Genomic DNA, 58,490 nt, shown 5'->3' with positions numbered 1-58,490 from the left:
CGAAATTACAACCCCCCCCCCCCCACGCCGGCGACTATATCTACCGGATTTCTTTATTTTATTTTTATATTTTTGTGATTAAGAAAATGAGATGACATTTTAGGCAAAGATTATGACTCTTATTTGTTTTTACAACTATTCTCAATTCATATAATCTCATCTCATTTAATTATTATAATTTTTTTAATCGGGCTGTCCAACCTCAAAAAATAGCCCTATAATGACAGCTTGCCACATAAGTTGTTCAATCTACATCTTCTGCATTTGCCAACAGCTGATCAAAAAATCACAAGTTCTCCAATCTTTCTCCCGTGCCGGACGAACTCACAAAAATGAGTCATAATACTAAAGGGGAAAATCTTTCCATTTTCAACGGCGGTAACATCTTCAATAAATTTATCCGTATTTGCAGAATCGAAGGAATGCTACTTTTAACTCGTCTTCCTGTGAGTTTCTCTCCTCCTCTATCGGCTTATTTACCTGTCTTTATGTATCCAAACTTAAAATATTCCAAAATCTGTTTTTGTTGTCAATTTTTATGTCTCTATTGTAATAATTCATCAGTCCCAAGTTTCAATTTATGGCTGCGTTGGAGTTAATTAAAGTTTTTTCATCGAGTCACTGGAGTTTCTATGAGATATATATCTTTTTCCTAAAGGCCCTTTTTAATCAGGCTTTTGTTGGCAGCTGATTCTATTCTGTGTCTGGTTCTCTTTTTCATTTTTATGATTCCTTTGGTTTCGGCTAAGGGGAAGGGGAAAGAAGGATTTTATTTAAGGAATAAATCTTCACAATCTCTTAGCACTTCACATTATTTTTAATTTTTAATTTTTTAATTTTTTATCAAATATTTATTATATGAATAATAAATAAAATATTTGAAATAATTTTAAAAAAATAAACTCAAAAAAAAAATTAAAAAAAATTTTAAAAATTTTAAAAAATATAGAGTGTGAAATGTGGTGGAGGTTGTGTAGCAAAACTCTTATTTCAGATGAGTTTTAATCAGGTGTGGTCTTCTGTATTGTTTATTTAGACATATTTCATACATGTCTTAATATACGTGGGGGCTATTATTTAGACAATTTCGGATGGACTGTTCCGAAGAGGCTTTGATAAAATAAATAATTTAATTTTTTCAAGTTTTAAAATAAAAAATATATTCTAATAATATTTTATTCAATTTTTAACTATAATTTTAACTTATCTCATCTAAAACAAATGAGACTTAAAAATAAAGAACATTCAAACACTTTCTACCATACAAAGAGAAATTGACATAAAACTGCACTGTCTTATATATTGTATAACGTAGACAACTTTAACATTTTGATGAGCTGAAAACATGTTGTGTCTACCTGTCTTCCAAATTAATAAAGTGAGTGAATTAAAAAACTGTTAAAAAAATCTCAATTTGTCTGCATTTGCCGCATTACTGAATCCCCCATTCACTTCCCTATGTTAAGGGAAAATCATTTAAAATCACTCTCTAACAAATTCCATTGCACATTTTTCCTATACTTGGATATTGCTAAGGTGGTTCACACATTTAGGTTACTTTTGAATGTTGAGTTAATTTCAGATAATTTGTAAATAATAGTGAAAAGAATAGTAAATAATAATTAATCTGGACTACCACTTACCAAAGATAACACTTCAGCAATCTAGCACATCCAATGAATTTTATATTGTAAAGATTTAAAACAGTAGAAAGGGAGAGAAAATGAAAGAGTAAAGAGATCATTAAACAAATAGAGAAATCATAAAGAAAATATAATTAAATGATATACATCAATAATAGATAATATATTATGAAGTACATTTTAGTATTGAAGAAAATAAATAAATTCTCCAAACTCGAGAATTTGGAAAATTTGTTTGAAAATATTTGAGAATTTGTTTGAGATAAATATTTGAAAAATGAAAGAGAAAATTTTGAACAAAAATATTTTTTAAACTAAGTGTTGTATTAAAGTTTGTATAAAAGTAGATAGATAAAGTTGTTTAAATGTATTTTAAAAAAAGACTCTTTAAATATATTTTTTAAAAACTCTTTAAATATATTTTTTTAAGATTAATTTTATTTTAGAATTTGTAAAAGTTGTATTGATATTTTAGTTTGAGTAATAATTACATGAAAAGTTGAAAATTATATATACAATACTGCTATATACCACCGGCTATAACCTCACCGCGGCCTCGTTAATATTAAAAAAAAAAACAAAAGGAACCCAGAAACATTACGCTGGAGGGAGGGAGAAATTGACATTTCGAAAAAACCGAGCCCCAAACCAGAGCATCTTCTCTTGCGGTCTTCGATCTATTGTGCATCTTCTCTTGCGGCTTTTGATCCATTGTGCATCTTCTCTTGCGGTCTTCGATCCATTGTGCATTTTCTCATCTGGATTTTAAGTGTAGTCTTTCATCTGCATTTATGGGTAAGAGAACAGCTTGTTGTTGGCTTTTTGGGTTTTTCTTTCATCGAAAATTTAGCTGGGTTGTTGCACTTTTCTTTTTTGTTTGTATGTGAAAAATGGCTTTGTTTATTAGCTTTAAACAGAGACCATTGACAAGGAAATTTGATATCTTTGCTTGGAGTGTGTTTTTTAAACTTGATTTTAGTTGTAAACATTTCATGTCCGTCGATGGATGAAAAATAAAGAGAAAAAAAAAGTGGATCCCATCTGTTTGTTCATTTGATACTATAAATTTGGTATCCAAGCACTTTGTTTGGGTGGTGTTTTTTAAGCTTGATTTTAGTTTATATCTTTGCTTGATTTTAGTCTATTCTATTCTCTTCTGGATTTTAATACAGGTGGAAACAACTTGCATTTACACCAGGAAAAATTGCTACTGTTGGTTTCATTATATCTGAATTTTGTTGACATTATAGTGTGAAAGGTTCAACCATGACAATTTTTCGACTATCTTGAATATCCACCACCAATCTTCTTTCTTGTTATTTGGTTGGTGCTTCATGCCGTTTGATAAATGAGAAATGTTTTAATAAAAAAAGATAACTTATTACCAAGAGTTAGAGAGATAAAATGAGATAAAATAAATGTGATTTGGCAATGTGAATAGCGCATCTAAGTTCCACTTGATGGAACTATGGAATTCTTTGATTAATATGAAATATTTCTTTCTATTTAGCAATTTCTTTCTAAAAATTTCAATGAAGTCTCCAAATAATTAAGAAAAATGTAGCAATTAGATCCAGTCCATCCAATTGAATTGGAAAGCAATATTGGCTGGCAGGTGTTATCCAAATGGCGTGAATGAGTTTTTGTAATATTGTTTGTTGTTTTTTATTAAATCATCAAAAAGAATGTCTCTCTTCCTCTGCCTTCTTCCCCATTGCATCCATCCCTCACCCCAATCCACCCCTCCATGGCCTCCCATTGCTACCCCTGCCTCTACCTCCACCTTAATCTTGGTACTCCTTTTTATTCTCAACAATAAAACAGACCCTAAAAATCGAAAATGAAATCAATACAATCTTAGAATAGCAGTGCTAATGCTTTAAACACCATAGTGTCTCCTCAATTACCATAGCTTCCTCATTCTAGGTCAATATCAAGATCACACTGCAAACTAGGGAGGCTTTACATTTAACTGGTAGGAACTAGAGAAGACATTAGTTGTTAGTTAATAGAGATGGTTAACCTTTTATTGAGTTTCAGTTTCTTGAATGTGCCTGTCTTTTAATAAAATTGAGTTTTTACCCTCCTCTTTTACTTATAAAAAAAATTGAGGTATGTTGATGCTATGTTCAGATATGATTCTGGTGTTCTCTGCCTATCTTTTGATTAATGGATTTTTCTTATGTTTGTGTGTCCACGTTTGTATACGTGGGGAAATTGATGAGATTGATTTTTGGTTATTCTCTAAGTGAACTTTACAATTGCTTGGATCTTGTTTGATTCTCATTGAACTTATAAGAACTTCAAAAAAAACCCTTAGGTGTTGGCTCGAGTGGTAAGAATCTTGGTCTTAGTGGTATGCTCCTTCTAGGTTTATGGTTTTTGGGTACAAACGATTTCTAGGGATAATTGAACTAAGATAATTCTCTTGAATTACTCGATGTGCACTTGCGGGAAACTCTTTATCGAGAGTCTATGCTTTTGCATTTAATTGCTTGAATGGCATTTTAATTGCTTTTGCATTATAGTTTTTTTTTTTTTTCCAGCTATAAAACCCCACATGCTGAATGTCAATTGTACTAATTTTCAGAATGGGAAATGGGAAAGAACAGCTAACTACGCAGACATTATCTAACTCAAATTTCTCATCTAAGGTATGTATGTTATATGATTTAACATATCAATAGCATTGGTATTGTTGAGTCGATATTTATTTCCTAAATATATTCAATAATTTTTTTTTAATAACATGTTAGGCCATACCATCAACTAGTTCAAACATCCAAAATTACATGCCTGGTTACTTTGGACCAGTGCCTATGTGGTCACCGACTTTTCTACCATATCTGGTTGGCAACCAATATCCAATCAACATACAGGTGGTGATAACTGATCAGGATTTATTCTTAAATCAGTTGGCTTCTTTGTAGGAGTTTTAATTGCAGACTTTTTATGTTTATTGCAGAATGCTAGCTACCCATTTCAACATATCATGGAATCTCCGACTCCTATTAGCAATACAAGCTCTGCCACAACCAGAATAGTTGGTTCAAAGGATTATAGACCTGATGGTGGGGAAACTGAAGTGCCATATGGATCTCCTAGAGTTGAAGAATGTACTGAGGATAGACCAAATCCTACGGAATCTGATTATGGCAGTGCCGAGAAATCTCATAATGTCCAAGTGGATGATGATGATACAATTGAGGAGCCAAAGTCAGAAATGAAATTTAATTCCCTGGAAGATTTATTAAGTTATTATAAAGAATATGGTAAAAAATGCGGGTTTGGGGTGATGACAAAATGGACTGAGAGGGGAGAAGATGAGTTTGTTAGATATGTCACCCTTGCTTGTGCCCGCGGTGGGAAGGCCCGGAATAGGACGTTGAATGTTGCCAACCCACGTCCGATAGGGAAAACGGAATGTAAGGCAAAACTTAATGCCATAAGGTAAGATGGAGTGCTTCGGTTGACGACAGTACATAATATTCATAACCACGGCCTCAGTTCAAAACAATCTCGCTTCTTCCGATGTAATAGAGAAGTTAGTGATGCCGTAAAAAGGGTCCTAAATACAAATGATTTGGCTGGCATCTGAACGAATAAGAGTTACAGATCTTTTGTTGTTGGCGCGGGAGAATTCGAGAACTTGCCATTTTTGGAAAATTATTGTAGTAATTATATTGACAAGACAAAACATCTACAACTTGGCACAGGTGGTACTGGAGCGCTTCGAGAGTACTTTTTACGAATGCAGTACAAAAATCTTGAGTTCTTTTATATGATGGATATAGATGATGACAAGAGGTTAAAGAACGTCTTCTGGGCAAACCCCCGTAGTAGAGCAGCGTACCAATATTTCGATGATGTGGTCACATTCGACACTACATACCTAACGAATCAATATGGGATGCCCTTTGCACCATTTGTTGGTGTAAACGACCATGGGCAATCAATTCTATTGGGAGCAGGCTTGATTTCTAGTGAGAATACCGATACCTTTGTGAGGTTATTCGAGACATGGTTGCAATGCATGAATGGTATCGCGCCAAAGTCTATTATCACTGATCAGGATAAAGCGATGAAAAATGCAATCGCAATTGTTTTCCCAAAAACTCGGCATAAATTTTGTCTTTGGCATATACTAAAGAAAGTCCCTGAGAAGCTTGGCTCATATAGTTCTTACAAAACGGGGATGAAAAATGCATTAATGAAATGTGTATATGACACCCAACTTGTTGATGAGTTTGAGAAATTGGGATCAGTTGATTAACACTTACAACTTGCATGAGAATGCATGGTTGCAAAGCCTATGTGTTGAGCGTGAACATTGGGTACCGGCATTTTTGAATGAGTGTTTTTGGGCTAGAATGAGTACAACACAGCGAAGCGAGAGCATGAATGCATTTTTTTATGGGCATGTTCATTCTAGGACAAACTTGAAGGAGTTTGTAGATCAGTTTGATAACGTGTTGAAAAAAAAGATTGAGAATGAAAATCTCGCGGACTTCCAGTCATTTAATGTCACAATCCCCTGCATATCTAGATCTCCAATTGAAAAGAGGTTCAAAAAGTTGTACACGAATGCTAAATTTAAGAAAGTTCAGCAGCAAGTCAATGACATCATTGATTTGAATCCAAACTTACATAAAAGTGATGGTGAAGTAAAAACATATATAGTAGAGGATGAAATTTGTTTGGAAGAGTTCACTAAATTGATTACACATTTTATGGACTTTAGTGAGGAAAATGCAGTTGCAAAGTGCTCATGTGGATTATTTGAGATGAGGGGGATATTGTGTCGGCACATTTTGGTCGTATTCAAGTGTAATGATATTAAATTTTTGCTAGAAATGTACATTTTAGATTGATGGAGGACGGATATTAAAAGTCGATACAAATTAATCCACAATAGTTATGATGCAGGGGAACAACGGACATATTCTAATAGATATTCAAGTCTTTTAAATATATGTTATTAGATGATTACTCATGCAACGGGTTCGAGAGATCATACTTAGGATGCAAGAACTAAGTTATATGCAACGATTGATTTGTATCGGGTCAATCAAGAACCCCCATCGATGACGTAAATTGGTTCCAATGTTAATAGTACGACAAAGGACACTACGGTCGGTGGTTCTGGGGAAGTATGCAGTCCACGTGTTGTGCGAGGCAAAGGCAGACCTTCATCTCTGAGGAGAGCATCTAGAATGAAGATAGACATGCGGAAAGTTAAAGCAAAGACGAAGAAACCACTATCAAATGGAAAGCGTAAAGAGGTGCAGAAATTTTAATATCTGCTTTTTATTTATATTTTATTGACGAAGCAATGATTTAATGTATTTTTATTTGTTAAATAATTATTAGCGGGATGGAGGAGATACCCAAGTTCTGGATAGAGGAGATACACCTGTCGTGGAAGTATGCAGGAATTTATTTGGTCCTTCTGAGATGGTATATTAATAAGTTTATATTTATTATTAATTTCCATTATTTGGCTATATATTTACATTTGATTTGCAGCAGGCTGTTCCAGAAAGAGAAAGCGTGGCTATAGACGTTACTGGAATCCAACCCGAGAAATACTGATGCAAAGTCAAGAAAGCGTAAGTGGTTCATAAATTTTTTTCGAGTTTAATACTAATACCTATTACCTGAATAATATATTTGTTGTTTACTATTTACAAATACAATTTGGGTTAGATGGATCACAACCGTTGCAATGATGGGTTTCCAGTTAAATTTTTTTGTGTGTTGAATGTATTGCGTAGGTTTTTTTATTTATTGAATGGATTGGATAAATTTGTTGTGGATAAGACATATTTGTGACATGAATGGATATATTATGTGGATTTGAAGGACTGAATGGTTGTGAATTTGATTGGATAAATATTTGTGACAGGATTGGATTGGAAAAATTTGTTGTGGATTGAATACATTTATGTGTATTTAAGGGACTTTGTTAATAGGCTGGGTGACAACTGTGCAACTATTGTCAACAATCTTGGAAGATGAAATTAAGACGTGATTTAATTACTCATTGGATAATAGTTACTACCACTAGTACTATTTTCTTGTTTGTGCTCACATTAATGCAAACTGTATGCACCGTCATCTCAACGATAAAATAGAGCATCTGAAGCTGCGTGCCTTCTTGCAATAGATATTATATATAAAAGTGATCTATATCCCACAACCACGTACCTCCAAGGAGACCAACTTAACTAATTACATCCAGACCAATTCTTTTAATGATCAATTTTCATTCATCTTCTTACATGTTTAATGCTCCTGCAAAGTATGGATTATGAGCATTTGGGTTTTTTTATTCTACACTGATAGTGATGGAAGTGTTGGGTGGCTTCTTGTAAGCGAGCTGGTAATAGGTTGTCAACTCTAAACAACTTCGCCCAAATATTACATAGTTGCTGAGACAATTGTTATTGAGACAATTGGTTCATACAAGTTGTGGTGTACAATTATAAAACAAATGTACAAGTCCAATATTTAAATATAGAACTACTAACAACAATCCCAAATTACTTATATAACACTAGGTAAAATACATGTACAAATGCAAAACAACAATAAATCCGAAATAGCATGCCTAAACGCCTTATTTTAGCTTTTTATGCATTAAGACTCATTTTGCATAATCTCGTCATTTCTTTTGGATAGTACCATCTGCACCCTCTCGAGACGATCCACTATCTTACGCAACTCAATCTCCCTCTTTTTGAGAAGCTCGAGTATCTTCTCGACCTCTTTCTCTTTCTTTAACAGTTCATTCTTTCTTGAACTTGTAGCTCAGTCACTTCATTACTATCCAGCCACTTGAAAAACTTACAGTATGATAAGCCCTGCTCATTTCATGCATATATTAGAAATGTATGAACTGTACAGTCTATACAACTTAACTTAAATGATTATATATAAAAAAAAAATTAGGCAACAAATAATATACTTACTTGGGTATTGTACTTTGAACACCCTAAGAAGGGTTGTCTAGGATTTTTTGCAGTGGTTGACCATTTTCAATGTGGCTTCAAGCTCGCAGAAGCACAATGATTTTCCCAAAGTACATTTGGGAAAAGATGATAAAGATATTGATGATGATGATGATGACATTCTAAGATGAACCCCCTTAAAACAATTGAATAACAGTTGAATACTGATGGAATAAAATTGAATACAATGCAACTTTTAATTAAGTACTTTAACTGCCCTTGTATTAACAGGAAAATATCATGCAACATGCAAGGTATCTACTGAAAATATCAACAATCCAACCAAAATCTCCAAAACAAGTAATCAACACTTAAAATCACAAGCACAAATTTGATGAGAGCAAAACTAAAAGGAACAATCCATACAAAACCTGATAAATAGACCGAATCAAATCAAACCAAAATCTCCAAATCAAGTAATCAACACTTAAAATCACAAGTACAAATTTGATGAGAGAAAACTAAAAGCAACAATCCAAACAAAACCTGATAAATAAACCAAATCAAATCCAACCAAAATCTCCAAATCAAGTAATCAACACTTAAAATCACAAGCCCAAATTTGATGAGAGAAAACTAAAGGCTACAATCCAAACAAAACCTAGGGGGTTTCGAGCAGAGATAAGTGACCACTGAGTTCGTGGGTTCATGTTCTGCCACGGCCTCAGGGGTGAAGACAACGGGGATGGAGGTTCGGGGGAGAGGGAGGATGACAGGGATGGAGCTTTGCGGGGTCGTGGAGAAGAGAAAAGGGTATCGCGGGTTTGTCGATCCAAAGAACAAGGTTCGTGTGGGTTCGCAGCCTCAAGGGTGAAGACGACTGGTAGATTAGGGTTAGAGTTAGGGATGAGAGAAGACAGACGGGTGGATTAGAGTTAGGGCTAGGGATCGTGTGTGGGATGAGATAAAATAGAGATGAGTGAGAGAAAATAAGAGCTAATGCAGGAGAATTTGGACAAATTAAACGAAATTACTAAATGTGGATATGCGGGCGGCGTCGTTTACTAAATGAAATTACTAATCGTGTGTGGGATGAGTGGTAGGATCCCATGTTTTGTGGCTCATGGCCAAGCCACTAGCCATATCAGCCACATGCCTGACAGTTGTGCCAACTATGCACATAGCTCATGCCATGGGCTAGCCTAGGCCACCAAGGGCCAAAACATGTCACAGGCCACATTGGTCATGCAAGGCCTTATCATTTTATTATTTTTATTTATTTAATATTTATTTTATTTAATAATATTCCAAGGGACCTATTGGGAGTTTCCATTTTGTAATCTCTATAAATAGAACTCTTAGGCATTGAGTTGAGAACTTTTGATTATTTGACATTTTTCCCATTGTGGACGGTTTAGGCTTGTTCTTGTGAACACTTCGGTGCTTTTGCACTTGGACTACTTGAGTGACATTCGTGAACCCCAAGGAGAGGATCATCACCTTGTAATTCTTTGAATATGTGTTGTTCCATCTATCTATCTTTTGATTATTGTTTCATCATCAACTTGAAATCCATGGATATGTGTGATTCTATTTTTATTCAATATATGAGCTTTATTCAACTCTTGTGAAATCTGTGGATCAATTGTTGAATTATTATCATTTAGTTCATTCAAGTTCTTAAATATTATTACTTTTATTTTTGGGTGTTCTTCATTGAGTTCTTGGTGTTCTTTTCATTGTTGCTCTTCCAATCCATCCAAACCTAATTTTCGACCAACCCAAGTGTTTGTCCATTTTCCATAAATCATTTGTTCCATACACTTTGCCCTAGCTGTAACCCACTTTCCTTATTGGTCACATTCAAATTCGGAAATCACTTGCCTTATTAGAATTGCCCTAGCTGCCCACTTCACTTCCCATATTAGTGTTCCTATAATTTAGGAACCCTAATTGCCCTCATCTTGCCATTCCCTTACTTACCATATTCAGCCATCATAAGTCTTCCCTCCATCAAACCCTAGCTGCCCACCTCAAGGCCTATAAGAAAACTCATTCCTTTTAGGAGTCCTGACTTCCTCACATTCAAATTCAAATTCCAGTTCAAATCCCTAAACTCAAGGAACCACTCTTGCCAAATTCAAATTCATAAACTTAATGAACAACCCTAGACTTATTCAAACTCCATCTCATCTCCATAATCCAATCCCTTAAATCTCTCAACTTCTTCCAATCCATCTAGTCAACCAAGATCATATTCTAAAACTGAACCACCTTTACAATAAGGGTGAACCAAACCCAAAGTTGGCCAACCCTAGCCACCAAACCCTAATCTCATTCATCCACATCATCCTCAAATCCTAGCAACTCATCCTAGACTCCAACCCTAGTCCATCTCTTCCAATCTCGAAATCCTTCTTAGCCACCACACAAAACTTTAGCTACACTACTCTATTCAAACCCTAATCATCATCCAAGAGGCCCCAACATCAAGGGCAACCCTCAAGCCGTCCACATTGCATCAAATACTCATAATCATCATTTAGAACACCCATTCCATCATCATCATCATCATCATCATCATTTCATCACTCAAACACTAAATTTTCATCAACCTAAGAACCTTTCATTACCATTATTGTTCAAAGACCAAGCAAGAGGGTAATGTCATTCGGTCATCATCCTCACCAAGACGAGCTTGTGGACTTAATGTTTAGGGACAAGACCGGAATCCCTAACAATGAGATAGATGGCGTCGTTTAGTACTTATGCCACGTAGGCACCGAGGCCGCAACGGGGATACGCGGGCGGTTGCGTTTAGAATTTTCCTTATATATATAATTTTTTTTTTTTTTTTTTTTGTGTTTTGAGTAAAATGTTTGGAAACAAAGTTATAAGAAATGTTGAAAAATTTTAAAAACAGCTTGGTTGCTAAACATGCCCGAAATGCTAGTTTGGATTCAAAGAGATAGTTTTCGACGAAAGTTAAAAAAAAAAATTGTTAGAATATTATTTTTTAATATTATTATTGTTTTAAGATCTGAAAAAGTTGAATTATTTATTCTATTTTATGTAAAAATTTAAAAAATTAGTAATGATAAGATAAGATGAGAATAAACAAAATACTTTCTGAATCCAAACCGAGAGAATCTGCAAAGAGTGATCTCAGGGAAAGAGAATAGTGTTTTCCCACTCCACTACAAAGAACATGGCAATATGTCTCGAGAATCCCTATCACGTATTAATACCAGCAGCATGAAACCTACAAAGGGCCGCAGAAAAGGGTGGAAAACCATACGACTCAATAACGAAAACAAGAATTCATTGAAGTCAACCCAAAATAACCAGATAGAAAGAAGGGCAAGAGCAAAATGATGCCCACATGGGAAAAACAAAGAATAAACATATCATAGCTCTAATTGCTCAACAGGGTCCCCATAATTAATAATTAAAATTCATCGTTAAATTCTCCACTAACATCTCAGTTGATTTTATTAAACACCACTTCACTACTAGCAGTACCTAAACATTACAACACAGTAAATTTTCAAGATATAAAGGGGAGATGAAAGCCTTTCAAATAATAAGGTAATTCGGTTTCATCTTCATCCTGGAAGCTTTGCATCTCCTACTCTTTACAAAAGATTGGACCACCAAGTATCCAAACATCTTACTTCTTGCCCCTCTTAGAGCCACTCCTGGATTTTTCTTTCCTACGTCTTCCAGTGGAGCTCTTTTCAGAATTGACTGGGCCATTGTGGGCAGAGTGAATAGGCAAGTGATGCCCAGGAACCAAAGCAGGGAACCCAACAGCAGGGATTCTGCAAAGTAGCCATGATCAACGTTATCCATGTAAAAGAGAGAACACGAGAGGAATGAGAGAGACTCGAATATAATAATGGTTTAACAAAAATTAAAAAAAATTATGAACCACTGTCATAATTACCAGCCTACATAAAGATTATTCAACCAAGCTTAGCAAACATAGGCACAGCAGCATTTCTTACAAGGAAAGGTCACAATAAATTAAGTCGGAATTCTTAAAAGTATACATTGAACCTAATTAATTAAAATCAAATATACATACACAAATTGCATGATCAAGTAGGACACGCCCATGTGATGTCAATTCCTACTACATAGATAATCCACGAGAAAAGTACATAACTGACCAGAAAACCTGATTCTAATGACTGTAAAACAGACTATCTAATTAGAGATGGGATAAAGAGTAGTGACGCTATAGTTTTCTTTCTTAGAGAAAAAAGGCTATAATTTTCTAAGGAAAAGTGTGAGAGAATAATTTGGTCAAGATGAAGTGTTGTGAGTTCAGAACAACCAGCCTTGACTGGTTCAAATACTTGGTTCGCCTTACATCTGGCTGATTGCAAATGCACGATGAAGTGGGTACTAAAATATGCTTTCTACACATTACAAATTCAATGCAAAAAAAGCTAAGAAATGTCTATGCATCAAGTTATCATATGCCAACTCTTACTAAAAAAATATTAAGAAATGCTAGGTCTATAAAGAGATCATGCCAGGTTTAAACGCGATATGCCATATCTACTTTGCAACAAAAAGTGTTTTACAGTCTAACTTACCATTACCACATCAAGTCACGCTAGTTTGTAAGCTTTTTTCTGGAGAGATCTTTTCGTAGACCAAGTATTTCTCAAAAATATTTGGGATCACAATATATCACATTATTATCATTGGCAAATTCCTATTGATAGTAATTTGTTCGTTTTCTTTTATCCTCATCTTTAATTCACTACAAGACTTGTTTTCCACAATTGGGAAAATTTCACGACTCAAAATCGAGTAAGGCAGTTGTGATGCATACCCAGAAAGAGCAAAAATAACACATTCAAAGCTCCCAAAAAGACTAGTACAGATAACCAGATAGTCACATGGACTCACGCCCCTCAAACATGCCTCGGTACTTAGGACAATACTAAGGTGACTACCAAATGTGCACCCCAAATATGCACACCAGTGCACTTGTAATTTTTTTTCCTTTTTCTTTTAAACATTTTTTAAACATCCTTAACTATTAAGAGAAAAAACACAAATTCGCTAATAGTCAATTCCTTAGCCATTAAGAAAAAATAAATAAATAATAAATTAAAATATAAGAGGGGTCATATTTGGGGTGTGTGCACCCAAGCATTTTCCAGGTACTTAACTTGTTCAACTTCGTTCACAAACCTAACCATCATAAATTTAAACCGGGATTCTCCCCAACAAGCTGAGGGTGTGGAGTACCCGCTCAATTCAACGAGTTCTGTGAGCTAGCCCAATAAATTTAGCCTACGCTGAGTTTTTCCCAGGAGAAAATTACAAACTAGACTGAAGTTAAAAGACCGTTCTCAGCCACATATAAGAATTAAAATTCTCTCAAGAGATGCACAAAATTGTTTTTTCAAAAAGATAATTTTTTTAAATATCAATCGAAGCTTATCTAAGATTAATTGGACCGAAATTAAAGATTGGGGGGAAAAAACACAGCTAGATGGTATATGATTCATACCCAACAAGAGCACAGCAGACTCCTGCTTGGTTACGGAAGCACCAAATGCGCTGCCCGAGTGCAAACTAAGGCGCAAAGCTTGATTCTCAGCATAACAGCACTGAAGCAAACGCCCCAGTCTCAAGCATTCACCTTCAAGATACCTACTCTTCATCTCAAGATCCCTCACGTACATCTTTTTCCTCTCCCTTGATTTCACCGCCGCATCCCTATTCCTCAACTGCCTGGGGAAAAATTCAGATGCACCCATTAATTACATAAAGCCTTAACCCCAACCCTAGCCCTAACACATACATGTATGACTAATCAATTAATGTGCAATAAAATTACTACTGGTACCTTTTCCGCTTCTTAGAGAGGGGATCATCAGCATCATTTTGATCGTCTCCGTGGTTATCGTTGCTGAACTTCCCCTTGTCGCAATTACCATTCCCGCCATCGGAACAATCCGACGAATCCTTGTCGGCCCCACTGGATCCCTCCCCAGGCGAATTGTCCACAATTATATCTGCCAAAAAGCTATCGCAGAACTCCTTAGTCGGCTCCACCGCGACAATTCTACCGTCATCTTCTTTCATCAACAAGGTCTCGATTTCGTCAATCCACGAAGAACCCGAATCCGGGGATGGTTTCAAAAAGGCCTCAGCCGATGAAGAGTCGGTGAAAACCGGGAGTTCGACCGAGAAAAGATTCGTCCCATCCGGAAACTCATCGAAGAGACCATCAAAATTGATTCTTCCGATTATGTCGTCTTCCACAAGAAATTCCGGATCTTCCATGACCGACCGATAAGATCAAGATAGAAAGGGATGGAAAACCAAAACAGGAAAAAGGAAATAATTTACAGCAATAATAACCTTAAAAAGAAAAAGGAGAGGAATTCATGGAAGGAGAAGGCTGCTTCGTTTGTTAACTTGTCAAAAAAAAAAAAAAAAACGAAGAAGAAAGGGCTGCTTCGTATGTTCGATGAAACTCTGGTCGAGTATTTATGGTTTGCAAATAGGAAAGCGCGTCGAAGAGACTGGAGGCTTGTTTATTCCAGGGAAGGAGCCATTCCGTCACTCGACCAATAGAATCCATCCATTTGTTTCTGGCCAATAGCATCCATCCTTTGCTGAAAGCCTGAAACATCCATTTGTTATTTTTTTTCCTTGGTAAATATGTGTCTTAAGAATTATAAGTAAGCATAATTTATTTAGTTTAACAAAAATAAAAATAAATAAATAAAAAATCAAATCTGATGTCCTTAGACAATTAAATAGAAAAGCACTTAAAATATATATATATATATTTACATTATTCATTAATTATCATTTTTTTAAGGAAAAGATTTTTCGAATTCTGGTCAGGAGACATAATTTGAGGAAGAAAAAAGATACATACACAATATTTTTATAAGTCTTTATCTAATTCTAATAAAATAAGTTATAAAAAAGATTATACTTATAACATTACTACAAGAGTAAAGATAGTCTACAGTTTCACTCTTACTGCTCTAATTGACTGTTTGCATAATTTTTTTTATTTAGTAATTAAGAAAATAATTTTAAAAATATTGATGTATTTTTTTATATTTTAAAAGTATTTAAATGTATTAAAAAATAAAAAAAAAAATATTAAACGTACCACTCAACGGTAAGAATGAGACAGCCCCACTCTTTCTACAAACCTTGATCTCTTTTCATCGTGCTTTTGCCTTTTATTCTACTCTATTTGATTACTTCGGTGGTTATACCGCATTTCAATAACTTTCCCTTTTATTTTTTATTGTTAATTCTTTCTACTGATGTAAGGAACGAGTCGTATTTAACATGTTTGTTTTTTAAATAAAATAAATTGAGATGAGATTAAATAAATTAATATGAAAGTAAAAATTTAAATAAAATATTATTAAAATATATTTTTTTAATATTATTTTTATTTTAAGATTTAAAAAAGTTGATTTGTTTATTTTATTTTATGTAAAAATTTAAAAAAATTATAATGATTAAATCAGATAATATGAAATAAATCAATAAAAGTTATGAAAATAAATGAGAAAATCCTTGGCCTGTTGAATTCAAATTAAGCCGAAATACTTCACAACTAAGATAAACATAAGTCAAATTAGGCTAAGGGGACTTTTGGAAATATTTTAATTCCATCTAATATCATCTCATCCATCTTATTTCTTTTCCAAATATTATTTAAATATAAATATTTTCAAGTTACGTTTGAGTAATGAGGTAATCTCAGATATTTTATAAATAATTGTGAAAAAATAATAAAATAATATTGAATAGTAGTGAAAAGTATGTAAAAAGTAATAATAAAATAATAAATAATAGTGGAGCCAACTAATCATTACAAGTTTCAGAACTTTTCAAACAAAAAATAAAAAACAATTCAATTTTTTCAAATTCTTAAAAAAAAATTATATTTTAACAGTATTTTTAATTTCATAATATTTTTTAAGAAAACACTACTCCCACCTACAAAACCAACTGATTGGGTTGATTTTTTTTTACTTAATGGTTAAGGAATTTTTTGTAATGAATTTGTGATTTTTTTTTGTATTTTTTAAAGATTTTTAAAGTGTTTAAAAATGTTTAAAACAAGAAAAAAAAAACTTTTTACCGTTTGAAGATGTGAGAATCCTCTATGGGCATAATATTATCCTATTTTTTATTCAACTTTTTTTTTTTCTCTCATTTCCCAAAACCAAATAAATACTTATCTCAAACTATCTTACTATTATTTACAAATTATCTTATTACTATTCACAGAATTCTCATCCCATCTCATTCCCTAAACATCCCTATCCAATGCCCCAATTAGTCTGTTTGTTTTGGTAAAAGCTGGAACATCATAAGATTTGAGATACATATTCCATCATGTAATTCTAAACTCTTTAAAGATGATCATTAATATAAAAAGGCACAACACAAGCTACCATTGATAATGAACCATTCCCATATGTTTACTCTAAAATATACACTTTTCATGACTTAAAAGGCATAGGAAAATTTCCTACCGAACCTCCTCCATAATTTTGTTGGCTTTCTGATTTTACAGGGGATCATAGAGAGAGAGGGCAGCTAAGCCTTGATTTTAATTAAGGATTTTAATTAGGAGTATAATCGGTCCAATTCGGGAAAGATGATGGACCAAAAACTTATGTCATTTTATATATAATTAATGAATATTAAATAATTTCATTATATATATAGACAATGGTGATTCTTTATTATATAACTACTATATATAATAATATTATTATATGGTTCAGACCGATAATCTTACAACCCTAATTTTAATTGCTTTTAACGTCTAAGCACTTCCATAATGAAATTTGACTTATAATTTCAGAGATTATCGTTTCTCGATCAAACTTTTTTAAGGCTTGAGGTGTCAAGACTCAAAAGCAATAACTAGACAGTAATTTAGATCATCGTTTGCTTGAATTGCTTTTGCTTTGAGTCTGAAATATCAAATGTATCTGTGCTGGTTTTTTATTTATTTATTTTCAGTTTCTTTGTCAGGATGGGTCTCTAAAATAAATAGTCCTAAGTTAGGAATTTTAACAGGATATTCAACGATGGGCTTTCAGCTAAAACGTAAAGGCAGGTGGGATACACTTGAACTCACCAGACAAAATTACCCATTTCTTCTTTTTGGTATTGATATACAGAAGTAAATTGCCTCTTGCAATCGGATAGCATTCTTCTGAGACTAGGAAAAATCCATGAAACACACAGAATCACACAAAAGATACAACTTGATCAGATGAGAGAAAAGTGCTATAGCAAAAAGATTTTTATCGACACGCCTAAAAACCCTTCAGCACCAGTTACTTTAAAAAATGTTAGTATTTTGAACCTTATTTTTCTAGAAAAAGAACTGTAACGTGACCACAAGAAAGTGGTGGTTTAAGCATTAATGGAGCGACAAGACCCATTCATAAGGTGCAATTCTCATCCAGGGAGTTTTTCTGCAATAGGCGGAGACTAATACTATGCTGAACCTCTTGCGACTTCAGGCATTAAGGAAATACCTAAAAAAGATAAGGGAGAGTTTGTGGTGCAAATGGGAAGCCAGCATGACGAATCTAACTGTGGGCCATTCGTGACCATCGGTGGCTGTCGCTTATGCCTTGTGTCAAGATTACACCCTACAAACTTCCGAAACATCAGCCTAGAGCTCCTCACAGGTAATCACTGGGGCGAACCTTGTGAAAACTTGAGCAAATGTTAAGATCGGGGGTTTCTGAAATTATGGCCCTTTTGATCCTTGGCTTCTTCTCAGCACCAATGAAAGAACCTTTCAAGAAGTTATACCTTTTCATCTCGAAAAAACCTGTCTTGGCTGTATCATCATTGGGAAGAAGTAAGAACCCTACTATATCTTAAGCGCTTGGGCAAAGGAGGGAAGTGAATTTTGAATTCTAGAGAATAACAGGACAAAATGGTGTTCGTGTTTCTAACAGAAGGGGCCAACTAGTTTTACTATAACGCCACAAAATATTTCATTGAGAAGCACAACTCAACTAGTTTCAGGCCCATACTGTCATGTAGTCAATGAGTCATCAAGAAGGTAATCGCAACCTGTTTTTTGCTTTTCCTAGAGGCAGAAAAGCATAATATCATCTCTTAAAATACGTTTCTTTTGGTTAGAAGAAAATCAAAACTGAGATACGATACACTAACCAGACAACTTGCCCTGTTTTCTGACCCACTTTGAGTTCGATTGCCCTAAAAGCATAAATGGAAAAAACATTAGAGAGAGAAAAAACAGGTTAAGTCTCTGATCAGAAAATAAAACCAGGAACCCGTTTTCTGCCCAATTTTGAGTTCGATGACCCAAAATTTCAAGGCTGCCTGCCAAATCTGGGCCTAAAAGCATTAATGGGAAAATCATTAGAGAGAGCGTGAGAGAGGTAAAAAGTGGGGGAAAAGTTTGAGAAAGAAGATTAAACCAGGACCCGTTTTCTGATCAACTTTGAGCTCGGCAAGCCCAATTTTCAGGGTACCAGATCTGGCCCTAAATCATAAATGGAAAACTCATTAGAGAGAGCGGAAAATAGAGAAAGGGGATCAAGTTTTGCTGCTAGAAAATAAAACCAGGAACACAAATATAAGGAAAAAAAACTTTCTAACAGTTGATCACAGATATCCAGACCCTTGAAAAACACCTACAAATTGCAGTGACATCTATGATTGCAGTAGCAATCACAACTAGTTAGCAACCTATAACAGATGTCGACTTGTAATCACAGGCCCAGTCAAAATCTGACGCAAGACTATCCCACCCACCACAAAGTAATCATTGACCCAAGTCTGTACAATCATGGATGAAAATATAACTATGCCATCCAAGATTTTGCGCTGCAAATTGAAACGTTTTAGCAAATACCCTGGAATGATCAAAACGGAATCAACCCAGGAAAATATACATCCAACCAAGTACCCATCTAGCAGTGTTACATTCATACTGCATATGCTATGGGATTCATCAGAAACAATTTCTACGCAACATATACTTTATTAGCCCAAAACAGCTATATCAATATCAAATACACTGTAGGTCTTGCCTGAAATATGTTTATGAACCTGAGTTTCTTTTTCTTTTTAAAAGGTAAGTTACACAAACACCTAGGGTTTTCGGATCCATGACCTTACTCAGCCTTATGGGGAGAGGAAACGTTACTTGTACTAGAGGGCATTGGCAAGAAATCTTATGAACCCATAGGCATGCAGGTTTTGATATCATAAACCATCCTGGAAATTCACATAAGCATTAACACAATACACCCCACCATATTAACCTTTTCATTGTTTATGTTGTTTGCTAGCATCCAAAACTAGCAGTGTTACATTCATACTGCATAAGCTATGGGATTCATCAGAAACAATTTCTACATGACATATACTTTATTATCCCCTTGTCTCGTGGTTTGAGACAAGGGGATCCGTTATCTCCTCTACTTTTTGTCATTGTTATGGAGGCATTGAATAGGATGATTTCAGCCTTAGTGTCTAATGGTTCCATCAGTGGTTTCCAGATTGGATCACCGAGTAGGGGTATCACAACTGTTTCTCACCTGTTGTTTGCAGATGACACGCTTATCATGTGTGAGGCTGATCATGCTCAGTTGAGGGCGGTGAAGGCATTGCTGCTGTGTTTTGAAGCAGTTTCTGGCTTGAAAGTGAATTATGATAAATCTGAGTTGGTACCGATTGGAGAAGTTCAAGACATAAGGGATTTGACGGGCATTCTGGGGTGTAAAATTGCGTCTTTACCTATGTCTTACTTGGGATTGCCGTTGGGTATAGCACCGAAGTCTCGTATGATTTGGGATACAGTAATTGAAAAAGTAGAAAGGAGATTAGCAGGGTGGAAGAGAATGTATTTGTCGAAAGGGGGTCGGACTACTTTAATCAAAAGTACACTTTCCAACCTTCCCACCTACTTTTTATCTTTATTTCCTATACCAGCAAGTGTGGCGGGTAGACTTGAGAAGTTACAGAGAGGCTTTCTGTGGGGGGGCTTGGGAGAGGAGTTTAAATTCCACTTAGTTAAGTGGGAGATGGTATGTCGGCCTATCTCCAATGGCGGTTTGGGTGTCAGAAATTTGAGAGTTTTTAATCGGGCTTTACTAGACAAATGGTTGTGGAGATATACCAAGGAACCAGAGGCCTTATGGAAGTCAGTGATTGAAAGCAAATATGGTGATCTAGGGGAGGGGTGGTGTACCAGAGAAGTGAGAGGAACAGCGGGCAAGGGGTTATGGAAATACATTAGAAGAGGATGGGAAGTTTTCCAGCGATACACTAGATTGCACTTGGGGACAGGTGTCAAGATCAGATTTTGGAAGGATGCATGGTGTAGTACCAGTGTACTTTTAGATCTATTTCCGTCTCTTTTCTTGATTGCAAGTAACAAAGATGCCACAGTGGCGGAAGTTATGGAAGTCTCAGTCACAGGTAGAAACATTCATTGGAACATCAACTTCAACCGGGCGGCACAGGATTGGGAGATGGAAAGTTTTGTAGAATTTTATAGCCTCTTATATTCTGTTCGACCGAACATTCAGCAGGAAGATGAGATGTGTCGGCATCCTGCAGAGAAAGGGGTATTCTCAACTCGCTCTTTCTATAAGGTTCTCACACAAGAACAAGAGATACAGTTTCCTTGGAGAAAGCTTTGGCGCCATAAGGCTCCTCCCAAAGCCTCTTTCTTTGTGTGGACAGCGTCTTTGGGTAAGATACTCACTACGGATAATCTAAGAAAGAGAAGGATAATTATTGCAGATTGGTGCTGTATGTGTAAAAGAGGGGGTGAAACGGTAAATCACTTACTTCTACACTGTGAGATAGCTAAGACTATTTGGGATGAGGTGTTTAAAAGGATGGATATGGCGTGGGTGATGCCGGAAACAGTTTTGGATGTATTGGCTTGCTGGAATTCTATCCGGGGGATGAGACAGATTAAAGCAGTGTGGAAGATGATCCCTACCTGTATTATGTGGTGTCTATGGCAGGAACGAAATGAGAGGACTTTTGAAGACAAAGAGAGATCTGTGGAGGAGCTAAAATTGTTATTTTTTAAAACTCTTTGTACTTGGGCCATTGCTATAGATTTAAATGGCATGGACCTTCATGAATTCCTAGTTTCCAACATGCCTTCATAAACAGGGCATTTTCTTTGTATCATGTTACTTTGGTAATTCAATAAAGTCTTATTTTACTTATCAAAAAAAAAATTTCTTTTTCTTTTTAAAAGGTAAGTTACACAAACACATAGGGTTTTGGGATCCATGACCTTACTTCCACAACAACCCCGGCTTGCTTTATGGGGAGAGGAAACGTTACTTGAACTACAGGGCATTGGCAAGAAATCTTATGAACGCATAGGCATGCAGGTTTTTATGTCATAAACCATCCTGGAAATTGACATAAGCATTAACTCAATACACCCCACCATATTAACCTTTGCATTGTTTATGTTGTTTGTTAGCATCCAAAACTCATCAAGTCAAGCTAGAGTATGAAAGGAACATGGGGTTTGTGCTTGGCTCTTGGATTGTCAATTTATTAGACAAAAAAACCTCAAATGTGAGAAAAACTAAAGAAAGGAATGCCAGACACATACAAGCCAATTGTACAGCTTCTTGTTCTTCAAGTAACGAAAGACTATTTTTTGTACAAGTAATCAATCCGCCTAAGCATTTTTTCATACCTTAAAATAACTATTAATTATATTTAAATTTGTTTATTAAAAAATTATATTTAAAGTTAAAGCACCATTACCGCTAAGTGAAATGTGTTCATATGTGCACAGATACTCTTAGAAATGCTATTTCACCATAAAATTGGGAGCTCCTATGTGATTTATATATCTACTTGTTAAGCTGCTATAAGACGAGCATGGCGGGGAACTTCCATGATTCTCATAGAGAGCTGAAAATGAAATAAGGATCAAATTTACAGTCAACTCAAACATACTAGGGTGGCCAAGAATTATTCTCCAGACTGACCCGGGTTGGTTCAAATAGTATCAAGAACTAGAAGTATCCATTAAACATAGTTATCAAATAACCTTCCTGGGTGGCAAATCTAAAGGCCAAGCAAATCATGGGTACCTCACCATGGCACCACCTTCCAAATACATGCCATAATATATTTGATCAGGCATTAAGTACCAAATGCTAATGAAACCTACCAACTTTCACCAAACACCAGAGTCTAATGCACAGATCAAAAAGATTTAAGATCAGTGGTTATGTACTGGACACTCAAACTGAACCAGTGGACTTGTAATAAATGCAGCAGCAGAACTCATATAAACTAATAATGTATTATATGATATTCGGTCAGTCTCACCCTTTACGAGTCCAACCTCCAATTTGGTTACTTCATGTACCAATGAATTCTTAATTAAACATAAACTCTCCATACAGACAATGCGCTATTTGAACAACGGGAGGTCAGGAAAACTTAGAAGCAGAGAGATTTAAAGAGAGGACTAACAATAACCCAGTACCAGCATGATGATCAAAGGATTTAAAAAACTACAAGAAGATAAGAGCAGTATAGATTAGGAATAAAGTTTTTGTCTAGATCACTTGACCATACTACAGCTAAACTAGTCTTAACTGACGCTACAATCAGGATCCAGGGTTCAAAGGAAGACTAATTTTCAAGGTCTCTCAAGTGGGAACGAAAAAACCAACAGAGTCTAGAGAGTGAACCAAATTTTAAGCACCATACCGTACCAAATGCAAAGGATTCCATACATTACTGCTCCTCCCTTTCTCGATTCCACTGTTCAATTCTAGCTCGCCGCTCCTCACTACCTTCCCTCCCGGGTACGGGGCTCCTGCTCCGCCTCGGGCTAGCATGCCTTCTCCTTCCACCACCACCACCGTCCCTGTCATACCTGTCCTTGCTCAGTCGCTTCACATTCCCTCCATAATCACGATCCCGGTCCCTATAGTCCCTATGCCCTCGCCTATGACGGGGGCTCAAACTCCTGCTACGACTCCGGCTAATCCTATACCCACGGAACCTTCCAAAAAGCTTCCTCCTTAGCTCTCTTCCAATCAGCTTCACGTGCATGAAGTTGCAGTACCCGCCTCGGTTACAACTGTTCTCCTCGAACTGCCGACACGTGGCCTCGCGGAAATCGGTGACCGGAGAAAAATCGGCGATGATGGGGCGGCCCGAGTAGAAACGTCCCTGAAGGGCCTGCAAGGCGGATGCGGCCTGGTCCTCCTCCTTGAACTGAACGTAGACATTGCCGATCATGTGGTCGGCGAGGTTGTCGCAGACGTTGAGGCTCTCGATCTCGCCGAACTTGCTGAGCTCCTCGAAGATGTCCTCGTAAAAGTCTTCGAAGTGCTCCTGGATCTTGCGCGGGTCGATGGGCTGACCCTGGGCGTCCACGCCCGGGGTGATCATGTCCGGGCGCTGGTACATGTTCGACAGGAGGAGTGTCGGAGATATCGTGGGGCGATTGTGGAGGCGAGAGCAGCGATCGCCGTGGCGACAAGCACCGATCTTGAAGTAGAAGGGGCAGTTGACCCGGTCCTTTTCGGTACCGAAGATCGAAGCCAAGTGCTCCGCCATAGAAGAATAGCTGACTATTAGTTGTTCTTGGAGAGACCTGATAGACTTGGAAACTGTTAGGGTTCCGACAAGAAGATTTGATCTGGGAGGAACTGAAGTTGGGAGGACTGTCGAAGTAGAGAAGTACAAAAAGGGGAAGGAGTTTGAACTTTGAAGAAGCAACAACGACGTCGTGCGAGGGAATAAAGTGCTCCGATTCAATAGGAGTAGTAAATGTCTGGATGCACCGTTTGTAATGAATTGAGTTGAGTTGAGTTGAGTTAAGATGATAAAATATTATTTTTTAATATTATTATTATTTTAAAATTTAAAAATTATAATGATAAATTGAGATGAGTTAAGAGAGGTTTAGTAACTAAATGAAATTTAAGTTGGGTGCAACGCACCGTTTTGTAGTAGTCCTTTTAATAGAGTCTATAAACGTAGCGTTTGGTATTTAATCCAAATGGTGCATACGTCTATCATATGGGTTTTTACTGTCAAGATCAACTTAGTTATTCTCACTTCTATTAGGAAAAGAGAGCATCTTAAGGCAAGAAAAGGTGAGTGGAAAGGGATTTGAACATTTTTAAAAAAATACTCTATAATTTGTTATTTTCATCTTAGAGATTTGGGAGCCCTCAAAGTTACTTCCGTAGCAATTTCATTGTCATTTTCCTTTCTAGTATTTCTTCATACATCTGGCGTGCACTCTGCTTTTTCATCACAACAACAATCTTCCACCATTTCTATCATCCTCCTAATATACAACAGCCCACAAATAAGCCTAATATCCACAACTATCCAGCACTCAAGCAAGCCTAATATCCACAACTATCAAGGTTCTTAATAGTGGTATTAGCATTCACTGATCCTATAATAGAAAATACTAGATCCAAGCATCAACAACATGAGGAATTACATCAACAAATGCTAGAAATTAGACAACAGAATGAGCAAACCCAGCAAACAATGAAGAACTTCCAAAATAATTTTGACACACTCAATGATATGATGCGCACAATCGCTCAGCAACACCAACAACAACATCAGCATCAGCAAAACAATCAGCACCAATACCAGGAACAGCACCAGCTGCAGTATGAAGACCAAGAACCACCAAAACCAAGAAGAGGCAACTTAAGAGGCGTGTGCTTAGACTTTCCACATTTTTAAGGAGGCCATCCAGCTTCATGGATTTTCAAAGCACACCAGTACTTTGAATTTCATCAAACTCCCTTACCATACCACATGCTCATGGCATCTTACCACATGGAGGGGGGGACTCTTGTATGGTACCAAGAGTCTTTTGAGAGGGGCCATTTCCATGATTGGGACATGTTCACCAGGTTTATGCTCCTCCAATTCGGGCCGATGTCTTACGATAGTCCCATGGAGGCACTGACTCGATTAAAACAGTCCAGCTCTATTGCTGCTTATATGGTACAATTTGAAGCCTTGGCCAATTGGTTGAGGGGCCTTTCAAATAAGCACAAGCTGTGTTGTTTCATAAGCGGGCTGAAAGATGAAATCTACCTTCCTATAAAAATGTTTAATCATGTCAATATGAATGCAACATATGGATTAGCAAGAATACAAGAGGAATATCTCTTCTAAGTGTAAAAAAATCCAGCAAGCATATAGGGGAGAAGTCTAGTGAACCATTTGGGGGGTTTTGCCCGAGGGTCTTACTCAGGTAGCAGCAACACTAAGTGGTCTGGCCCTACTGGTGCCACCAGACCAGTTCTCTCAGTTCAGATGGATGAAAAATGAAAAAATGGGTTGTGTTACCACTGCGACCAGAAGTAGAACCCAAACCGTAAGTGCAGAAAACCAAGGATTTATTTTCTCCAAGCTGATGAGGAAGATGTAGAGGAGGAGGAGGACAACCCTACAATGGTTGATGAAGAAGTGGGTGAGGACAACAAGGCTGATGACAAGGTAGAGGTACCTGAAATTTCACTCGCTGCAATCGTAGTCACTCTTACAGTAAGCACAATGAGGCTGGTGGGTAGCATAAAAGGGGAGAAATTGGTGATCTTAGTGGACTCGGGCAGCTCACATAATTTCATAGATTCAGCTTTAATTCCAAAGCTGAAGTTGGCAATGGATCCTTCAATTGCATTGAGTGTCAAGGCAGCAAGCGATCAATGCTTGAGAAATGGGGAATGTGCAATGCAGTGAATGTAAAGGTGCAAGGTACATTGTTTAAACCCTCTCTTTATTTACTTGATCTCACTGAATGTGTTGTCGTGTTAGGCGTCCAATGGTTAGAAACATTGGGCCCCATAACTTGAGACTTCTCTAAATTGCTTATGAGTTTTAGACATAAGGGAAAGTTGATTAAATTGCAAGGGTTGAAGCTAAAACCTTATGTGGTGAAGGATGGCCATAAAATGCTTAAGGGCAATGGTGTTTCGTTACAAATTATGGCTGTTACGGAGGGAGGGAAGGAGCAAATAAATTTGGAAGGTGATGTTACTAAAGTCCTAAAGGAGTTTCAAAGAGTTTTTAATGAGCCTAAAGGGCTGCCTCCAACCCGTAACCATGACCACTAGATTGTTCTCAAGGAAGGTACACAACCCACAACTAATATGCCTTACCAGTATCCGTACTACCAAAAAACAAAAATAGAGAAAACAGTGGTTGAGCTCTTGAAATCAGGGGTGGTATGACCTAGCTACAGTCCTTTTTCTTCTCTTGTTCTGCTGGTCCGCAAGGTCGATGGGAGTTGGAGATTATGTGTGGACTATAGGGCATTAAACAAGGAGACGGTGAAGGCAAAATTTTCAATTCCGGTGATTGATGAGCTGTTGGATGAATTGTTTGGCTCGATTATTTTCTCTAAACTAGATTTAAGGTCGGGTTATCACCAAGTGAGAGTAGTTGAGAAGGATATACCCAAAACAGTATTTCGCACTCATGATGGGCATTACGAGTTTTTGGTAATGCCATTTGGTCTAACTAATGTCCCGACCACATTCCAAGAGTTAATGAACGCCCTATTAAGGAAATTTGTGCTTGTATTTTTTGACGACATCTTGGTTTATAGCAAGAGTCAAGTTGAACATTTAAAGCATTTTAGTAAGGTTCTATCCTTACTACTGCAAGACAACCAATATGCCAAAAGATCTAAATGTAAATTTGCTGTTGGAGAAATTGATTACTTGAGTCATGTGATTAATGCGAAGGGAGTGATGGCGGATGCTTCTAAGGTGGCTGCTATGCTAGAATAGCTCGAGCCCAAGAATGTAAAATCTCTAAGGGGATTCCTAGGTTTGATGAGGTATTATCAGAAGTTTATCCAGAATTACGGTTGTATTGCAGTCCCATAAGTTTGACAGGGTATTATCAGAAGTTTATTTGGAATTACAGGAGTATTGCAGCCCCACACACTGATTTGTTGAAGAAAAATGCTTTTGCGTGGAATGAGGAGACAAGAAATGCGTTTACAGCCTTGAAGCAGGCTGTTGCACACCCCCCCAGTTTTAAGGTTGCCGGATTTCAGCAAGCCCTTTGTTATTGAGTGTGATGCTAGTGGGATTGGGCTAGGAGCAGTTTTAATGCAGTCGGGGCAACCTATTGCTTATCTAAGCAAGGCCATTAAGGGCAAAGCTCTCCTCTTATCGACCTACGAGAAAAAATTATTGACTCTCGTGACTGCTGTCCAAAAATGGAGGTCTTACTTCCTTGGTTAGTCTTTTATAATTCGGACTGACCAACAAGCCCTCAAGTTTTTACTTGAACAACGAGTGGGAACTAAGATGCAGTACAAGTGCGTGGCAAAATTGATGGGCTATCAATTTTCTATTGAATACAAAAAAGGGAAAGAAAATAGAGTGGCAGACACACTCTCAAGGAGGATGGAGGATTCAAACAAGGTTGAATGTGCAGCTATATTGTCTTTCCCTACTCCTTCTTGGTCAGAGGAGTTGAAGAAGAGCTACCAAGAGTCTAATGAGCTGGTTGTATTATTGGGCCAGCTTCAGTCAAATCAAAATGTACCCAATGGCTTCTCCGCAAGGGGTGATCTACAAAAAGGGAAGAATTGTGTTGGCTGGAAACTCTGATTTTAAAAAGAATATATTGTAGTTTATTCATGACACTCCTCAAGCAGGTCACTCGAGGTCCTTGAAAACATTCCAGAGGGCTAAACTGGATTTTTATTGGAATGGTATGAAGAAAGACATCAAGAAGCTAGTAAGGGAATGTGATACATGCCAAGGCATGAAAAATGAGACTGTCTACCCAGCTAGATTACTCCAACCACTTCTCTAGGAATGCTACCCACCCCCTACGGGGGGGGAAAAAGCCCTTCATTTTACAAAATCCAGTATTTGGGTTTGGAAGGTTCTAGCGTTAAGTAAACGGGAACAAAATGAGCCCGCCTTAATTTATAGATCCTCCCAAGGTGAAACGTAGCTTATTACTGAGGAAACTTTGGCATCAAGCCTTCGAGTAACATTATAAAGAATTTTTTTTTTATAATATTTAATTATAAGAAACTATCATCATTCATTTATCAAGAAAAACTATAGACTTCAATTTAATTTATGTGTTTATTTTTGCCACAAGTTTTTCATTGCAACTGAAAGAGCCTCGGAAATGAATTTTTGGAATTAAAAGAGGAACGAACAAAGAAAGAAACAATAACATGCCACAGAACAACCAAAGACAAAAACCATAGTATCCTTGCTCAATAATACACAAGTGTATCAAGGAAAAAAACAAAACAAAACAAAAATACTAATCAACCCAAATCCTAGTACAACTTGAAGGGGGAGATAAAGGATGAATATGGATTCAGGCTTTAGAGACAAAAGCTGAACCACGGATGAACTCATGCAACGCTGCAAGAAGCACTTGCATACACACTGCGCCAGATTTGATCATCTTGGAAGGCTGTTTGCTGGAAAATTACGCAATGGATTCTCCCTCAGTAGCTCTGTTTCCCTACACAAATTAATGGTAGTACAGGGCTGATAAGCATCACTTTATACACAAAACATACCGGAATGCAGGACTGCAAATTTTCCCAAGTACATCACACTTACTTTTTAAGTTCTTGGCCATCCCCATGCCTAAGTTGCAAAGTCGAAGACTTGCCACCCTCAGGATCCATCTTATGCATTCTGGGAAAAGATAAATATTTAATAACAATTTATGAAGAATTGGATAGGATTATTAAGGCTGAGAAGATCCCGTATGCTTTAATAAGCACATTCAGTCTGCTCGACCAAGCAAGTATGCTGGGAAGTGCAATGCAGGATATAATTTGGAAGCCAATTCTTTTAACTCCAATAACAGTGTCACTTGTTGAAACATGTTATAATACTCACTCTTCACATTCTTCATCAACAAACACCTCAATACAGGCACTTGCAGTTGCTCCTCCAGTTCTAGATACAGGTTTGTGAGGCACCTGCAAAAGACAGACTTAATCATATAGATATTGACAAGGAACAACGCAAGGAAATGAAATCTAATGTGGCATCATCAGCTAGACTCTGTATGATTTGGAGGGGGAGAACTGTAAACCTTGAATGACGTCCACTTGGTAGGGACTGGATTGTTTTCTTTGCTTCTCTCTGCTCGAGCTCCAAGAAACTGCCAAGAATTCAAGTCTGTCTTTGATTTATCTGGCTGATGATGCAATGGGATATCAACAGCATTTGAATCTTTATAAATCGCGAGTGGAGTTGCACGAGCCCTAAAAAATGAAATCAGAGCAAAAACTTTTGAACAAATATATATACACTGGACTTGATGATGTGCCATCAATCATATGTAGTACTGCAGAATAACAAATTACAAAAAGTATTGACCTATTGAATGAGTCAATGACATCACCCGACCCAACTAAACTAAAAGGAAAAAAAAAACTGTATATGAGGGTATCAGACTGAAGGAAAAAACCAGATAGATCGATAACCAATAGAACATATGTTTGACACACACCTCTAGTTGAATCTCCCCCTTTCAAAGCTCGAGGTAGGCTTCAACCTGAGTAAAGAGGGGTTGGTGTTTTGCATTTTTTAAAGAGAAACAATATCTCATCAACTTTGTCTAAAAGGCCATCCTGTAATGGTCTGCCATTTCTAAAGCAACTTTCATCCACAAATTTCAGCATATTTATTTGGATTTTTCCTGACAATATCAGAGTTTTCAGTGGTATTGGTAATTAAATAACTCCGCATGCTCACCTATTTGGATTTTTCCTGACAATATCAGAGTTATCAGTGGTATGCATTCCTGCAACATTAGTGAGAGTTTTAGAATGCAGAAATTCAAGAAGGCAGGTAAGAGCCATCAAACTCACGATTTTCTCCCCCAGTGAGTACAGTTCCAAAACTCCGTGCTGGTAAGCGCTTGTCCATTGAATCCTCCTAAAATTTGAAATAAATGGAACAAGAAAGGTTTGTATAAAAGTTATATTAAATTAAGTCCTCAGCAAGAAGTTGCATGCTTACATCTGTTGCTTTTGGTCTTCTCATTGAGCGGGCAAAAAATTTCTTATAGGCATCCTTCAATTTTTCAACTGGTTGAGCATTCCTATTTAATGGTAAGTTTAATCAGAGATAAATTTCTGCAATGCATGAAAAAAAGATAAATAAAGCCAAATCAAATGTCATAAACAGATTTTGAAAATAGAATCAGAATAAAACACAGGTCAGAGCATATGTCAATAACTTATTACAGATTACCAATACTTTGAAGTTACATTAATGGATGAAATGCAGCACAAATACAATGATATGTAGAATAATACAATAAAGCGAGTCTTACCTGGATATACCAAGATCATAAATTTCGTTGGCAAGTTTCAACTTGTTCTTCAATTCCATGTGCCAAGCGTATGATATATAGTACACAGCATGTGACTTGCCAATTTCATTTGCATCTAGAAAATTGTATATGATTTCTGCATCAACACAATTTTCAGCCTGCAATAGCATTTTATATTTCAAACAGCAATCCAAGATAGGCTCCAGGAGCAATGACATGTATATTCTTTATTTTAAAAAAGGACAAGTAAACAAGGTAAAAAGGACCCACATATTCCAACCACACTTTAAGGTATCGTAGATCATCCTTATAGCGATCAGAATGCCAAAAAGTACGCACGCATTGTTCATATATCACAACCAACCCCGAGTAGTCTCCACCCGGTGGAAATGCTTCCTGAACCCACTTAATACACCTTCCAAACAAAAATAGAAAACATGCCGTTAATCTCTATAACCCCTGGAAAACCCAATATCATGCAGGAAGCAATAAATCCCATCTTATATAAGAGCTTATTCTGATTTCACATAACACATGAATTTGAAGTAAACCAAGTGGTTCTACTGAGCTATCCAACACCACAAAGTTAAGCAGCTGGAATTTCCGTCTATCCAAACAACGAAATAAAGATCTGAATATAAGAATAATTTATCCAGAAATGAAAATAACAAAATCCAGTCAAACCAAAGTTGAGAGTGCTCACTCGAGCCATGGCTGAAGTGGGTCATCTCCATTATACTCATCGATCGCCTCGATCAACCTCCTAAACCCAGGATAAAGAAATTAACCCAAAACTTAATCGTCAGCGTTGATTGATAAAAGAACTTCACCAAAGAACGAAAAATGAACCTTCGGTTTTCAAGAAGAGATTTCTTGAGATGATTGTCGTTGTGGGATTTGAGGGCGTCATTTAGGATGCCAACTTTACGGCCTCTCTTCAAAGGCCTCACGTTCTCCTTGAAAAGCTCCCACTCGTTCCCAGTCTGTCTCTTCGAGAGAAGAAACTCCGTCTCTGGATCCAACCCCTCGATCTCGGTGTGGGTCTCCTCCTCCATCGACTGTTACTGTGGTTCTTCTTCCTGATCTGGACGGACACAGAATATTTTTGAATTTTTGAAAAACGATTAGGGTTCTCTCCACTAACCGTTGGAGTTGTCTTTATATTTATATAGAAATTGAGAGTTTGTGCGCTCTGCTGTTCCCCCCCACCTTCAACGAAGTTTGAAATTCCACAATCCCAATTTGGGCTGTGCCCAAAGTACTCGACTTTAACATTCAGCCCATGTAAAAATGGAATTCTAAAAACATTATTCTTTAATTTTTTTAAAAAAGATGGGGCAAATTTTTTTAACTCTTCTTTAGCTCTATATATTTATACATACATTTCTTAAATTTTGAAGACCACATTTCTGAGTTTTTAACAAAATGAGATACTATTTTCTTATATTTTTTTTGTGGAAACCCAATCATTTTAGATTAAATAACGAGGTATTATTTCTCCAATTATTATATAGAGCCAAATAGGGACTTAATAATTTTTTGGAGCTTGTGTGGACCAATACCATGGCTCAAACAATGTGCTAATGTAAGTTTCAATGAAATGGGATCGTCTTCGCATCTATCTTACTGTTTTTCTTTTTGGTTCTTTATTATTAATTAAAATAAAAAAAGAATTCGTCTCTCGAACGTTTGTCTGTAAAATGTTGAGTCATCTCTTTCTATGAATAATGAGATGAGTCTCTGTTTAAGGTTGTCTCTTGAACGTTTATCTATAGAATATTAGCAATAGTGAATACCAAATTAGTCACAAAAGAAATAGTGTATTGGTGGAATTCCAAATGTATTATTTTGATTTATGATATTATGTTTGATATAGAGATATCTCATAATGTATCCAGTCGTTGATGTAAGTTTATCTGATTAATGAATGATGACAGTTTCCTTTCAAAAAAAAAAAAAGAGAAGGAAATGGGATCATTGGAATCATTTTCATTTCAAGTGAAACAAATCATATTTATTTAATGTAAAATATTGAACACTGTATTTTTGAATGGTTAGATTTATAAATAAAAAAATCAAAATATCTCAATAATTATATCGAATGAAAATGTTAGAAACTAGAGTAGTTTTCCACAATTATCTTACTTTGTTGATATGTTTATTAGATTAATCATTGTTGGAAAAGCTAAAATTCAAAATAATAATTATACTATCTAGCATTGATCTCTACTAAATGAATAACCACATTTAAATTTTTATTTTCCTTAGAAAAAATATCTAAAAAAAATATATATGCACGAGATTTATAAGACCCAGACTTATATATTGCATTATTATTCTATTTTTATTTGAGAAATTTTATTTACAGTACTCACTTAGGGATAGTATGTATAGATCCTTTATTAAATAAGAAAAAAACATCATTTTAAGATGGATAGTTTTATAATTTAACAAATTTTAAAGATCAAATTGTCTAAGTTTGCATTGCAATCCCCAAATGAGTCTCTGTCTCAAATTGGATAAACACAGTGGGCTTGACCCATAATTTCAGCATGAGTAATGATACATATAATTATTTTTATAACTTTTTATATAATTATATTTTAAAATTAAGGTATTTATATAAAGTAATATTATTTTTAAAAAAATTCTATTTACAGTCTTAAGTGGAATATTGTGTATATAATCTCAATATCGAATTTGAATAAAATGAAAAGAAATATTATTTTAAAAATAATATTATTATAATTTTAAATTTTTTTAAATATAACTATATAAACTCGCATGAATAATTTATAATAGAGATTATATATAGATTAACTTGTAATATATATTTTTTTTTAAAGGATACCTCAACCATAAACCATGGGCTTGGCCCATAATTTTACAGCGAATGGTATAACAGCAAACGGCCGTTGTCTGTCTCGACTTATCCGAGATTCAAGAAAGAGTAATGCTACATACAGTCGTGGAATACGTAAATGCTGTGCAGTCGCTTTGAAAAAGAGTGAGGTTTACTATTAAAAAATTAATTTCTTTTCAGGTGGGTCCCTTATTTATTCACTTTTTTCAAAACGATTGCACGACGACTGCACGCTCACGACTGCAAGTATCATTTCTCTTCAAGAAAATATAAAAACATGAAAGGAACGGAACAATCGAAGCAAAAGAAACAAGGAAAAGAGTAAAATTAAAAAATTAAAAAGAAAAGTACAATCTTATCCTGACAATCCAAAGTGGTAGTTGATTTGGATGGATTTCCGGATAATGTTGGAAAACGATGTTCCTATGGTGGGAGGGATTTCCCTGTGGTGCTTTCCCATTACAATTGCTACGCCTCCATCATCATCAACCAATAAAAACTCATGAAAAAAAGGTAGAAACGATTATTGCATTGATGACAATGACCAAAAGTATATGAACGGTGGACCAATCGATGTGACCACAAATCAGTAGGCTATTTAGGATAAACTATTAACCAAAGGAATGTATTAAAATCTCATCTTGAAATGTATGGCTCAATAATTTCCATTTTTTGTTTATTTAAGACTAATTAGAATTTCAAAGACGATAATTAATTGAAATATAAAAAAGTTTAAGAATATATGTTTCAAACGTAAAATTTAATAGAAAAACATTTAGAACGCATTTTATGTATCTCTTTTTTATTATCTATTCGAACTAGTGTTTTAAAAACATTATGTATGAGTTCGAGATAGCTTGACTCATTTTTTTAGAGAAATTATGTTTACAGTTGTAGAGTGTGTAAATGCAATATAATCATTTTTTTAAATAAATAAATATAGGATCCATATAAAAAAATTAAAATTTTAATAATGAATTATACTCTTTCTCAAAAGAATTACATAATACTTATACACTTCATAAATATATCTAGCATTACTCATATATTGTAGCAAAAGACAATTTTGTGAGGCTCACATGTCGCTTGTCAAGCATGAGTTTGAGAGTTTCACACATCTGTGGGTGTTAGGGCCTTAAACAGTACACACACAACATGAATAGTTTTTTTGACTTCATCTCATCTCATCATTATAATTTTTTAAAATTTGTATACAAAATATAATAAACAATTCAATTTTTTTAATTTCTAAAATAATAATAATATTAAAAAATAATATTATAACAATATTTTATTCAATTTTTAACTTTTATCTAAAATTTTATCATCTCAACTTACTATCTAAATCGCACCTTAACCACATTCGAATAGTGCACTATTTGGACTCTATCATGCTAATGTGAATAATGATTTTGAGTCTGTTTATTCACACGAGATTTTATAGCAAGTGTTGATATTCAGTTCTATCATTTTGTTCGTTCAAAGTTACCATTTGTTCAAATTGGTTTTTCTGTTTTTTTTAAATGTTAAAGAAAAATACACAAATACACTAACGGTAACATTTTTAACCATTTTAAAAAAATTAAATACATTAGTAGTAACTTTGAGGGAACAAAATGAAAACTTACACAAATACAGTAGTGGTAACATTTTTAACCATTTAAAAACAATCAAATACATTAGTAGTAACTTTGAGGGGACATAATGATGGATCTAACTAGCATTATTCTTTCCTATCTATCATTTTTGTTTGAACTATTATACAAACTTTTTTTTTTAACAATATGATATAATTTATTGGTTTCAATTGTCTTTTTTTAATCTATTCAAAATGAGTTTATAATCTATTGAAATAGGGTTTTGTTGATATTTTCTATTATTCTTTTTTTTTTCTAAGAAATCATTTCATAAATAAACTAAGTAGTTACAAGATATTAGATTCAATGGAGTGAGAGTCCCCAACAACCATCCCAAAACAAGTAAATGCAACACTAGAGAAATAAAAAAAAAAAGGGATCTAGAGCCAAAAGTTTGGCTTCCACCCATTTTCCACTAAGGGGAAATCGTTTGAAGCAGTTTTTGCATAGTTTGATAAACAAACTATAAAATTACGACTAAAAGTCACAGTGGATTATTGTGCGTTGCATTTTATTGGTTTGGTTCAGTTGAAGGAGACTTTCATGACTACTTTATCTTGATCCTTTGTTAGGGAAAGTAGGAACTAGGGCCGACTCAATACGTTCCGGGGTCTAAGGTTAAAATTATGAGTGAGACCTTTTTTTAAAAAAAGTAAAATTAAATATTTTTATTTTTATTTTTATATTATATTTTTATTTAAAAATAATTCCTATCATTTTGTAAAGTAAAATTATTGATTAATATTTTATACCACATTTTCAATTAATAACTAATTTTAATATTTATTAGGAAATTTTTTATTTAGAGAAAATTTTATCAAATATAGTTTTACAAATACTTTAGACTCTTAAACACAATTATAATCATTATTGTCAATAAAGTTATATAAGCAACTTACACATTTGAAAAAAAATGGGCCCTTGCCTCTTTAAAGGATTATACAAAAACTTTTTATGAACACTGAAAAATTAAATTTTGCTATTTATAATGACAAAAGAGAAGTGTATTATTAGAATGAGAATAAGTAAAATAATTATTATACGTGATACTTTAAAAAACTAATAATGATATAATATATATTTGATCTTATTTATATTCTCATTCTAATTGAATTAATTAAAGTTTTTTATTGGATATATATATTTTTTAAAATTTCTACTTTATATATATATATATATATATATTTTTTGGTGGGGAGGGGGTTTCCTTCCATTAAGGCCTTAGGCAATTGCCTAACTTGCCTAATGGAAGAGTCGGCTCTGGCAAGAACATAGAGAAGTAGCAACCATAAGACGAGTCGATACACCAACATAGGACTGTCATTGGCGGTGGAGGTGCATGTAGCACACGGGCCACTCTTAGAAAGAAGGTAATCTTCGGATCTAAGAGATCCGAAGCCACTGATCTCGATGGTGCCACTCGTGGCGATAAAAGACTTTCCATGGCATGGAGGTGCGTGAGGCTCATGCACTGCTCATTTGATTAGTTTTCTTCTGTTGTCTGACATATCGGTGATTAGGGAATCTGATGATAGGGCACATGGCGGTCGTAGGAGACTGGTAAGCAGCAAATCAACGCATTTTTGTGTTATAGATGGAAAAGTAGAAGGAAAAAAAAAAGCAGAGAAAAATAGATGTATATTTTTTACGTTGGCCAAACGGGAGGAGGGAAGAGCCAAAGCTTTCTCTGAAGAGAGAAGTTGGGATGGCTAGGTCTTTTGTAGAGAGAGAAAAGCTCATCAGAGAGAGAGAGAGAACGTCTCCTATTATTCCTTTTATTACAATACAATCATGATTTAAAAAAATTAATAATAATAATAATAATAATAATAAAACACGAAAAAACATAATGTAACTCTTGCCTGGGTTATAGCTCGGAAGGAACTAGAATGTAACCCTGGTTGGTTAGACGGATGGAAAGTTGGAAACTCCTTTAATATCATTTCCTTTTCCAAAAGCGATAACTCAATACAAACAAAGTTTAGAGGCGGTCAGAGCGCAAAAATGGCGTCGAGAGCTGCTCCAGGCGTTATTGGTTCTTCTCGTTCACCACCGTTCTCTTTCAGATCTGCTGCTTCGCTTCCCATGATATCGCTTCCCGTACGGATCCATGCGAATGGAAAGACGAACAAGGGCTTGACGGTGAGAGCGATGGCAGTGGCGAAATTCAAAGGGACTCAGCGGAGAGAGAAGCATCTGACGGAGATGATCGAGAGGAAGGTGACGGAAGCGAAGGAGGTGTGCGAGGGGGACGCGACGTCGGACGAGTGCAAGGTAGCGTGGGACGAGGTCGAAGAGGTGAGTCAAGCAAAGGCCGATCTCAGGCTCAAGCTGCAGCAGGAAAAAGATCCTCTCGAGTCGTTTTGCCAGGACAATCCTGAGACTGACGAGTGCCGAGTCTACGAGGACTGAGTTGATTGTTAACTGCAGATCTCCACCGTCGACGCAAGGCCGATGATCTTGCTGGAGTCTACCGATTTAGGCTGTGATTTTGTGTATATGCTCATTGCTCAATATTCGACAAGCGTGATAAGATTGTAAAATAACTTATTTGTGGGATTAATGTATAATTATGTTGTCTCTGCAGTAACCATTTCCGTTGTTTGACCATCTCGCAAGTGTTAATTCTCTTCTTATCTTTGATTAGCATCGATAACACTAAATACCCAATCATACGAAAAGACGATGAAGAACATGAGAACACATACAATTTAACAAGGACTCTCTAGACTCTAGGAGAGAAAATCATGAGATAAACCAGGAAAGCTACATTACTGAGAAATCAGCTGAATGAATAAAACCCCCCAAAATCAATTGGCGAATCAGATCGATCAGGACATCAGATCCAAGCAGTTTCCGAATACAAACAGGAATTGGATGCAACTTCACTTTTGCTGGTGAATTAACACATAACAGCATCATCGTACACGTTCATAAGGTTCAAAATGGCAGAAACAAAAACACTACAATGTCTACGAACGGAACAAAAAGCATATCAAAAAAATAAAAAGATGACACGTTTGTTTATTCTTCCCCGCTATCTTCATCAGGACCTGCTGCTTCTCTGACATTGACGGTGAAGGTATACTCTTGGTCACATCCCAGATATGAATCACACATGAAATAGAGTGTGTATGTCTTCTTTCCAGCTTCTGCAGGGGCGAAATCAAGCTTAACCTTCGATTTTCTTTGCAAGGAAACCCTCTTGATGGCAAGCAACTGGTTGGTTTTGGTATCGCCCACGACAAGCCACCACCCTTCGTCTTTGGCCTTGGGATACCTGGGAGCATCAACAGGTCCTACCTCTGTCCTTCCCTCCATATCTCTCTCAAGAGTGACCAGCAGCGTCATCTCCCTCCCAGCCCTCACACTATCGTTGTCCAGCACCTCGTATGTCATATCAATATTGGGGAAACGGTTGCAGAACTGTGCAATGTGCAGCAACTGATCATCTGACATCTGCAATAGCTCACGCCTCTCGTCATCCTCCATCTCCACTAAATCAAATACAGTCTCTATACTCTTTCCGGGGTTTTCTTGGCATTTCTTGGCCAACTCCTTTGTAAAGTGTGGGAGTTGTAGAAGCATGGAATCACGTTCCCACATGCCCTGTGTCACCATTTGGCTGATTTCCATTGCGAGGAGAGCAAGGCTCAGCCAGCCATTGCTTGAAATAACATCAACCATTGCCTGAAGCAATCTACTTGCGGAAAGAAGCACCTCTCGCTGGTCCGATGCTAGGTTCCCACCGACAGTTTGCCTTGCAAAGTGGGCCTGAAGAAGTGCATTTGCTTTCACATGCGGGTCCGTGCACTTGGGATTTTCAAATGAAAACCTCTGGTGATTAATCAACCTCCGAACCACATCTTCCTCCCCAGGTCGTACAGGAAGGAGTGCATATTCTGTAGCCGAAGACAAAATCTCCAGAAGACCCTTCATTTTGGTCTTGGAAGTCAAAGAAGAACTGAAACGCTCTATAGTAGTGTAACTGATGTAATAATAGGATGCTATCATCCCAAGATTCGAAGGAGTAAGATCCATATCATCCTCAATGATAACACATTTACTTGCTTCTAAATTGCTCAATGTGTTCTCTACAAGCTCTGACAGGTGATCAGAAAGATGCCTGTGACTAACTCCCTGAAGATTGTAATAGTTCGGATTTTGTGTGAGCCTCCTGTACATAAACGTCCACGTAAGATAATCCACAGCATCTTGCTTGTTCTCAATGATTTTTGCGACAATTTCTGCATTCAGATTATCGTGTAGAAAGTGGTGTAAATGGCTTTCAACCGGGAATGCTTCGTACAAGAACTTCTTGTAGTATTCTTTACGAGGTGCATGGCAAAGGATGACACACTTCCCAGAGTTATCTAACAAAGGTCGACTAGCATGACCCATCATTTGTAGCAGATCAGTAACTGGGTAATCAGTGTGAGCATTTTCCCGACCATCATAATATTGTGTTCCCATCACGACCACCAAATGGGCTGACAGTGACACTCCCCAACACATTGAGCTGCTCATGACACAAACCTTAATACCCCCAATGCCAAACAGATATGACACAATGTCTCGATCCCTATCAGTTAAGCCCTCGTGCAAGTAACCCACTCCATGACGTAAAGTGGCTTTAAGCATTTCATCGTTAACTCTGTCAATGTAAGGATCAAGTTTGTCAGGGGTCTGCAATAAAAATGGCTTCTTCTCTCCATCCCCATCGGAGTAGGTCATCAGATCCACAGCAGTGAGTCGGACATGCTTCCTTGTTGGAACAAAAACAAGAGCAGGCTTCTCATTCTTGGCAAGCTGAACAATTGCAGTATATGTTGGTTTTGTCATCGCTTGCATCCTCGCTTCAAAATTAGCTATGTCTACCCCCTGGATGTGTACTTCCAATGGTACTGGACGTACGCCAGGAGGAAAATTGAAAAGGCCATGAGAGGTAGCACCTATCCATTCCCCAAGATCCTTTGCATTTGCAAGTGAAGTTGACAGGGCCACAATTCGAATCTTGTTCTCAACTTGACTTGCAATATACCTCATCCTGGAAACAATCACCTCCAAGACAGGACCACCTTGACCCCCAATCAAGTGGAGTTCATCAACGATGAAAAGGCTAACTTGTTGAACAGGTTTCCTCTGTTTCCAGCGGCGAGACAAAGCATCCCATTTCTCCGGAGTACTGATAATTATCTGACCTTTCTCAAGAAGTTTCAAATCTGTAGTTGCTTCCCCTGTTAATTCAACCACCCGCATTTTAATACCATCCTTTCCAAACTTCCTCTCCCAATCACGATACCGTTCCTTGGCCAGTGCTTCAAGGGGTGCAATATACACAACACGCATGACACTCTCGGGTCCTTTTTGATGATTCCTTAAGATCGCGAACTCCGCACATATGGTCTTCCCACTCCCTGTTGGGGCAGCAACTAAAACATTGTCATCTGTATTATACAGGACAGTGAATACCTGAGTCTGAACAGGATTAAAATGCTTAAAACTATAAAGAGCTTCATATGATGGATTCCTTAAGGCAGTCACAGGCAGTGGTTGCAAGTCCAATAGCTCTGTTGGCGGAGGATACTTTTCTGGTAAAATGAGGTGCCTGAAAGAAACGGGTAAAACAGTTTGTGACCCAAGCCATCTATCTGACACAACACGGATGAAGTACTGAGGAGGCAATGGCTCATAAATTGGCACTGTGAAATTCAAAGTGTGATCCTCGTCGATATACTGCTTCTTCAACATAAAATATTCATGATGAAGAACATATTCACCATCATTATCCTCCACAATCACCCAAAATGGCTCGACGTATCCATGAACTTTGTCCTCCCATTGAAAGTCTGGCGTTATGGTGAGCTCAACCCTCAAAACAGTGCGGGTAATTGGCTGCACATGTGCTGCAAGGTTAAGTTTGGGGAATTGGTGAATAAATTTATGAAGTGTCCTTCCCATCTTTGGGACACGAATAAGCTCCCCTATCTCCTGAGATGAAAGGTCATAATACCTATCCCAGGCCAAATCCTTCTTCTCTAACTTCATCAAAGTATCATTTGGGATCCCATTGAATTGGCGAAGAGGTGTTTGTACACTCCACATCCTCTTGTTAATCATTTTGCACAAGTTCAAAGCCTTCTCAGCCAATTGGGCCCATCCACGTTTCAACACAATCTCAAAAAGAGCTCGCATAAGACGTCCCGCACTCTGAACACAGTGAAACCAGTGAGTCAACAGGCAAAGAACTGGACCAAAGAACAATTTAAAGCAGAGAAAATGAAATCCAAAGGAACAAAGGGAAGCAAACGATAGAGCTAGCTGCAACTATTCCTAACCCTAACTGAACTACAGAAGAGGATGGGGTGGGGAGAGAGAAGGAGAGAGAGTATCAAACCTGAGTTATGAACACCATGTCAGACGTTAATGAAAGACCTTCAAGCTTCAACTGTGAAATGTATGCCTGTAGCAAAACATTGATCTTGGCGCTAGGCTCTTCCAAGCTTTCCTTGATGGGAATAGGAACACGATCCAAAAGCTTTGCTAGTTCCATTTTTTCATCCTGCCGCACTGTAACATATTTGAATTCTTCACTGAGTGAAAACAACCGACAAAGCTCAATATCTCCCATAGTGGGCTTCAAATGCTCATTATAGGTGGATATCGTCCCATGAGTTATATAATAGTAGCTAGCAATGCGACCCAAGTCTGTGACTTGAAAATATCCACTTTTTCTATCATATTTAACCAAATTATTTTTGTCCAGTATGGTTGCAGCAGAATGAATCTGCACCAATAAAAAATAGAAAACCATGAGATAACTATGGCAGATACAATCATGAGCAGTATTTCTATTGCAAAAGCCAAAGTACATCCAATCATTAATATGTAAAATAAAATAAATTTCCGTAAGAGCCAATGAAGTAGGAAGGAAAATCATCTTAATAAAAAAATCAGATATAAGAGATGTCAACATGTCAGAATGTCTCATATGCCACAGGCCACTGGTAAGTCGTATGACAAAACAGATTGAATAAGATGATATATAGGCGACCTTATCCCAGGGAGATAATTAAACAAATATATCGGTATGAAGAAATTTAGTCCAAGATCTGTGCACTCTTATTTTACTAAGAATAAAAGAGACGAGGGCATCGGAACACGGCAGCAGAAACAAGATAAATGACATGCAATGTCCAAAAGAGCCATGTAAAACAATGCAATTGGATGCTTACCAAATCAGCCCTCCTCTCCTCCAAAGTTATATCTCTCGTGAGAACATCGGCTGGTAAACCATACAGTGTAGGGTTGCGCACCATACGAACATACAAGTAAGTGTACCCAATCCAATTGGAGGCTTCTCTAGCATTTTGAACAGTTCCAAGAACAATTTCTGCATTCAATTGATCAGGCAGTTTGGACACAAACTGGCTTTCAATAGGAAGCTGCTGATTCATTAAAGAAAGATAATATTGTAGTTCACTATGACCAGTAATGATTATGCCCTCCCCATATGAATCAAACTGGGGCCTTCCTGCACGACCCAGCATCTGCATAACATCCAGAGGGGACAGTTCGGTCCATGCACCCTTTTCAGGATTGTATATTTGGGTCCCCTTGATAATGACTGTGTGAGCAGGTAAATTCACACCCCAAGCAAGAGTTGCAGTGGATACCAACACTTGCACATGTCCATCAGCAAATAGCTCCTCAACGAGCTGGCGGTCAGCCCTTGCCAACCCGGCATGATGAATAGCAAAACCATATGGTAGAAGATCTTTAAGTTCATTGCTCTTGACCAGATCTGTATGAGTATGGAGAATCTCCCGGCTTGCACTGTCCTCCTTCAAAAATCTCCCCAGAGTATCATTAGCAAGAGCAGCATCTCTTATGGCACGAGCTGTTTTGGCTGTTTCTTTTCTTGAGTGAACAAAAATAAGGACTTGATGCTTTCCTGCTATAGCCATTACCTTTTCGTAACAGACGTCATTCATCAGCTGGAACCTCTGGAGTGGCTTCTTTACCGTGATTCCAATATACTGTTGAGAAAGAGGGACGGGTCTGTAACTATTGTCAAAGTGGAATAATCCTTGGTGCAGATCAACTCGTAAGAACAAAGCCACATCCTCATAATTAGGGAGTGTAGCAGATAACCCTACCAACCGAATATGCTCTCTTGAACTTTCAATCTGCCTAACTGTTCTAGCAACAATACTTTCAAGCACAGGTCCTCTGTTATCATGAAGAAGATGAATCTCATCAATGATGAGAAGCTTCACAAGCTGCGTATAAGTCCGATCGCCAGACTTCCTGGTAATGATATCCCACTTCTCTGGAGTTGTGACTATAATTTGAGTTTCTTCAATTTGCTGGCGAGTCAGTGACTGATCTCCACTTAACTCCCTGACCTTGACATCGAAGTACTGCAAACGATTGGACAAATTTCCAACAACTTCAGCAACTAGAGCTTTCATAGGAGCAACATATACAATCTTATAATTGCTGTGGTTAAATGAACCATCTGAATTCCTGTTTAATGCTATCTGCTGAAGTATAGTTAGCACGGCAACGTTAGTTTTCCCTGCCCCAGTTGGAGCGCATAAGAGGATATTGTCAGCTTTAAAAAGTGCAGTCTCATATACTTTACTCTGTACCCTGTTCAACTCTTTCATTCCTTTAAAAGCCGGTTGTGCCCAGTCTGGCATATCAGATATTTTTACCAGTTTCTCTTTTGGATCAAATGGTTTGGGCTTCAATGCAGGCACATGAATTTCTTCATATCCCTTGCTAGAATGCCTATAAGACCCATCTGGAAGCTCAATCTTTTTTGCCGCCACCAAACGACCACCTTGTTCAAAAGCTATACTGTCAAGATCAAGCAACTGGCGCTGGCCCCAACCACTGTCTGCATCTCTATCAACAGGACCTCGCCTACCTCTGTCCCCATCTCCACCGCTCTCATCCTTCAACCGACGAGCCTCTTCTCTAATACTCTTCTCCAAATTCTTTTGCCTTTCTTTTGCACTAGCCCTCGTGGCATGCAACTGATCCACAATAGCCGCCAGTTCTGGACCCAAACCCATCATTTCCTCCTCAATCTTTTTCTTCTGATCGTCATCTTCGGCCCTCGCCAAGCGGGTACACCAAACAATCTTCAGTCGATTCCTCAACAAAAACTTAATAAGGCTAAATTTATCGAATTGGAGAAGCACCAACAGCTTTGATTCAACTTCTCTGTCATCACCTTCGGCGAGTATCTTAAGCACGTCTTCTGCAAGCTTCTGGCACTGTTGTGGATCAATCTGTTTCTCAAATGCTTCAGATATCTTCCCCTGAAGCCAATAAGCGCCAATGCTCAGAGCATTAAGGCTCATACTCTCATTTGCATCTCGCATGTCATCGTCATCGTCAATCCCACCCCCCATTTGCATAGCTCCAGCACCATTTGCTTCCACCACGTCGTCATCATCATCCTCATCTTCCTGGACCATATCAAGATCACTCTCCTCATCCTCCTCCTCATTCTCTTCAAACTCAACTGCAACACCCACATCGTCATCGAGAGCATCATCCCCATTTGCAGCAGCAGGCCCAGAGGCATCACCCCCATCCTGGTAATCCGTGATAAGCCTCCCTATTGATACCAACTGATCAAAAACAGGGTTTGGAATCGGGTTCAATAGCTTCTCAATCTCCTTTTTCTTGTCCGGATTCTTCAGTATATCATTCTTAAGGACCGCCAAGATCTCATCTGCGGCGCCACTGACAATACTGAGAGGCTGGCCACCCAACTGTTGCTGAATGACACTAAGCATAGCCTCATACGCAGCCCTCGTCTCTTTAGTCTTAGGCTGGTACACACCTTCCTCGGAAGAAGTCAAGACGCTTTCTTCTTGAAGGCGGCGCCGCTTGCTCTGGCGACCGGGTGCGGGCTCGGCAAGTGGGTCGCGTTCCTTCTTCTTCCTCTTGGCTTTCTGAAGCTTCTCGTCCAATTCGGGAGGTTTCCCACGGAAGGCCCTATCGCCGAAACTTCTGGGGTCGATCTTTCCCCATAGCGATTCGGGCTCGCCAGTGGGCTCATGGGTGTCCCGTGGGCGAGAGTCGGTGGTCAAGACCAGACTGGAGTTAGCTCGATACTCGTACTGCTTGTGCCTGGCGTGTGCTTCCGCACCTCCGCCCAGATGCGCCATCTCGACCGATATACCTCTCTCAATGCAAACAAATCGCAGAAAACCCCTGATTCAGATTCAAAACGACAATTTTCTTAGCCTTTACCTCTAGGGTTTAAACCCTAAACATTAAATGAATTGGAAAAAAAACAAAACCCTACAATAACATGAGCAATAAACCCCAAAAACCCTAATTTAGATATATATTTGCTTGGAAGTAGAAAACACTTACTGATACTATTGCCTTTAGTAGCGAATGAAAGGCACTACAAGAAAGATATACCCCTTTTCAAATCGCCCACGGGTTTGTCCGCGAGACTTCCCTCCCCTCCGGCTTGAAATATCCAGGAATTTGACCTGAGATATCAGACGTTTCGACTCTACAAGAAAGTACTAGTAATTTAGTAGCGCTTATCCCCCTTCTAGGCCGCTTCACTATATGCCTGTCTACCAGATTTTCCCAGTCTCTTTCTATGGGCTTTAAAGTGAAAGTGTGGCCATGAGGCCTATGGGCTCCATTTTCGCTCTTATTTTAAGTGAACCAGTGTATGCTAAAGATCATGAAAGCTCGATAAAACTCCAGAAAAGCCAATTTTGTTTTAGAACAGTTCGTCGTTTGAATCAGCTTCAAGCTTTGCAAGCTATTCATATTGTATTATAATAGTTATAATTGTAAGTGTACAAGTGTCATATAATTATTTTTAAAAAATAAATAAATACGAAATTTATATAAAAAATAATAATTTTTTAATAATAGATCTCACTATTTTCTAAAATGACTGTACGATATTTGTGCACTCTACAACTGCATGTAACATTATTCATTCGTATTTTATTATCATATTCTCATTATTTCATAATATCATATTAAATAATTAGATATTATTTATTATATTTTATTTATAAATTTATTATTTAATATCACATCAAAAAATGTTAAAAGTAAAATAATAAATAATTTTTTTCTAGTAATCTAAGAGTACGCATGATACCCTTAATCTATCACAACATATCATATAACATTAAAGTTGTTTATATAAACATTATTTTTAATGATACTACATCTTATAATAATTTAAAAGTATTATATCTCTATCATTCGGGACTATCTTATAATACTTTTTCTTTATCAAGCCTTGATAAAGAGTTTCAAGTGCACGTGAAATAATTTAAATGAAGATTCGTGCAATCTTATAATTCCTAGAAATTGATCATTCCAAAGGCTTTTTGTGTCTCGATTTATGTTTGACATGTTTGAGTTTGCCATCGGCCAAGGTCTTTAAATATTCTACCGCGGAACCAAACCATCTCAAAATATTCTAAGAAAAATATTAAATATATTCACAAAAAACTTATATATTCACCTAACTTTTTTATATTTCTTTTTAAATAGTTAGGATTTATATTTTAAACTATCGTTCATTCATTAAAATAATAATAAATGTTTATTTTGATAATTAAATATAAACTAGGAAGAAATTATTAAAATAAATAGAGTTATTCTATTTAATGATAAAGTTTTACTATTTATTATCTTCACACATTACACACAATATTTTTTTTTTATTTTATTCTTCTTAAACTAATTAAATTTTTCTATTCATTATCCATATTTTACATATTTAATAAGAGAACAAATTAAAAAATTATGTGTGATGTGAGGATGATAAGTAAAATTTTTATTAATGATATCGTGTATTGTGATAACCAGGACATAAACGCGGATCCTGCTCTGTAAAAAAATAATAATAATTTTTTTACTTAATAATTAAGAAAATAATTTTTAATATATTGATATATTTTTTATATTTTTTAAAAATATTTAAAAATAATAAAAAATTTTAAATATAAAAAATTAGATAAAAAAATACACTAACTTTGCACTAGCGGTCACTTGCAGCGGTAAGCTGCAAGCGGCACGCTAGCCTTACTCCGGAAAATATATTATCCCCTAGTTTTTCTACGGCGATGCTATAGCCTATCTGAATAATAATTTTCCAACGGCTAAATCAAGTTCAACGACGAAAGACCTCCGTGCAAAACGCAGTCCTTTGTCACCATGGCGGCCCTGCTTCAGCCTTGCACGATAATTCCGTCTTCTTCTTCCTATTTCTTTCGGGGCTCGAAGGTCTTCGTCCCTAAACCTCGAACCCACCTCATTTCCAAGCCGGCTTCGCTCTGTAGAGCTTCATGGCAGGAGGTCCGTCCGTGACATTCCTATAATGGGGGTTTTATCTTTGTTCCGTTTCTCTATTTCTTTTTGGGGTTTCTTGAAAAATGTAATCATACTTTGAGATTTTGGATGAAGCTTGCGGGAGTTCTCATATTCTCGGCGATTCCTTTCACCGCTGTAAAAGCCATAGCTAACAGTCCACTTGGAGAGTCACTTCAAAGGCGTATGGAGGAGACGAAGAAGTTTGCGGTTGAAAATTCCTCGAAATTTAAGGCCTTGGCTGAGAAGGCAAGAAAAGATAGGTAATTCAGGGTAAGCGATTTCCGCTTCCAAATGGCTTTGGGACTGTGGATTTTTTTTTAAATGTGGGTGCCGTTTTTTGAGTTTTTTACTCAATGAATTGATAACGCACTTGTTTTTATAGTTTTTCTAGTATAGTAATCTATGTTTCATGAATTTCAAGGCAAGAGTTGAGAGAGGGAACTTGTTTTCCCACGCCGCCTCCATGCTAAACATAACAATTTGGGATGACCAAAGTTGTAATCTATTGTAATGATACTCGTCAAGGCAAGAGTTGAGGTCATCGTAAAAGTGCCACTTAATGTTATGGAAATAAATTATCTGCTATAGGTATTTTTCTGTTAAAATAACTTAAACATTTATCTGCTACATGCATAATGCAATCATGTGAATGATCCTTGATTGGATCATAGTTGCCTTTCCTGAGAAGGTGGCAGACGTGCAGATAACCCAAGACGGGGAGATTTAAATGTTTATCTACATGGCAAGGGTTTATTGTTGCAACTCATATAAAGTATATATTCACTCTATGTTATGTTCTCTGATGTTTATAGCATGTGGTATGGAGAAGAACGCCCTCGTTGGCTTGGTCCACTTCCATTTGACTATCCCGCATATCTAACAGGGGAACTACCTGGGGATTATGGCTTTGATGTTGCAGGACTGGGCAAGGATCCTGTGGCTTTCCAGAAGTACTTCAAGTACGTCATGGCTTTCGCCTTTGTCTGTTGCTCCTCAATAATACTTGTGCAATTGAATAATTTTCACAGATCACAAGTCAATGGATACTTTGGTAGTTTTATATTTCACTAGGATTTACTTTTAAGTATTGGTGTTTGGATTCAAAAATCAAGTTTCCCTACTGTTTCCCTTCTAATTTTAATTTGGATGCTGTAAACTTTTAAACTTTGGATAAGATTTTGGCAGTGAGCCTCTGCAATTGGAATAGGTCTGTGCTTGCCATTTAATGCGAACGTTAACTATCCAACTATTCCACTTTCCTGATTATTCGTTATGTGCAAAATGACAAAGCTTTGAATTTTGGAATAGATTAGAGACTGATGAGTATGTGTAGTCAGAACAATGCGGACCTTGGGTATGCAACTATCTGGCTATGCTAGATCTGTCATAACATATTATGTTCTGATCTCCAAAAATGTTTTATCGACACCATTGCATGCCTCATGCTGGTTACCAAACTCTTTGGAGATGGAATGATGAATTATTTCAAGGAAAATGCCACTCTCACCGAGAGTGGCTCCCGACAATCCTCGCCGATTGTCTTTTTTTTTTTTTTGCTTAATGATTAAGGAAGTGTTTTTTAATAAGTTTGTATTTTTATTTATTTATTTATTAATGTTTAAGGGTTTTAAAAAAATTTGTGGAAGAAAAAGCAAAAAAGAAAAAACTTTTTGCCTTGTCGGTGCGGTGAGAATCCTCGGTGGCTCTAGCAGCCGCCTTATTTCAAAGTGTTCTGCTGTGTTTACAATGGCTGCAAGTCACATGAGGCTTCCATTACATTGAGAATGTCTATTACAGCTTCTGTAGCATAAAAGTTTGTGACTCTTATGGTTTATTTGCCAGATGATTAATTAATTTTACATGCAGCTTTGAGATACTGCACGCACGCTGGGCTATGCTTGCAGCTCTTGGAGCTCTGGTTCCAGAAGTATTAGACATATTAGGAGCCTTTCACTTTGTAGAGCCTGTCTGGTGGCGAGTTGGCTATTCAAAGCTTAAGGTAGTGATCTTCAGCCATGGTGCATATCATGCAGAGATATCTTCCTCATTTTCAATTGGTTAATTTTCTTTCCAGGAAGTTATGTGCTACACCATACTGTAGTTTGCGTACTTCAACTTGAAGTAGATATTCTTTGACCATATCATAATTCATTTCCTTAAAGAGATCATGAATAGCCCTATGGGTTTATATCTCTTTTTATGGCCAATAAAGATCTCATTTTCGTTTGATTGAGAATATGAACATTCTCGGCCCCGTGTCAAGGCCTGTTGGAGGCCCTTGGTTAGGGCTTTGAAGTTGTGCACATGCCAGTTTCTGTCATGACTTAACTTGATACAGCATAGCTGCAAATGTGCATATTGTGTTAGGTAATATCCAGGTGGGACCCACATATTATGCAGTGCCAATGTGAGTACTGCTTAGGTGTACTGCACACGTGATGGAGATATAAATTAGACACTGAAAATTATTAGAAAATTTTTAAATCAGACCACCGTAATAAATTACGCTTTTCAGTTTGAAATTGAGCTTCACAAATTACACTTTTACACCAGTCATTCTGCTAACTTGGGCAATATGTAGATGAATATGATAGTATAATGTCCAGATTTTAAAACAAAAAATGTGATTGAAACTGATTTGCCACACTATTTCCTGCCAATATTGTTAACACCGCATAAGTTTACAGGTTTGTGAGAATTAGTATGTTGGTATTTTATGAAGTCAAGCACTTTTTGTTAATCGAGATTTAAGTTTTTAAGCTTCAATTCTTGCTCGAGCAAAAAATTTGGTTATCTTGGATACTAATTTCTTTTTCTTGGCTTATTTTATTCCACCAGGGAGATACTCTTGATTATCTTGGCATTCCCGGACTTCATTTAGCTGGAAGCCAAGGAGTCATTGTCATTGCAATTTGCCAAGCACTCCTGATGGTAACAATTATTTGCATCATTATTCTCTCTTTTCCAACTCGTCAAGTGAAACAATCTTGTCCTCCATATTTGTGCATTATACTTTGCGCCCATATATCCCTTTTCTCAATCTGTTCTACTACGGTTCATTTCTTACCTTTATTTGGGCGATTGGCGGGGGGAATTTATGGGGAGCCAATTTATCCATTCCTAACTGAAAGTCTGAAACATTCGTTTTTGTCTCTTTGACAAGTAAGGAATCACAAAGGCTGAGGAATAGTGTAGTTTCTCAACACCATTTTTTTTTTTCTTTTATAGGTGTAGTTTCTTGACACCATAGTAGGCTATGAAACACCCCTTTTTTTCCCCTTTTTTGGATGTTTTGCATAAATAGGTTGGGCCAGAATATGCAAGATTTTGTGGAATTGAGGCATTGGAGCCTCTTGGAATATACTTGCCAGGTGATATCAACTATCCAGGAGGAGCACTTTTTGATCCCCTGAATCTCTCCAGAGATCCTGAAACTTTTGAGGAGCTGAAAGTGAAAGAAATAAAAAATGGACGCTTAGCAATGGTTGCTTGGTTAGGCTTTTACATGCAAGCGGCTTTGACTGGTAAAGGTCCTGTACAGAACCTTCTTGAGCACATCTCAGATCCTTTTCATAATAACTTGCTTACCATCCTCAAGTCCATGTAAAAATATCGTCGTGACTGTTATTGTGTTATCATTGGAAAAGCTCTGCCCCATGCAAGGTCATGTATATAGAACAGTCACTTTGTTAATAGTTCACACAATTTTATATTCTGGAATTTGATACAGATGAGGGTCAAAGACTATGCTTCTTATGCTTCCGAGAATCCTCTCAATTTCAAGTGAAATGGATGGTATTGATTTAGTATAAAACATAGAATCTTTTGATCATTTTACCTGTAAACATAATATAAAATGATCAAAACACCCTATGTTTTGCACTAAGTGAAATGGAGAGGACCCGATTTCGATAGTTAGAAGTACACTTTTTCTTCCTCCCCCCTCCTAAAGCTCTCTCACCCTATGCAAAACACCCTTGAAGAGCATACTATAGATAAGATAAAATTAGAGCAAAACCATCTATATATGTTATTTTATCTATAGTAGTCTATAGTAGTATGCTCTTCAAGGATACATGAGATACATTTTGAAAGCTTGGGCCTTTGTAGCATCCTTAGAATATTGGGCATATGTTCAAATATCACAAATGTCATTGGCGAATAGGAAAGCCAGTGTAACCAGATTTATCCTTTGAAAACAACATCAGATTCGTGGGAATGAACATGTTGCAGAGAAAATTGACTTGTGAGAGAGAGAGAGAGAAGGAGAGATTTGTCTGGCTGTTTGATTGATTTTCATGTGGCCTCCAATTGCGGGAAGCAAGCTTGGGTTGGTTGCTTCTACTTTATTCCAAGGATCTTTAATATCTTTCCTACAACAAGACATGCTTTGTTGCGTAGTCGCTTTGATTTCTTCTACAGTAGAATGTGCTTAAAGAAGACTCAAATCCTTTTTGAAAATCCAAATATTGGAATTAAGATATGTTTTGAATTTTATGGACTCTCTGGTTCATAGCATCATCATTCATTGATCATTTTTCACTCTACAAAATTATCAGATTCGAGACTCTCTCTCTCACAGTGCCAGACATGATGAAAACCTAATCCTTATTACCTAACTGGAAGATTAGACTTTACACTCAGAGAGAGAGAGAGAGAGAGAGGGAGCAGTAATTAAAATTAAGCATCGTGCTACGTCGACTGCTCCAAGCTCCTGCTGGGAGCTACCGTTAGTATAATTGTTCTTTCTTTTTTTTGTTATCTTTTTTTACATGGATTTTTTTATACTTTTAAATATTATTTAAAAATATTTCCTTAATCACTAAGTAAAAAAAAATTATAAAATAAAATACTTCATTACTTATTAAGTAAAATAATTCCCGTTAGTTATTTTGATGTGTTTTTTTATTTTTTTTTTGCTTTTTTTTACATGTATTTTTTTAACACTTTTAAATATATATTTAAAAAAAATTCACAACATTATTAAAAAATATTTTCTTAATTATAAAATAAAAAAAAAATGCTGGCAAAAGCTGGGAGCGGGACGCTTAGCATTATCCTTAAAATTAATTATAAATATTTGTGTAATCCATTTATAATATATTATTTTCTATTCAGCTAAATTTATAATCACAATGGAATTTATTGCCCCTAAGAATTAAAAAAAAAAAGAAGCTCTTCGATCAATTTAGATTTTGTCATTTTTAATTATACTCATAAATGTGACACATTTTAAACAATTAATTTTAAAATTCTGTTACATACAATCACTTTTACGTATTTTTTATGCACTCTAACAATGTGATTGATCAAAGTAATTATTTTATATTAAAAAAAATAACGCAACCAATCACATTAGTAGAATACATAAAAAAAATACATAAAAATAATTGTATATAATTTTTTTTTTAGTTTTATGCGTCCACGTGGATTAAAGAAACAAAATAAAAAATAAAAACACTATTTAAGAAAAAAAAACACCAAAGTTAAGAGTAGTACTGGAGTAGGATGAAGAATACGTATGTACTTGCGTCAGCTATAGCTCACAGCATGCGATCGAGTGACAAAAGTATCTTAATTAGCTAAAATTCGCACGCAGAAAAAAAGAAAAAAAATGTGGTGCAGAAACACCATATATGCATGCTTCATGTATAGAGTAGAGTGGAGTACTGGACATAAAGTGCTAAAATTGCGACAGCGATCGACGGACACCGATGTTTTTTTAATAAATAAATGGTCCCCCAAGCCGCTCGTGCTTTTCAACATATATCGATCATGCACATGGTCTCTCTATATATGGAATCTCAATCATCCATCCCATTGAAGCCAACCCCTGTAAAAACATTCTTAATTTTCTGTTTTCATCCTATTTATTATGATTGTTTTGCATGCCTTTCTGACCATCACACACATATATATTCATAGGGTAAGGTTACTTACAATTTTTTAATGTGCACGTGTCAACATCTCCTTTAAAAGGATTGAGATATATTTTTTTACGTGAATCTTAAATTTATACACTTTTTTAAAAAAAAATACGTGAGATCTGTCCACTCTAAGACTACACAGATCATTTTCATATATTTGAACTATAAAGTTTACAATCACAAAAATTACAATTAATAAAGCTATCCTGCATACCGCCAATGGTCCAGGCCTGCTTGGGGTTGCCAACTTGCAAGTCTAATAATCTTTCCTCTCATCACTCTGATTTACCTTCCTCTTCAAAATTTTCTCTCCCCTTTCCTATTTGTCTTCAACATTTGACTCATTTATTGTGTCTTCAACAACATCCTCGCCCAATTCCACATCTCCATCTAATCACCCAATCTCTCATTCTATCTATGTTTATGAAACCATTGTTCCATCACCTATACCTTTAAAGAGATCAACCCGAATTAGAGAAGCTCCTGGTTACTTATAGAATTTTTATTGAAACTTCTCTGCTACACGTTTAAAATTAGTTTTAACTACAGGTCTATCTCTCATTCTTCTTCTTCTTCTTCTTAAGGCATCAAGTATGATATTTCTAATTTCCCCTCTTATGATCGTTTGTCTTCTAATCATAAGTCTTTTGCCCTAGCCAATACTGTTAATATTGAACCTGGGTTTTATCATCAAGCAGCCATATCAGAGGAAGGTTTCGAGAGATGCTATGACTTCTGAGATTGCAGCTTTGAAAAAAAATAATACTTTGATTGTTACTTCTTTAATTCCTGGTAAACGACCCATAGGTTGTAAATGGGTCTATAAAATCAAGTATCGTGCTGATGATTCTGTAGAACGATACAAAGTAAGGCTAGTTGCTAAGGGTTATACCCAAAAGGAAGGTTTGGACAATTCTTAAACTCTTTCTCTTGTAGCTAAAATGGCTACTGTTAAAACCTTGTTAGCTATTACTGCTGTTCAAAATTGGCATCTTATTTAACTTGATGTCAATAATATTTTTTTGCATGGGAATCTGTTGGAAGAGGTGTATATGAAATTACCTCTTGGTTTTCATATTAAAATGGGGTCCAAAGTTTGCAAGTTGAATAAGTCTCTTTATGGTTTAAAACAAGCCTCATGATAATAGTTTTCTAAGTTTTTTAACACTTTTCTTGATCTGAGTTTTATACAATCACGGGCTGATTATTCACTCTTCACCAAGTCTTAGGGTCCTTCTTTCATTGCTCTCCTTGTTTATGTTGATGACATTCTAATAACTAGTAATGATTTACGATCTATGGACTTTTTGAAATCCTTACTTGATTATAAGTTCAAGTTTAAGGATCTTGGTCAGCTCAAGTATTTCCTTGGCCTGGAAGTAGCTAGATCCCCGCATGGTATTTCTATATGTCAGCGAAAATATGCACTTGAGATTTTACAAGATGTTGGTTTCTTGGCAACCAAACCAATTTTTTTTTCCCACATAGCAAAGAAGATGGAGATTTGTTACCAGATCCAACACTCTTTCGCAAGCTCATTGGTAGGATTTTATATCTTACCATTACAAGGCCAGACTTGTCTTCTTTAATTCAAAGACTTAGTCAATACATGGATCAACCTAGACATCCTAATTTAACAGCAGCCTATCGAATTTTGCAATATGTCAAGAATACTCCTAGTCATGGTCTTTTATTTTCAGTTGACAATCCACTAACTATTAAATCCTTTACAAATTCAGATTGGACATCTTGTCTTGACAATCGTCGTTCTACAAGTGATATTATATTTTTCTTGGTGATTCTTTGATTTCATGGAAAACAAAAAGAAGCCAATTGTCTCCCATTCTTTAGCTGAAATTGAATATCGATCAATGACTTATACCACTTGTGAAATTGTTTGGCTTTGTACCATTCTGTCTGATTTTCGCATCTCTCATACTCACGGTGCTCGGTTGTTTTGTGATAGTCAGGCTACTTTACACATTGGTGACATTCTAGTTTTCCATGAACGAACTAAACACATTAAAATGGACACTTCATAGATTACAAGATTCAAGCTGAAGTAATCAAGACGTTTTACCTTACTTCCCAACATCAACTCGTTGATATTCTCACCAAAGCTCTTGGACATCAACAGTTTAAGTAGTGCCGTTTGGATAGTGAGTTGTGATGAGATAAAGTTAGTTAAGATGAAAGTTGAACAAAATATTGTTAAAATATTATTATTATTTTAGAATTTAAAAATGTTAAATTTTTTATTTGATAAAATTTAAAAAAATTGTAATGATAAAATGAGACGAGATAATATAAAATACTTCTTATATCCAAACAGAATAGTAATCAACATGAGAGTTCATTCCATTTACACTCATCTCGAATGGGGAACTATCAAGTATTCTGTATATTTTTACACGTGTCAATTATACATATTATCATGTATTTTATGTTTACTTGTATTTCAGACTTAATTATAACTCTTAAGTATAAATAGTACTCTGTACTTCATTAACGGAGGAACTTTTTGGCAATTTACGAAATCTGGAATCTACAAGAAACTTCCAGGTTTGTTATTTTTCCTTATTTTGATGTGAATTGGGTTAAATACATCAACGTGGACTCATTTATTTTCATAATTTTTCTGATCAATTCATCTCATTTTATTTTATCTAATTATTATAATTTTTTTAAATTTTTACATAAAATAAAATAAATAATTCAACTTTTTCAAATTTCATAACAAAAATAATATTAAAAAAATTATAATAATATTTTATTTTATTTTTAACTTTAATCTCAACTCATTTTTTTTTTCTAACTTGTTTCGGCCACCAGTTTATGACGTAGGTAGCTAGGGATCTCTATAAATTGTTAGAACATTTTAGTAGTTTTAAATCATTAATTAACAATTATATATAGGAACATGACTAATTGATGTGTGTTTTCCTTTGGTGATGATCTGACCTTTGGTGAGTGTGTGTAACTCATGTCACTTAACTAGCTTGCATACACCATGGCACATGAGCTAGCGATCGAATTAGCTAGGTTGGTGAATATATACTTATTTATAGTGTTTATTACTGTGAAATTATAAAATAGTTATTTAAAAAAAATAATAAACTTATAGCCAGCAAAGCATTTAATATGGAATATAGAAATGGGGGAAATTAATTTTCTCATGCTACAATTTGAGTACTAGTAGTACTACTTCTGGTTGACAAATCTACCTTTCTTCGGTACTTTTTCTATCTTGTAATTAAAAAAGTCATCGCAACATTAATTAACTTTGCTGATATTAATACTCGCATCCATTTAAGTTCATTCTGACTCTTACGTACCCTTGTATCAGGGGAAAAAAAAAAACAGAAAAAGTCGCAACTAATGATCATAAGATCAAAACACCCTTGTCACCATGACGGCTGCATGCATGCAAGCTAGGGTTACCCTAAAGTTATACGTACCCTACCCTCTTCTCGAGCTAGCTTAGCCATTACCGAATTTGATCAGTCCTTGGCTCTTGCTAGCTAGCTCTTCAACCATGCATGCATGATGCTAAAGTTACCGTAAAAGCACGATATATATTGTGTCAAATTGTGGGGACGTTAATTAATGGGTTCATGCCTTCCTGACCATAAAAGGAGATCGAGGATAAGATCGGGTGGGGGAAAGAAAAAAGAAAAAAAGGAGATGCCTAGCACGTCATGTTGATTGTCGCTTAGCTTGTACACAAAGATGCATGACTTCTAGTAGTAATTCCATTAATATTAATTAAAAGCTTCGTACATTGCGTGACAGCTAGCTAGCTAACTCGACGTGATGGAATCCAACCCCTCACCTTACCACGTACTATATATACATAGTTGGCATAAAATACTACTAATATTTATATAATATGGTTTTAATTAATTTATTAATAATCCCTATTGTTTTTTTTTGTTGGGGGGGGGGGTCATTAATTCTATAAATTTTTATTTTTATTTTTATTTTCCAATTAATGATCTATTGATTTAAAGGATGGCTATATTTAATACGAAGTTTGACAGAAATTTTGATGATATGGAGGCGATAGGGAGGAATATTAAGAAACTTAATTAGCATGTGCAAGACGTATCTAATTCAACCCGTAATTTAATGCGATCATGTGGCTACGTACGTACACTTGCCTATTTAATTATCTTGATTCTTGGACGCAGAAATAGTATCCCTCGTGGCATGCTTGCTTTAAAGTTGTTTTTGCTGCATGGATCAACGTCTAAAACTATAGTCGATGGATATTTCTGCTAATCTTAAATTTTTTTTTTTCTTTAAAATGTTTCGACGATGATATCAGGCCAAAAGCTTAGATCAAGGGAAAAAGAGGAGTTCATTTGGCTCTGATCAAAGGTTTAGTGAATGATTGGAATTTTAAAATCTCTCAAGATCAGCTTTGACATTTAAAAAAAAAAAACGATTTTCAAAATATATAATTTTAAGTCTCTTAAAATTACCTAAAAATCTAAAAAAAATCTCCCTAATAACTTTTATATATATATATATATATGTCATTTTTTTTAGAAATAATATCAAATTGAAATTCTGATTTGATTATTATTTAAATTGAGAAATTTAATTTGTATAATTAATGGAATAAATTTTATTTTATCTTATTAGGATATTTTATTTTAATTTCATTTATATTATAATTT

The 58,490-nt window shown here is 36.2% G+C and overlaps 7 protein-coding genes across 14 annotated transcripts; 3 read left to right on the top strand and 4 right to left on the bottom strand.

The window, feature by feature from the left end:
* The first annotated feature begins 4,234 nt into the window (after positions 1–4,234).
* On the top strand, positions 4,235–5,916 carry LOC109007701 (protein FAR1-RELATED SEQUENCE 4-like). The gene is made up of 4 exons (XM_035682586.1): positions 4,235–4,297; positions 4,609–4,801; positions 4,910–5,093; positions 5,259–5,916. The coding sequence occupies exons 1-4, from the start codon at positions 4,235–4,237 to the stop codon at positions 5,914–5,916; spliced, it is 1,098 nt and encodes a 365-aa protein (XP_035538479.1).
* Positions 5,917–11,978: 6,062 nt separating this feature from the next.
* On the bottom strand, positions 11,979–15,178 carry LOC109007724 (bZIP transcription factor 60-like). The gene is made up of 3 exons (XM_018987523.2): positions 14,466–15,178; positions 14,127–14,350; positions 11,979–12,414 (listed from the first exon to the last, which is right to left on the bottom strand). The coding sequence occupies exons 1-3, from the start codon at positions 14,903–14,905 to the stop codon at positions 12,170–12,172; spliced, it is 909 nt and encodes a 302-aa protein (XP_018843068.1). The 5' UTR covers positions 14,906–15,178; the 3' UTR covers positions 11,979–12,169.
* Positions 15,179–17,959: 2,781 nt separating this feature from the next.
* LOC109007725 (splicing factor U2af small subunit B-like) lies at positions 17,960–24,395 on the bottom strand. 8 transcript variants are annotated; one of them, XR_004802821.1, is made up of 4 exons: positions 23,375–24,395; positions 18,812–19,145; positions 18,653–18,725; positions 17,960–18,470 (listed from the first exon to the last, which is right to left on the bottom strand). XR_004802821.1 is itself a non-coding variant. In XM_018987525.2 (2 exons), exon 1 carries the CDS (start codon positions 24,230–24,232, stop codon positions 23,402–23,404), a length of 831 nt encoding a protein of 276 aa, XP_018843070.1. In that variant the 5' UTR covers positions 24,233–24,395; the 3' UTR covers positions 17,960–19,145; positions 23,375–23,401. The 8 variants fall into 8 exon arrangements, 2 of the variants coding, with proteins under 2 accessions (XP_018843070.1, XP_018843069.1); XR_004802820.1 differs by having other exon boundaries at positions 18,653–19,145; XR_004802819.1 differs by having other exon boundaries at positions 17,960–18,725.
* Positions 24,396–28,793: 4,398 nt separating this feature from the next.
* Positions 28,794–32,182, bottom strand: LOC109007726 (mitotic spindle checkpoint protein BUBR1). Its single transcript, XM_018987528.2, has 11 exons — positions 31,847–32,182; positions 31,701–31,760; positions 31,268–31,412; positions 30,998–31,155; positions 30,682–30,763; positions 30,531–30,597; positions 30,415–30,463; positions 29,750–29,921; positions 29,551–29,633; positions 29,266–29,343; positions 28,794–29,164 (listed from the first exon to the last, which is right to left on the bottom strand). The coding sequence occupies exons 1-11, from the start codon at positions 32,050–32,052 to the stop codon at positions 29,101–29,103; spliced, it is 1,164 nt and encodes a 387-aa protein (XP_018843073.2). The 5' UTR covers positions 32,053–32,182; the 3' UTR covers positions 28,794–29,100.
* Positions 32,183–37,381: 5,199 nt separating this feature from the next.
* On the top strand, positions 37,382–38,107 carry LOC109007728 (calvin cycle protein CP12-3, chloroplastic). The gene has a single exon (XM_018987531.2). It carries the CDS (start codon positions 37,502–37,504, stop codon positions 37,907–37,909), a length of 408 nt encoding a protein of 135 aa, XP_018843076.1. The 5' UTR covers positions 37,382–37,501; the 3' UTR covers positions 37,910–38,107.
* A 138-nt stretch (positions 38,108–38,245) lies between these two features.
* LOC109007727 (DExH-box ATP-dependent RNA helicase DExH12) lies at positions 38,246–46,076 on the bottom strand. Its single transcript, XM_035695698.1, has 4 exons — positions 45,899–46,076; positions 42,733–45,733; positions 41,895–42,284; positions 38,246–41,707 (listed from the first exon to the last, which is right to left on the bottom strand). The coding sequence occupies exons 2-4, from the start codon at positions 45,685–45,687 to the stop codon at positions 38,522–38,524; spliced, it is 6,531 nt and encodes a 2,176-aa protein (XP_035551591.1). The 5' UTR covers positions 45,688–45,733; positions 45,899–46,076; the 3' UTR covers positions 38,246–38,521.
* A 1,556-nt stretch (positions 46,077–47,632) lies between these two features.
* On the top strand, positions 47,633–51,628 carry LOC109007729 (chlorophyll a-b binding protein 7, chloroplastic). The gene is made up of 6 exons (XM_018987532.2): positions 47,633–47,866; positions 47,975–48,141; positions 48,694–48,840; positions 49,748–49,880; positions 50,720–50,812; positions 51,186–51,628. Exons 1-6 carry the CDS (start codon positions 47,726–47,728, stop codon positions 51,486–51,488), a joined length of 984 nt encoding a protein of 327 aa, XP_018843077.1. The 5' UTR covers positions 47,633–47,725; the 3' UTR covers positions 51,489–51,628.
* Positions 51,629–58,490: the final 6,862 nt, after the last annotated feature.

This window comes from Juglans regia, chromosome 11, assembly GCF_001411555.2.
Source record: "Juglans regia cultivar Chandler chromosome 11, Walnut 2.0, whole genome shotgun sequence".
NCBI classification, from domain to species: domain Eukaryota; kingdom Viridiplantae; phylum Streptophyta; class Magnoliopsida; order Fagales; family Juglandaceae; genus Juglans; species Juglans regia.
This window is presented reverse-complemented; position numbering and strand designations above follow the sequence as displayed.

Excerpts from the sequence above, each read along its gene's own strand:
- LOC109007727 (XM_035695698.1), bottom strand. The coding sequence starts at position 45,687 with ATGGCGCATCTGGGCGGAGGTGCGGAAGCACACGCCAGGCACAAGCAG. Across the intron at positions 42,285-42,732 it reads AGGAGAGGAGGGCTGATTTG|ATTCATTCTGCTGCAACCAT; the intron begins GTAAGCATCCAA and ends TTATTGGTGCAG. Across the intron at positions 41,708-41,894 it reads ACATGGTGTTCATAACTCAG|AGTGCGGGACGTCTTATGCG; the intron begins GTTTGATACTCT and ends CACTGTGTTCAG.
- LOC109007724 (XM_018987523.2), bottom strand. The coding sequence starts at position 14,905 with ATGGAAGATCCGGAATTTCTTGTGGAAGACGACATAATCGGAAGAATC. Across the intron at positions 14,351-14,465 it reads CTCTCTAAGAAGCGGAAAAG|GCAGTTGAGGAATAGGGATG; the intron begins GTACCAGTAGTA and ends ATTTTTCCCCAG. Across the intron at positions 12,415-14,126 it reads GTCTGCTGTGCTCTTGTTGG|AATCCCTGCTGTTGGGTTCC; the intron begins GTATGAATCATA and ends GCTACTTTGCAG.
- LOC109007728 (XM_018987531.2), top strand. The coding sequence starts at position 37,502 with ATGGCGTCGAGAGCTGCTCCAGGCGTTATTGGTTCTTCTCGTTCACCA.
- LOC109007701 (XM_035682586.1), top strand. The coding sequence starts at position 4,235 with ATGGGAAATGGGAAAGAACAGCTAACTACGCAGACATTATCTAACTCA. Across the intron at positions 4,298-4,608 it reads ACTCAAATTTCTCATCTAAG|AATGCTAGCTACCCATTTCA; the intron begins GTATGTATGTTA and ends TGTTTATTGCAG. Across the intron at positions 5,094-5,258 it reads GCAAAACTTAATGCCATAAG|ATCTTTTGTTGTTGGCGCGG; the intron begins GTAAGATGGAGT and ends TAAGAGTTACAG.
- LOC109007729 (XM_018987532.2), top strand. The coding sequence starts at position 47,726 with ATGGCGGCCCTGCTTCAGCCTTGCACGATAATTCCGTCTTCTTCTTCC. Across the intron at positions 48,841-49,747 it reads GCTTTCCAGAAGTACTTCAA|CTTTGAGATACTGCACGCAC; the intron begins GTACGTCATGGC and ends TTTTACATGCAG. Across the intron at positions 50,813-51,185 it reads TTTGCCAAGCACTCCTGATG|GTTGGGCCAGAATATGCAAG; the intron begins GTAACAATTATT and ends TTGCATAAATAG.
- LOC109007725 (XM_018987525.2), bottom strand. The coding sequence starts at position 24,232 with ATGGCGGAGCACTTGGCTTCGATCTTCGGTACCGAAAAGGACCGGGTC.
- LOC109007726 (XM_018987528.2), bottom strand. The coding sequence starts at position 32,052 with ATGGAGGAGGAGACCCACACCGAGATCGAGGGGTTGGATCCAGAGACG. Across the intron at positions 31,156-31,267 it reads TTAAAGTGTGGTTGGAATAT|GCTGAAAATTGTGTTGATGC; the intron begins GTGGGTCCTTTT and ends ATGCTATTGCAG. Across the intron at positions 30,764-30,997 it reads TATGATCTTGGTATATCCAG|GAATGCTCAACCAGTTGAAA; the intron begins GTAAGACTCGCT and ends ACCATTAAATAG.